The sequence below is a fragment of the Thrips palmi genome, unplaced genomic scaffold (assembly GCF_012932325.1).
Source record: "Thrips palmi isolate BJ-2018 unplaced genomic scaffold, TpBJ-2018v1 HiC_scaffold_16, whole genome shotgun sequence".
Classification (NCBI taxonomy): domain Eukaryota; kingdom Metazoa; phylum Arthropoda; class Insecta; order Thysanoptera; family Thripidae; genus Thrips; species Thrips palmi.
The window spans coordinates 8,972,841-9,044,597 of NW_023144625.1; the positions used below are offsets into that span (position 1 = coordinate 8,972,841).

At 43.6% G+C, this 71,757-nt stretch overlaps 3 protein-coding genes across 7 annotated transcripts; 1 reads left to right on the plus strand and 2 right to left on the minus strand.

The window, feature by feature from the left end:
* Nucleotides 1-12,182: 12,182 nt before the first annotated feature.
* On the plus strand, nt 12,183-20,463 carry LOC117642760. 4 transcript variants are annotated; one of them, XM_034381283.1, is made up of 5 exons: nt 12,183-12,305; nt 13,944-14,039; nt 15,716-16,810; nt 19,211-19,221; nt 19,900-20,463. In XM_034381283.1, exons 2-5 carry the CDS (start codon nt 14,004-14,006, stop codon nt 20,126-20,128), a joined length of 1,371 nt encoding a protein of 456 aa, XP_034237174.1. In that variant the 5' UTR covers nt 12,183-12,305; nt 13,944-14,003; the 3' UTR covers nt 20,129-20,463. The 4 variants fall into 4 exon arrangements, with proteins under 4 accessions (XP_034237174.1, XP_034237176.1, XP_034237173.1 ...); XM_034381285.1 differs by lacking the exon at nt 12,183-12,305 and adding an exon at nt 12,979-13,220; XM_034381282.1 differs by lacking the exon at nt 12,183-12,305 and adding an exon at nt 13,260-13,532.
* A 2,124-nt stretch (nt 20,464-22,587) lies between these two features.
* On the minus strand, nt 22,588-31,842 carry LOC117642761 (zinc finger and SCAN domain-containing protein 10-like). 2 transcript variants are annotated; one of them, XM_034381287.1, is made up of 7 exons: nt 31,758-31,842; nt 30,819-30,924; nt 29,183-29,370; nt 26,769-27,088; nt 26,160-26,382; nt 24,589-24,836; nt 22,588-23,178 (listed from the first exon to the last, which is right to left on the minus strand). In XM_034381287.1, exons 2-7 carry the CDS (start codon nt 30,871-30,873, stop codon nt 22,878-22,880), a joined length of 1,335 nt encoding a protein of 444 aa, XP_034237178.1. In that variant the 5' UTR covers nt 30,874-30,924; nt 31,758-31,842; the 3' UTR covers nt 22,588-22,877. The 2 variants fall into 2 exon arrangements, with proteins under 2 accessions (XP_034237178.1, XP_034237177.1); XM_034381286.1 differs by having other exon boundaries at nt 30,801-30,924.
* A 15,058-nt stretch (nt 31,843-46,900) lies between these two features.
* On the minus strand, nt 46,901-49,910 carry LOC117642970 (ATP-dependent DNA helicase PIF1-like). The gene is made up of 5 exons (XM_034381607.1): nt 49,305-49,910; nt 47,527-47,880; nt 47,274-47,440; nt 47,099-47,103; nt 46,901-46,962 (listed from the first exon to the last, which is right to left on the minus strand). The coding sequence occupies exons 1-5, from the start codon at nt 49,908-49,910 to the stop codon at nt 46,901-46,903; spliced, it is 1,194 nt and encodes a 397-aa protein (XP_034237498.1).
* Between the last annotated feature and the right edge of the window lie 21,847 nt (nt 49,911-71,757).

Consider the following 71,757-nt stretch of genomic DNA (forward strand, 5'->3'; position numbering starts at 1 on the left):
AAGTTGTTTAAAATTTTAAATTTTTTGGCCTTCATTGACAGAAAGTTCATCCACGACGAAAACGTGAGGATGAAGAGGACAAAGCCGAGAAAAGGAAACAGAAATCTTAAAGGGACAAAAGCTTATAAGATACCAAAGGTGGAGCAGGTAAAGAAGATTCTGCAAACCAAATGCAGAAACACACAGAAACAGTAGAAAAAAAAATGATCCTCCAACAATTCAAGATATTCCCATTGATTTAGATTCAGCGGTCTTACTAACAAAAGAATATTCCGATGGAACAATTATTGACATTGATAACACTGCAAGTGAAACGGAAGAGAAAATTCCTGAACTGCCTACTAAAGATCAATCGCTGCAAAAAGACAACTGTCTCCCCCGACGTGCCCTCTGCACCAAGGTACCTCGCCCTCCCAGCCGAGAATGCATTTTCGATTCGGGGTCGATTCGACGTCGATGCATACGATGATTGCTCGAAGTCGTTTTTCACGTCGAATTTTCCCAAAAATCGAAAAGTTGTTATTGGTCATTTATAACATTGGAAAGCCATAGCTATACTATAAACAGGGTAAGAAAATGTTTCTTTCTTCATCTGATATGTCAAATTGACATGTTAGAATTTCGGTATCAGATCGATATCGATTCGAGCAACGGTATCGATGGTAGGTACCTAATTTGGTAGAATGTTTCTGATATCTCAAAATTGTATTTTGTGTCACTTTCACTCCAAACGGGGAGTGCCATTGGCTAATTTCACCTGGCTGAAGACGTTTCCCCCTTCATTTGAGAAAAATCATTGTCAACAATTTGTAAGAGACTCTTGCAAAGAAGTAACATCGCGTTCCGCGTTTTGACTTACGAAACGCCACCTCGACCTCGATCCGCTCCGCAGGGCTTCACTTGCTCTTAAATTTGGCTGGTCTGGCTGCAGTAACACAGAGCTGCGGACGATCAGCACCTAACAGCTGTGGTAGCGCAGTGGTTAGAGTGCGCGGCTAGTAATCGGGAGGTAGCGGGTTCGGATCCCCCACAAGTTATATCGGCAAATGGCATTCTTGGCACTGCATTGTGACTACTGTGCATTGCTTTTTCGAACAGGATAGGACCTCGATTTTAGATCGAAATCGACTTTAAATCGACTCCGAGTCGACATCGTTTTAAAGTACATATCGATATCGATTCGAGGAATTTTTTCGACCTTTCCAGATCGACGTCGATTCGACCCCGAATCGAAAATGCATTTTTGGCTGGGCTAGTGCCGGTCGACATCAAGATCCCCCTCACCACGACCTGTCCGCCCCCGAGACCCACCCAGAGTGTAACGCTAGCTGCCACCGAGCGCCAACTGCCCGTGTCAACGGCTAAGGAGCCCAGCCGACACCCTTGCCGAGTTGGCCGTTTCGAGTCCTAGCATCTCTCTCAAGTGCATGCAAGTGTCTCTCGCGTCCCCACTGCTAGTTCCAACCGCGAGACAAGTGCCGACTGATAACTTCGTAAGGAGCCCAGCCGACAAGCATTCCATCTGCTCCAAAGTCGCCGCGGTAGTGCTTCCAGACTCTGTCAAGCCACAAGAAGAGCTCAGTGGACGTCCTGGCCGCCTAATCAGCTCAAGGTGGGTACGGTACAGAATAGTGCCTTCTTGTCCCAAAGTGCTCGGAATTGTTCCACAAACTGTGTTTTGAGTGTGTCACTGCAAAACCTACACATCCAACATGCAGCACGACACGGAACACTGTGGCAAAATTCTACGGAAAATTCTGTAAACAGCTTGTGGTAATTCTCCGTAGCCCCCTTATCAATATTCTCCGTAGGCTCTCACAGTATTTTCCGTAGGACAGCACAGTATTCTCCGTAGGACCTTACAGTGATCTCCGTAGGACTATACAGTCTTCAAGGTCCTACGGAGAAGACTGTGCGGACTTACAGAGAATACTGTACGGCCCTACGGAGAATACTGTAAGAGCCTACGGAGAATATTGATAAGAGGGCTACGGAGAATCCTGGCAAAAAAATTAACAGAATTTTCCGTACCTTTTTGCCACAGTGAAGACAGCTAAAGCCACAGAGACCACCCCTACAGGAGGGACTCCATGACCTCTTAAGAAGACACGAAGCAAACCAAGATCAAGAAAACCAGGAACAACAACGGAGAAATAATCAACGATTACAGGACCGTCATCATGATCCTGATAGTGATGATGGTTACAATCCATTTGAACCGCCGATCAACGAAGATATGCTTGAAGAATGGAATGTAGACAATCCTGAGGAACAACAGATCAACGCGGAGGGAAATCTATTACAACAAAATGACACAAATGGCATACAACAGCACAACGGACCTCTGGTACAGGAAGAGAGGCCAACCGGTGGGCCGTCGACAGGTTGCCAACCACCTACAGAACAAGGCCATTGACATGTCGAGTAAAGAACAAAAGAGAAACCTATATGGTGGCTGCGATATGGTGACGAAGATCTAAACCAAGTTCATGAACTGAACTATGGGGAAGCATCTGAATTATGCCCATACTGGAAAGCTGAATTAAGCAGGAATCGTAACGATGTGGGACTTAAATGTTGCACTCATGGAAAATTTGTGCTGCCACAAGAATGCCAGTTCCGAAGACCAAACCAAGCAATTGAGCAACTTTATACTGGAAACACCCGACGGGCACAGCTGTTCCAAAAAAATATATTAAAATATAACAAACTGTTTGCTACTACCTTCGTTGCTGGAGAATTCTCGAACGTTGGTTTCAGACAGACCGGTCTTTGGTCCTTGAAAGTAAATGGTGAGGTCAAGTGGCACAATCATGCCTACCGTGATCCTGGTGATGCCACTCGGGGCCCTTAATACTGGCCAAATTTACTTTTTGGATTATAATAATGACACCGAAGAAGAGATACTTCGTCAGAGAGCCAGAGGCCTGAGTTATCAAGATGGATTGGACCATGAACTTCTGCGCATGTTGGAAGTATACCTTCTAAATCAAAACGACTTTGTACGAGCATTTGAAACAACACGAGAAGTGCAAGAACGTGACGAAAGGAGAGCTCGCGCAGAAGGCTGCGAAATGCGTGATGTTGTTTTAGTTATTAATCCAAAAGACAGAGCTACAAGAGTAACAAGGGTTGGTGAACTACATCCAACGACTTCTAAGAGGAAATCAATACACTATTACTCCAGTTTTGGATGGCGTCGGCGCTGATTTCACCGGAGAAATTCCACCTATCAGGGACGGACTGGCCCGGGTGGGAAGGGTGGGAAACCCCGACCGGGCCCACCCGGTTCAGGGGGCCCGGGGCCCCTTCGGGCCCCCTTGAGGTTCATCGATGAGCCCTCGAAAATCTCTCTTCGAAGAGGGTAGAAAGAGAATCCGAAGGGGTTACAGTAAAACTTCAAATTTAAAGACTTATTTGGTATTTCTATGTGAAAACCCCCTGATAGGTAGGCAACTCACAAGACAAATCCCTGAAAGGTAGGCAACATACAAGACAGCGGGCCCCCTTACGAGGGGGCCTCCCGACCGGGCCCTGTACCCCCTAGTCCGTCCCTGTTATTAGGTATATTCTTGGCTCGGCACACGCGAAATTTCACCATCCTAGCTCAACTGGTTCAGTTTTTATAGCCGAAAAACACCTAAAAAAACGGCGAAAAATCTAGTTTTCTGCAGGTAGACCTCTCCTGTCTGGATAAAAGGGGGTCTGGGGGGCTCCGCCCCCCAGCCTCGACAAGTTGAAACGTTACAAGGGTCAAGATCGTGTAATTTGTAGATGAAGCACCTCTATCTAGAATGAAGGGGGGTCTGGGGGGCAGAGCCCCCCAGCATGCAACAGTTCGGAAGTAACTGATGATGGACAAGCATTGTCTGCCGAAGGCAGCCTAGCGCCGCAGGCCAAGGTAGGTACGCCAGGCGCAGATTGAAGGAACAGGCAGCGAGACATCGCGAAGCCTGTTACGACAAGACGCGGTCTGGCGTAAACCTACCTTGTGTATCATTAGAAGATTTGTTACCTCGGATCGATGTCGATTCTTTCTTCAGAGATGATGTAAGGAAAAATTGTTTGTCTTTGCGTGATAGGTTTTTTCTGAATAAATAATTAAAACGTTGCGGTTTATCTGTAAATTTTTTTCTTAGAGGCTTCTGAGGCATCGGGCAGTTTTTCTCTTGGCTTTGAATCAAACAATTCTAATGATCATATGCCTATCTACAAGTCTATGTGAATGTTTATCTACATGTTTATCTATATGTCTATCTTTATGTCTATCTATATGTTTATCTACATGTTTATCTATATGTCTATCTTTATGTCTTAATTTATGTTTATCTATATGTCTATCTTTACTATATGGCTGTCTTTATGTCTGATATGTCTATCTTTATGTCGTTCTATAGGTCGATCTTCATGTTTACTTATATGTCTTTCTTTTTATCTGTGTATGTGCTTATATTTATCTTTTTTTAAATGTCTATCTATATGATGTTTTATATGTCTATCTTTATGTTTCTCTATGTGGCTTTATATTTGTCTATCTATATGTCTATCTTTATGTCTATCTATATGTCTATCTATATGTCTATCTTTATGTCTCTCGATATGTTTATCTCTATTTTTCTCTATATGTCTATTTTTATATGTCTATAGATTAATATTAATATGTCTATTCATGTGTCTATCTTTATGTCAATTTTTATGTGTATATTTTTGTCTGTCTTTATGTCAATGTATATGTTTATGCATACATTCGTCTATATGTTAAATTTGTTCACAATTTTAGTTTTCTTTTTTAGTTTCTTGACAACAGCCACCATGATCTGAATTCAGTTGCATCTTCTCGAAGAAATGATATTCCGTCACTTCAAGATCTTAATGTTGAGTTGCCTTGGGTCGATGTCAACTTTTTCTTCGGAAATGATGTTTGTATGGTTATTTGTTGTCTTTGTGCACTGTCAACTCGCTATTGACAATTTTTCTCTTTCGCAGGTTTCTGAACCACATTCTGAGCACAGTGATGCTTCATCTGATGATTTTAATATTTTTGAAACACAAGGAAATTCAGATTTTGAATTTGACAGTGATGTGAATGAAGGTGTTGTCTTGCCTCATGAACCAGTGATTATGGATAGTGAAAATAATAGTAGAAGACCGAATGTTTGGTCTATTCATCGACTTCCTTCTGTGATATTGAAAAAGCCCTTAACTTCAAGACTTAAAAAACCAAGGTTGACTTATATGGCTGGAGCAATTTATGGCGGTGAAGATTTGAATTTAGTGCCCGAGGTGGATTTCGGAAATTGTGAAGTAGAATGCCCTCACTGCAAAGCATTGTACTGGAAGGCAGAAGTCTCAACAACAAGAGATGAAGCAGGTTGGAAGTGTTGCAACTACGGTAAAACGTTTCTGCCTCCTCATGCCATCCTTAAAAAACCTGATCAAGAAATAATTAATCTGTACAATGACTCTTCAAAACTTTCAAAAGATTTTTTAAAGAACATCTTGAAGATTAATAAGTTATTTGCAACCTGCTTTGTATCTGGTGAATTTTCAAATGTTGGAGCTCGGGAGTATAATCTTTGGTCATTAAAAGTTAATGGTGAAGTAAAATGGCACAATCACTCTTATAGAGATCCTGGTGATGCCAACCGACCACCAAATCATGGTCAAATATATTTTATGGATTATACCAATGACAATGAAGAAGAGATTATAAGGCAGAGAATGGAGGGGCTTCGTTACACTGATGGTATTGATAAGGAACTTATAAAGATGCTTGAAAATTATCCAGGGACGGACTGGCCCGGGTGGGAAGGGTGGGAAACCCCGACCGGGCCCACCCGGTTCAGGGGGCCCGGGGCCCCTTCGGGCCCCCTTGAGGTTCATCGATGAGCCCTCGAAAATCTCTCTTCGAAGAGGACAGAAAGAGAATCCGAAGGGGTTACAGTAAAACTTCAAATTTAAAGACTTATTTGGTATTTCTATGTGAAAACCCCCTGATAGGTAGGCAACTCACAAGACAAATCCCTGAAAGGTAGGCAACTTACAAGACAGCGGGCCCCACGGGTCGACGGGCCTTCCCCCGTTCTATTATTCTCTAGGCTTTTAAAACAGCCCGTGAAGTACAGAAAGAGGAAGAAGAGAAGGCTGTGCGAGAAGGGCGCCAGATGCTTGATGTGGCTTTAGTTTTTAATGCAAAGGATCCTGCAACACGTGTTACAAATGTCACTAATGATTACATTGAAAGAGTAATGCGTGGAAATCAGTATACTATAACACCAACTGAAGATTTTACAGGTGCTGTTTTTTCTGGCAATCTTCCTCCGATGTCTTATGATATGATGTATTTTCCAAGAGAAAGACGTGAAAATGAAGTTGGACCAGGATTTATGTCCCCTTGCAAACGCAGTTTGGATACTCAGATGTTTCCACTCCTTTTTTTACATGGTGAATCTTCTAACCTTGAGTTTGTTGAACCTAATGCAAGAGAGGCCCTTTCTTTAGCCCAATATTACAGATATATTATTTCTATCAGGAATCCTGATGAGTTTAATGTGATCCACCATTCAAAAAAGTTATATTCATTGTTTTTGTTGAATGGAGCACTTCGAGTCATCTATGACCGTTTAACGTTTAGAGCTACTCAACAAAAAAACCCTCAAAGCTGAAAATTACACTGCCTTACGTCGTTATGTCGAAGAAAGAGCTCAAGAACAAAATCGAAGGGTTGGTAGAGTAGTCATCCTTCCACCTTCTATTTATGGGTCACAACGACATATGAAAGATTTATTCTATGATGCTCTTGCTGTAACTCAGAAAACAAACCACCCATCATGGATGATCACTACCACTTGCAATCGGAATTGGAAGGAAATTAAGGAAGAGTGCTCTCGGAGCAATACTGATCCCAATTTTAGGTTTGATGCTGTCAATACAAGCTTTGAGATGAGAGCCACTCAGCTTTTTTCTGAAATAGTCCGTGAGCAGCTTTTGGGTCAAGTTATGGCAGAAATGACTGTGAGAGAATTTCAGGGCCGAGGTCTTACTCACACCCATGATTTATATATTATGAAGCCGGAGGATACTCCTGTAGTTGCAGAAGACGTAGATAAAATTGTTTGGGCTTACTTTCCTGACCCGGAGGTAAACCCAATTTTGTTTGAGCTGGTTCAACGATTTATGATTCATGGCCCCTGTGATTCTTCTTCTAAATGTTTTCGCAAAAACAAATGCAAACATGGTTTCCCATTTGCACTGCGAAATCATACTGATCTAAGTGGTAAAAGACCACTCTATCGGCGGCCAAATGATGGACGTGGATTTTGTAAACCTTTCAAAGGTAAAGATGTTTTTTGGCTGAGCGATAGCGAAGCCTGTTACTCCAGTGCGGTTGAAAAGTTTTGTCTGTCTGTCTGTGTGTGTGTCTGTGTGTGTGTGTGTGTGTGTGTACACTACTCCTCCTGAACGGCTCGGCCGATCTGGCTGAGATTTCGCAGGGTTATTAGGTATGTTCTTGGCTCGGCACACGCGAAATTTCACCATCCTAGCTCAACTGGTTCAGTTTTAATAGCCGAAAAACACCTAAAAAACGGCGAAAAATCGAGTTTTCTGTCGGTAGACCTCTCCTGTCTGGATGAAAGGGGGGTCTGGGGGCGGAGCCCCCTAGCCACGACAAGTTGAAAAGTTACAAGGGTCAAGATAGTGTAATTTGTAGATGAAGCACCTCTATGTAGAATGAAGGGGGTCTTGGGAGCGGAGCCCCCCAGCATGCAACAGTTCAGAAGTAACTGATGATGGAGAAGCATTGTCTGCCGAAGGCAGCCTAGCGCCGCAGGCCAAGGTAGGTACGCCAGGCGCGGATTGGAGAAACAGGCAGCGACACATGGCGAAGCCTGTTACGACAAGACGCGGTCTGGCGTAAACCTACCTTGTATTGACAATAAATGGGTTGTTCCTTATAATCCCGTTATTCTTCTGAGATTGAGAGGACATGTTAATGTCATGTACTGTCCCTCATCTACTGCTTGCAAGTACTTTTATGGTTATGTTTTGAAGGGCAGCTATGGCAACAAAGTAAAAGTATCTATTGTAAAGCAAAATGAAGCAAGACCACCCGGAGAACCATATGATCATGATGAGATTCAAGAATTTAAAGAAATGAAGCATATGGGAGCCTATGAAGCTCACTATTATATCATGGGTTATTCGCAGGCTCATATTTTTCCTCCAGTTCAAGTTTTACCAGTTCATGAAGAGTTTAAAGAAACCATCATTGGCTGAGCGATAGCGAAGCCTGTTACTCCAGTGCGGTTGAAAAGTTTTTTCTGTCTGTCAGTCTGTGTGTCTGTCTGTGTGTGTGTGTACACTACTCCTCCTGAACGTCTCGGCCGATCTGGCTGAGATTTTGCAGGCTTATTAGGTATGTTCTTGGCTCGGCACACGAGAAATTTCAATGTCCTAGCTCAACTAGTTCAGTTTTTATAGCCGAAAAACACCTAAAAAACGGCGAAAAATCGAGTTTTCTGCAGGTAGATCACCTCTGTCTTGAAGAAAGGGGGGTCTGGGGAGCCCCCCAGCCTCGACAAGTTAAAAAGTGACAACGGTCAAGATCGTGTTATCTGTAGATGAAGCAACTCTATCTAGAATTAAGGGGGGTCTGGGGGGCTCCCCCCCCAGTATGCAACAAGGAAGAAGTAACCGACGACAAAGTAGCCATTGCCTGCCGAAGGCAGGCTAGCGCCGCAGGCCAAGGTAGGTACGCCAGGCGCGGATTGTAGGAACAGGCCGCGAGACATCGCGAAGCCACGACAAGACGCGGTCTGGCGTAAACCTAACTTGTAGTAACTTTTAGCATGTGCTCATGCAGAGAGAGTTTTCTATCTAGAGTCAGTCCTAGATATTTAGCCGTAGGGGAGGGTTCGGCTTGCCACGGTGCTGCCCCGCGGTGCAGGCAGACCGAAGGGTCCACTGTTCAAAAATGGTTGTACAGAAACAAGCAGATAAGTGAAAATTTAGTCGTTCCAAAACTTAGAATTTTATCATGAACCAAAGCGAAACAAGTGTCGTTGACTCATGTCAGCAACAATTTGTCGTTGAAGAACAATATTCTTGTTATCACCCTTAACGATACAATTTGTGTGGAAACAACATCTTTTGCAATTATCTGCTCAATTAAAGCGAATTATGAAAATTCATCTATTTTGTTCGCCAATCTTTTTCGACTTACAATACTTGTCGATGACTTACAACATTTGATGTTGGTCAACGACTTGTTTTTGAAAGTGGACTGTTTATGTGTTATTACAAGTTAGTCGTTGTAAAATTATCCTTTAGTTCCTGTACGACTATGGTTTAACAAGCTATTCGTTCCACAACGAATAAATGTGTCGCTAAGTTACTACAAAATTTTTATCAGTGCGTTTTCGTTTTCGCGTTTCCGCGTTTCCGTTTTCGATTTTCCGTCCCTATGAAAGAGGCAGAAAGATTTTTCCTCAACGTTCTCAAAAACACTTTAGTGGCATTTTCCTCAGAGACCGTTCAACATTTTGGATTGAATTTTGTTTTGGGAATTCGCCAAAATAAATCTAACAAGTAAGCAAAGTTTCAAATTTCTGGGATTATTTTAAAGCCTACTTGAAAGTTTCACCAGGGTCCCTTCAATGTCTGTGTGTTCTTAGTGTTTCCGAGACGTTCATTGATATGCCCAGATATTCTCGGTATTCTGAATGTTCCTCGGGATTTCTAATATTCCTGGTGTTCGGAAGTGTTCCCATTTTCCCTTCATGTTCTCTTCATGTTACTTTGAAACATGTTCCTCGTACAAAAAATTTCAGAGTTGACCCCCCTCGGCTTTTTCCTTGTTTAAAAATTTGATTTCTCTACTGTTTCTTGTGTTTTTCTCTATGCAAATGGCATTATTGAAGATTGGCTGGAAATGGCGGTGGGTAAATTACTGCCCTCTTGTTGACTTACTCAATTCAAACTTCAAATACTTGACCTTTCACGATTATCTTTTACAGAAAACTGACACATTCGAGGACATGAAAAACTACAAGGACCTCCCACCTGGAAGAACTCCCATACTTGTGGTAGCAGGTAAAATATTATTTAAGAAAAGTGTATAAGTTAAAGTTTGAACACAAGTAATTTATTTATAATTTTCTTTCTGACACCCAGGCACGACCGAATCTTCGTGTTCATAGACAACACTGTTGTTGCCTCTGTCAAGAATCTTCAGGAAGCCTTTGTGATGCTATTCTGCTCATACTTCACACATTCTTATGGACTTTTTTATGCATAGTTATGCATGCGCAGAAACGTCCATATGTTATGTATAATATTATGCATCACTGTGTACATTTTATGCAGGAAGACGCATAAAAAGTACACAGTGATGCATAATTTTTTACATACCTTAAGGACGTTTCTGCGCATGCATAACTATGCATAAAAAAATGCGTCCTTATGCATTTAAAAAGTCCATAAGAATTAAGTGTGTTTGCCATGAACATACCCTACTCCAAAATAAACATAAGGCAAACATTACCTAAAAATGACAATCACCAACACGCTCTGAAATCAACAGAATTGTTTTCATTAAAAAACTGGAGGGGAAGGTGTTCTAGTAGGCAGTGACTTTACTGCGTACATCCATGGCTACTGCATATAGTGCTGGATGACTGCCAATAGCCAGGTGGCTATTCGCCCTCCAGAATCCTGGAGAATCTATAAATACAAGCTCTGACATTAATAAAGCTCTCATTTGATCTTCACCGGTGTTCTCTATTGTCAACCCTTTTCTCCCGAACTACAACATGGCGCAGTCGGTAGGACCACGTGTTGAGTACAACTGTCATTGGAAGTGATAGTGTCAATCAGTGGAAAAATCTGTGAACTGGACTTGAGTTGGGGTGTGCAGAACAACTATCGTCAGTACTATCATAATCAGTTTTATTCAAAATGGAGAGGAATGACAGATTATTGGGGCCTGTTCACTTGAAAGGACCAAATATGAGTGAGGCTTGGACGCAGTTCAAACAAAAATTTGAGCTGTTTTTAATTGATCAAAGGTACACTCAAGCCACCACTGAAGAAAAGTGGGCGGCACTTCTTCTCCAGGGAGGAGATGAGCTCAGGAATTTGTACAATTCATTTGCTGACTCACTCGCCCAGCAGAGAGTTGTCACTGAAAATGGTGAAATCTCAACTGTGGATAACAGGCGTAATTATGATGCCGTAATCAAAAAGATAGATGAGCTCACCTCAGAAAAGAAATCCAGAATTCTCTTAAGAGATTTTAAAGATGTGCGGTAGTATTTTGAGGCTCAGAGCGCAAGCCGGAATCCGTGGTTTCAACTATCTTGCGTATTTTGGAAACCCTTGCTACACGAAAAACCACTTAAAGCGACACAATTATCCAAATATAATATTCGGAATAATACCTACAATACTCTATAATACCTATAATATATAATACACGGTTCGGGAGAGTCACCCCCCCTTGCCTTCAAGGAGATGATTGACCAGCTCCCGAAGCGCAAGGCACCGGGTTTTGATGATATATATCGAACGAAGTGCTTAAGCTTCTCCCACCTCACCTCACTGGCTCGACAGCCTGGCGGTGCTTTTACAAGTCCTGCTTCAGAATAGCAGTTTCCCCACCATCTGGAAGGAGGCTATACTGAAAGTCTTGCCGAAGCCTCGGAAAGACGCGTCACTCCCGGAGACCTACCGTCCAATTAGTCTCCTAAGTAACATTTCCAAACTGTATGAGAAGTTTATTCTCCTGTACATCCTTCGAGAAGAAGCAGAACTAAAGGTGCTCCCTGATGAGCAGTTTGGATTTCGGGCAAACCACAGCGCGGTACTCCAGCTAGCCCGTGTTCTGGACAAAGTATGCTCTGCTGCTGAACAGGGAATGACCGTCGCTCTTGCGGCCCTCGACGTGGAAGCGGCCTTCGACCGTGTACCCCCTACGGAGCTGGTGGCTAAGCTACGACCACAAGGATTTTCCAAACGTGTTGTATAATTAGTTCACAACTTCGTTACCAACAGGACAACACGGGTGAAAGTGGACGGAGTTCTCTCCGACCCCAAGCTCATTACGGCTGGGATGCCGCAAGGGGCGTGGCAAGTTCATCTGCTACAATCGTCATCCCTGATAGAGATTCACGCCCCTGCAGCGGCAAGAAATCACTCCAATCGATTTTCAGTGCAGCTAACTTCTACCTGGTTCAGCTAAGAATCCATTTCGTTCCGAGCGGTTCGGGTGTACCGACCGAAACAGCGCCTACTGAAGCTGCGCTCAGGTACTGTTTCGTTTTGGTATCATGTTTACCAAGGGGTCCCCAACCGGCGAAAATCGGTGTACACGGGTGAAAAAGTCATTAAAAAAGTCACTAAAAGTCAAAAAGTCACAAAAGTCAAAAAGTAACAGAAAAACCACTATAAAGTATCCAAAAAGTCACGAAACAGCCTTTAAAAATGGCAAATTTCAATAAACGCTGGTGGAAAAGTAACTTTTAAAGTCAAAAAAGTCATTTAAAGGTCAAAAAGTCATTTAAAAGTCAAAAAGTCATTAAAACGTGTGAAAATGAAAAAAGTTCCAAGGCAAAACAGTCGCAAAAAGTCAGAAAAGATACTCAAAAAAGTCACAAAAAAGTCAAAAAACAATCAAAAAGTCACAAAAAAGTCAAAAAAGTCAGTTTTGACTTTAAGACAATGTACGCTCGCCGGCTCGGTTGGGGACCCCTTGATGTTTACTCTCACACTAAATTACTATCAATTTTTTTCTGCGCGCCAGCGCTCGACATTAAACATGCACGTCGTAACGCACGAATTTGAGCGTGACAATGCACGATCTCGTGCGCAAGTATGCAGAAAATCGTGCATTGTCGCGCACTAATTTTTACGTTACGAAGTGCTCCTTTAATTTCGTGCATTGGCGCGCAGAAAATTGAGCTATGTATTGCTGAAATTTGCAAGCATAATACGAAGCGAAGAGACCATCATAGAGCATTCTAGTTACCGCCGATCGGAGAAGAAATAGAAGAACAAAACCGGAAACCGTGATGAAACGGAGTAGGTAGCGAGCCCGGTTTCAAGAAAAAATGTGAACAAATGTTGTTATTTCTGTGTCAAAATGTATTTGAAACAGACGAAAGTGCTTTTGAAAAAGATACGCCACAGACAACTCTGAAAAAAGTTCACCAAAGTGCCCCAAAGTAGGTTGCCAGCCCTAGTTCCGGTTTCTTCTTGTTCTTCGGTCGGCGACGACTAGATTGCTCTATACGAATCTTTTCAAGATTCGCATCGCAAGTTACGAGGAAACGCTTCGAAATACGAAGCGTAATACGAAAGCTTGCGCGGCATGTCCTGCGTATTCTTGAGAATTTCTTCGCAAGAAGCTTCGAGATCGGGAAACGGATGCGCTGAACTCGAGCCGCATTGCAGGAGATATCACACTCGTACCACCTACTTGTCCGACACGGTGTCCTCTATTGCTTGTCGCGTGGGAGGTGCAGGCGTGATTTCCCGTAAGTTTGCCCGAATTCTGGTGCAGTTCGCTGTGGCATAAAGCTACGGAAAATTCTGTTAACAGCTTGTGGTAATTCTCCGTAGCCCTCTTATAAATACTCTCCGTAGGCTCTTACGGCATTTTCCGTAGGACCGCACAGTATTCTCCGTGGGACCTTACAACAGTGATTTCCGTAGGACTGTACAGTCCTTCAGGTCCTACGGAGAAGACTGTAAGAGCCTACGGAGAATGTTGATTAGAGGGCTACGGAGAATCCTGGGAAAACAATTACCAGAATTTTCCGTACCTTTTTGCCGCAGTGTTCTTCCACGGGGTCGCCAACGAAACCGTCGTTAGTGAATCCCTTACTAATCGCGAAGTGGTTCTAGTCTCTCTGATCCACTCTGATGTTAGCGTGTAATCTGTGCAGGTGGGTCCCTGTCTGCTTCGTGCTCCCGGAAACTGCGTCCCTCAACGTTCATTTGTGGCAATGGATGGTGGAGCAATGGTGGAGTCAAAACAATCGGTAAGTACTCCATTTTACCGTACGCTTTCTCATCCCCGGAACGTGACCCCACCTTAAAACGAATGTAACAAAATGTCACGGTAAAAACCGATACGCGTTTTGTCCAGAGGCGTATGGTAAAGACATAGGGGTAAGTCGGGTAAGAAAAGCACAGGGTAAGAAAAGTTCAACCCCATGAGGTAGACTGCAGACATCTCGGCATCCATTTGACAGGAAATTCACACTCAGATTTACGTTTTTAGGTGAAATAACTGGTCACCGGAGTGCTCAAAGTCAAGACATCTGCTCCATAAGGGTGCGCTCTTACCCAGTGCCTTTCTTTCCCAACTTACCCCTAGGCGATTCCCAGGAATTCTCTGGGAAAACTAGGATCCGTTTTTACCGTGCAGGTTCCTGTAAATTTGTTTATGGCGGATTAACATTCAAACGAATGTGACACCATGTCCCAAGGAACATACATTTTGTTCCACATTCGTTTTATCGTGACGTCACGGAGAGTGGGGATCGTCCACATGTTACCTCATCGCCTTAAGGTAAATTTTTTACCCCTCCCTACCCCATGTAATCATTCGCAAACCTAACCTTCGATGCTTCAAGCATGACCGAGCTCCACCTCCGTAGGTGATTACGTAATATGTGAACGACACCACTACTGGTGCAGTTTTTTTCTCTAGACACTTTGAAGTACGCTAAAAGATCTTATCGAATCTTGATTAAAATACTCCATATGCACGGTAAAAACGGTACCTGGTTTTCCCAGGAGCCCTATGGCGAAGACATAGGCGATTTCCAGGGGTTCCTGGGAAAACCAGGAACACTGTTAAAAATTATGTTGTAATTTAGCAGTAAATATGTTGCTAATTTTCTTAATGATCAAAGTTGTTTTCAAATGACTTTCGTTGTTTACTAACGAGTTGCGTCGTTCGTCCACAAGATGTTTGTAAACCGGTAGACAGCCTTATTTGCACCAATTTTTATTGCCGATTAGGTCACAGACCTAGTAGAGTCCCGGTTACCCCGCAGTAACCACTTCTTAGATTGTCCGGGTTGTTTGTACGCAGCAAAATATTGTTTTGAAACAGCTTAAGTCATAAAAATAATTAGCAACGAATTCGTTGTTTTAAAACAAGCAAACTTGTTCACAAACAGCAGCGTTGTCGAGGTTGGTAAATTGTGTTGTTGTTTTAAAACAACAATTTTTAACAGTGAACCGTTTCTACCGTGTGACCTGGTCGCTTCAGTGTAAAGGACCTCTCATCTTGAATTTGTCGAATTCCATCATTTGGGATGGATATTAGAGTAAGGTAGAAAATGTTCGGACCATCTTTTTAACAAGGTAGGTCTAGGCCAGACCGTGTCTTGTCGCAACAGGCTTCGCGATGCTGCGCCTGTTATGACAGTCCACACCTGGCGTTTACTCCTACCTTGGCCTGCGGCGTTGGCGCCTTCGGCAGGCGTCTATTTTTCTAAACGTCAGCATATTAATCGGTGTGATTACAAGTCGAATCAGCATTTGGTTTTTGGTTGAATACTGGAGGGAGTGCTGCCGGAAATCGGTTTTGTCATAAAGTTACAACAAATTTTCACAGTGCGCTCAATTGTTTCGCCTTAAGAGATACTCCAGTATCGCCAATGGATTTGGAGTGGTGCCCTGACTCGTTCCTGCCTGCCCACAGCCCTTGCCGGACGACGCTCTGCTGGCCGTGCTGGCCTTCTTGTCGCCGGCGGAGCTCCTGCGCTGCCGCCTGGTGTGCCGCCGCTTCCGAGACCTCTGCCTGCATCCGGATTTGTGGCGGTCTGTCTGGCTGTCGGACGCCGGGCTGCTGCGCGCCGTCCTCCGCCTGGCCCCCTGCCTGGGCAGTATGTTTCTCAAGGACATGTTCTTCAGGCCCACCTTGCAGGCAGTGGCCCCCCTCGTGCCGAGCATAACGTGCGCAGTCGCTTCTGTCACCTTCATGATCCAACAACAGGAAAGTGTGACCTTGGTCATAGACCTGATCCGAAAGTTGTCTGCTTTGGGTGGTTTAAGAGTGGTTCAACTTGACACGTTGAGTGAGGTGCATTTTCCACCTGCGTTCTTTGAACTGATCTACGGTCTTAAAGACCTCTGCGAACTGGAATTGAGGATGCAATGCTCTCCACCACTGTCGGATGCACTACTTTCGACACAGGCGGTGAAGCCATCTCTAACCAAGCTCATTTACGGATATTCGGCAGACTATTTCGTCCAGTTGTTGTTGAGGACACATGCAGCCACTCTGGAAAATGTGTGCCTCATGACAGGAGGGCAGCTTCCCTCGGCGTTGCGCACGATTGTTGCACCAAATCTGCAATCATTGACCTGCCACTTGAACAGCGACCTGGCTTATTCTGAAGCGTTATCCCATGTTCACAAGCTCAAGTTGATAGCTTTTGGAGAGTACCCATTCCCCCCCGAGGCTCTGGACTTCCTTCGGCAATCGGCACAGCTCCGATCCGTGAAGTTGACTTTCGTAAAAGCCTTGCCGAGCCCGGCGGATCCCCTCTTCGCTCTTGCGGCGTCGCCGTCAGCCCCCTCTCTTGAATCTCTAAGTCTGTTGTGTGCGTCGGACTCGCTGAGGGCGATGGCCGGTGTCCTGGCACGGTTCCCCTCCCTGCAGACGCTCACAATCTCGATTTTGCAGTCCATCACCTACATGTCTGCGGACGCAAAGCTCTGCGACGACTTCATGCGGGCGGTGAGCCCAGAGTCGGCGCCCCGCCTCACCTCGCTGACGCTGCCGCCTGTAAAGGTAGGACGAATGTGAGCCAAAAGAACCGGACCGCTCCGGCCGGCTCTGGCCGGGGTTTTCTGGTCACAGCGAACCGTTGAATTTAGAGGGCTATAGTAAGAGAGCCGATTGTTTCTTGCACAGCTTTACTTTACTCTTCTAAGTTGAAAGGTTTAGACGCTGTGACCATAAAACCCCAGCCACAGCCGGCCGGAGCGGTCGGGTTCTTTTCGCCCACATGGTACTACACCGCGAGTCCAAACGCCATGAGCATAGCGTCAATTGGTGCCTTACGTTTCAACACGTCTTCATCGCACCAATAGAGTACTGCAAAGGAGCTCTGGCCCGGAAGAAGAAGAAGAAAACGGAAGTGAGAAGCTGCTATGAGCGATGTACGTTGCGCATGAGGTCTGGGGCTCATCCGCAGCCTATATTTCTCATAGAAACTGCAACTTCTTACTTCCGTTTTTGTGTTTCTTCCAGGCCACACGGTAAAAATGGTTCCTGGTTTTCCCAGGAACTCCCTGGAAATCGCCTATGTTTCTACCATAGGCTTCCTGGGAAAACCAGGTACCGTTTTTACCGTGCAGAGCTTCCGTGTAGTACTCTTTTGGTGCAATGCATTGGTCTCGCGCGAGTAGTGCAATCACTGGTAAAACTGAAGCGTAGTGTTACGTCCCTCTGTTTCCAAGCGTGATGAATTTACGATTGAAATGAAGCGTAACAGTCTCATCCGCCAAGATTCCCTCCATCTAAAAGCATGGGGGCAATTTCCAGAGTATGCTTCATTTCAAGCGTAACGTCTTCAAACATAACTTTATGCTTGACTCAAGCACAGAGTTACTTACGCTTTAGTTACCACTTCGCTTGCATCGGCATGGGACGTTTCTCCGGGACGTATCGCAGTAATGTACGAAGTCTCTTATCGCTTAATTATTTATACCTTGCGAAGTGTACAACCCCTTTAAAACGTTAAGATTGACCATAAAATTTGTTGTTTTTCTTTTCAAAGCTCTCAACAGATTCGTAGCTTTGTATGCACCTATATTAAAAAATACAGAATAGAAATTATACTTATCAGTCTATACCCGTTGGTTAGAATCTTTCTGGAGTGTAAAAACTCGTTGTGAAGAGCTCTTCACAGTGAGTTTTCACACTTCTAGTGAACAACAACTGGAGGTTGAAACCTTCTTTAAAGATAGTTTTTGCTGGCAGGGTTTTTACTATCCGACCCCCGTCACGTCAGTTAATGAAAACCCACCTCGACGTCACAAAATGCAAAAGTCCTGTCATACCCAATTTTCGAACCTCCGTTGGTAGGAAGGGTGTATCAGTACTACAGCCAAAGTATTAAGCCAGAACTTGGGTGAGAAACCTTCCTCACCGAAATTTGGGTGATAAAAATTCCTCCCAAATTTAGTCATGACAATTTTTCATTCGGAGTTACTTGCAGTTGGATTTGTTGAAACCTTTGTAATTTGTCGTAATTCAGCAATTAATGGTTCCTCCCCAAAGGCTCATTCACTCTGGTTCACTGCCCCGCTGCAGGATCTGCTGCCAGAAACCCTGGCCTGCACCTTCCCTTACCAGATTCCCCGGCCCCAGAAATGCATCTGGTAATAAAGCATGAAATTGCCCATAAAATGACCCTTGGTTTCAATATTGGCAAGAAAAACTATTGAAATCGCTCATCTTGCAACTTAAGTGAATGGAAACGAACCACATTTTTTCTGGCCAATATTAAAACCCAAGGGCATTTTATGGGCAATTTCATGCTTTTTCAGATGCATTTTACCGATTGGTAAAAAGTTAAAAACTTTGGCTGCAATCGTGCGCGCAGTGAAACCATGTAATTTTGCAGACTATTTTTGCATATAACACAAAACATCCTAATTCAATGCTAAAACAAAATATTTTTTTTTGAAAATGTTGTAAAATCTTTTATCTTTCAAATGGTGCCTGCCGTTTGCCTCTGGCATTCATACTTATCTTTATATTAACGTCTAAACAGGAGGTTCGAAAATCGTCAAAACACGTGCAAAAGACGCTACTGCCCCCTTAATGAAAAGCCACCTCGACTGTACACTGAAAATGAAAAAGTCCTGATCAATACCCAATTTTGAGCGAGGCATACTTCATCACACAAATTTGGGCGAGGATTGCTTCCTCGCCCAAATTTGGGTGAGGAAGGGTGTATCAGCTACCTACATTGCTCCAAAGTATTAAGACCAGAACTTGGGTGAGAAAACCTTCCTCACCGAAATTTGGGTGATAAAGAATTCCTCGCCCAAAATTGTAGTCATGATCATGTCTCTTTCATTCGGAGTGTACTTGCAGTGCTGGATTTGTTTAGAAACCATTCGTCAATTTGTCTGTAATTCAGCATTATTAACTGGTTTCCTCCCCATTCCTTACCTTCAGGGCTGCATTCACTCACTGTCAAAAAAATTAAGTTCAATCGACTAAAATTTAGTGGATTGTACTAAGAAATTTAGTCGTTTTTCAGGGCGACCAAGAATATGTAGAATTAAGAACACGCCAATCGAGCATGAGTGGACGATAAAAACGACCAAATATTAGTCGAATCAAACAAAACTTAGTCGAAATTTTGACCAAAATATTTAGTCAGTTCCCTTTAGTCGGTTCTTGTGATGTAAGCAGCGGTGACGTCACACCATTTGGAGACTTGATGACGATTTTCTTAGTTTTAGTTGATTCGATCTCCTCGAGGTCTTTTGAGATTCTAAGAACTGCCTCCTCTCCTATTGGTTGGGGGGAGAATCACGTGACCACCGACCTCCTTTAAATGTGACTAGCGTACTCATGAGCACTGACATTAATGATAAAGTCCTCGAAATAATCGGACCCATTTGGCGGGCACTGTCATAACATGGCATACTGACATTCTGCCAAAATTGCTAAGCATGCAGCCACTCATTGATATGCTGTCTGGCGAGACTTCAGATGTATGAAGGAACCTCGCAGAATGGGCAGCATACATGTCAACAATTTCTATTGACTCGTACTAAGGCATTATGTTTTAGAATTCGTAATGTACCATAATTCACATATTGGACTGATTGTACTTACATTTTACTTATGGAGGATGCCTCCTGGTTGCACGGCCCCGCTGTCCAGGACCTGCTGGCCAGGAACCCTGGCCTGCACCTTCGCGCGGACTGTGATGCCATGGAGTTCCCGGCGCCGCACTGTGATTGCCACTGGTGTCGCTGGGGGTGCCACCAAGAGCTCAAGACCGCCGCCGGGCTGCGACGATGTTCGTTCGCGGCGCACTTCAAAGAGGTCGGCTGCCCGAAGGGCTGCGTCAAGTGGCTGTAAGCCTACCTTACAGTGTACTTTGTACGCAGTGCGATTGAATGTCAACGAAAATTGTGCATAACCGCGTCATCGTCATGGTCCATACGAGGTTGTACGGCACGAAATGTGCAACTGATCTCTGCATGCTGTTGACGTGGTTGTAGGATACATGTGCTTGAGCATGGTCCTGCGTGTCTGGGAGTTGTCTCACAGCACAATCAAGATTTTAGAAAGACTCACAATGAGGTCTATGAGTAACTCGCCGTCCACTAGCTTTATATAAGTTTAATTGTTCCTGACGGTGAAACATCTTTATTTTCCTTGTAAGTGTAAGAGCACTGAATAAATGAATTAAAGAAAGTGTTGATTCTTTGAAACACCCATTCCTATGCACATAAAAATCATCTCGGCAACCAGATGAAGCAAAGAAATGGCACAATTATTTTGATAAAATGGAAGCAGGAATGCCTCTTTAACAACAGTTCACACACGATTGTTACTTAATAAGTAATCTCACTGAGTTCTAAGTCTGATTTATTTCAAATCTTCGTCACGTAACATCAATGACCTGTGTTCTGAGTTTTCACAATACTCCCTACATCTACAAATTGAAGTGTGCACGTGTGCACTCATTAAATCAACTTTCTACTACTATCAAACGCTCGAACATGCGCATACATGCTGTTGGCTGTGTTCACAGCAACAAGTACTATGAGTTGCAAAAGAATCGAACCCGGCCGGCCGGGCCCGGCGCTACCCCGCGCCCAGACGTCTGCCGAAGACGGGCGGGCTTCTCGGCAGATGGACCGACGCAGGGCTGCGCTGTTGTCTAACTATAAACTGCACGTGCCGGGAGGGGAGGGGGGCAGCATGCACCAGAGTGCAAAAGGCCTGCCCTGGGCCGCCTGGGCCCGGAGCCCGGAGCGGGCTGTAGGCAACCGGATTTGGCCTAAAATATCGGTTAAAATTGGCGTAGAACAAAATTTCAACATATGGCTGGACCCGCAACTTTGCAAGGAAGCCATTTCCACCCAATTCAAAATCAAAAATTGAGTGTTTTGAAAATTTTTATTTTGGGTCGAGGGGCAATAAATCTGCGTGTCAGCACCCTCGCAGCGGTGCAGCTCGGAGTAAAAGAGGCCCTCGACACAATAACCAGGAGGCGACTCGGCTGATTCTCGAATGCAAATTTTCCAGGGCGTTTGGAATGTCGACCAATGTATTGGAAACTCAATTTCCAATCTGTGCATATAAAAATAAATTTTCTAGGATTATTTTCATGAAGTAAGAAAAAGTTAATTGAACACCTTATAATAAAATAATCAGCTCATCTTGAAACGCATTCTGGTAGCGTTCTCAAAACTAGTCATTTTTACACGAGAATGAACTTGTAAAAATCGCACTCGCGCCGACGCGCGCGGCCGGGTAAGCAGAGCTGCTCGGCTGCTCTGCGGCGCCCAGAACAGGGGTCGGGTCGAGGTGTCATTCACTCATAAAGCTATTGTGCACTTGCAGTTATAGTTTGGCAACAAGGCGGCCCGGCGACCGACCGTCTTCCTACCTGTCCGCGCTTCTTCAGCACCAGCCTGAGCGCGGGGTATCGCCGAGCCCGGCCGGCCGGGTCCGATTCTTTTGCAACTCATAGTACATACTCGGTAACCTTACCGAGTATGTACTATGAGTTGCAAAAGAATCCCTTGGGAGGGTGGGGCAGTTTAAAACAAATGAGAATTTCCCTCATTGGTTTCATACTGGTGTTTGTTTCGAACTGCCCGTATTTCGAACTGCCACACCCTCCCTCGCTGGCTGAAGCAGAAACCCGTGTGCAAGGGAAGGACATACACACGAATCTGCAAATGGGCGTCTGCTCCAGTTACCGTGTACACGCCTCAATGTACAAGCTGGTGAGCACGTATGCAATAGTGATCGTACATAAAAGTATGCTGCGTGCGCAGTTCAATTCACTGAGATTCCAAACGCTATGAGTATAGCACGTATGGTGCAATGCAGCTAAGATATCGCACCATACGTGCAATGCGATAGCCGCATATTGCACCTGTCAGGGATAGACACAAGGCAACATAGGAAAAGAGGAAATGCTGATCTTGCAGACGCGCTCGCGGCGTCCGGCTTGGCCGCGAGTCGTCAGTCGTAGGCTGAGCCTCGGAGCGGCAGCACCTTTCGGACCTAGCTTGGTGAGTGGGAGGTTATCCAACCCTTAAACACTGTGTCCTCATTGCCGTACGAACCCCGCTCCATGCCGTTCAGGAACACCACGACTAGCTCCCCTGACAGCACCTTACGTGCGATGCATCCCGAAAGTACCCTACGCTAATGCATGGGAATTGGGAGGCATTGCACTACATGTGCAATGCTTTTGCATCGCACCAATTGACGCTATACTCATAGCGTTTGGATTCTCAGTGTTTCTCCAGTGATAAGAACCAAGGTAAACCATCACTCGTTAAAGAAGCACTGAAGACGATTGACCAATACAACTTTATTTATTGAACGCTGACCATAACCAATTGAAAAAAAAACTCCTAGAAATCGCAATTACCACAGCAAGAGCAACTCACGTAAATTTAGCAGTCTAAGACACAAGGGGCTTAAGACCTCCCCGTACAAAAGCAGAACGCCTGCTACATTTTCATGTCAAAAAAAAAATCCTCCACACATATTCTTGTGAGACATAATTATAGTAACGAACTGAAATTGAAACTCTGTTGACTCAAAATGTTACATACAACAACAGCGATAGCCTCTCAGCTCAACAAATACTATGAAACGTGCTGATGTGATTATTGAGTCTCTTGGTCTTAAAAAACCGCGCTGAGCACTTCTTGCAGGGATGTCCCTGCCCCTTGCCTTTGGAGTGCTTCGCCATGTGGCGCGAGGCGTCATCGGCAGTGGATAGACGGGTCAAACACAGATGGCACACTTGACAGTTTCCGGAACCTTTCCTGCAGTGGGTCGCTTTGAAGTGGGCGACGAAGTCCTCCCAGCTGCGGAACATCGATTGGCAACCCTTGGCGGTGCACCGGCCAATCAACCCTCCAAAGTTGCCTAAGCTGTAGAGGGTTAAAAAAATCGTTAAATACTGACTCCAACAGGTCATAAAACGTGGCAAAAAGTGTCTTTTTAGAGAGGAAAGTGACTCCTTGCAGAGAAGATCCTCACACTGTCAGGAAATCCGTAAAAGTACGGAAATTTTACGAAGACTGTCCGTCCATTTCTTTCACACTGAGATCTCCGTTCATTTAAGTTGTGCACTCTCGGACTCTGACTTTTTATCTCTTGCCAAAAGGGCAAGCTAAAGGGAAAATAGTAAAATTTACGTCTGCTCAAAACACTAAGCATAACAGAATAAAAAGTCCATATGAGACTGAGAATGTGGATTTTCTGCGTGAAAATCTGGCACTCTACAAATCGCAGAGCGTGCATTGTACGCTCTACCTGGAGCATGCCTGCAAGCACGCTCTAGCTATACTCTCAGACTGGTACTGACTTTTTGTCCTTTGTTAAAGAGTATTTTACACAGCAATAAAAATTACTATTTCCCCAATATTTATGTACGATTTTGTTCGTAATATTGACACAAAGTCCATTTGCTATTGACTATTGCTACTGCTATTACTATTGCTATTGACAATTGCTATTGCGTCAATACGCAATTGACTTAAAAGAAAGTCAATAATTGATGACAATTTAGTCCTTATAGCGAACAATATTGTACATGGTTACAAAGGAAATACTACTTATTATTGCTGCTGAAAAAACTACGTAAGCAAAGGACAAAATGTCTATAAAAGAGGGAAAAAAGTCAATACGAGTCTAAGAGTGCAATCTGCGGAAAAATACGGAAAATCTCCGAAAAATATTGAAACTTACGGAGAAACGCCCTCCATTCCCAATATTAGAGAAACTTTCTCCATGAATTTACAAACTGAATTTCTAACGGTGCACACAAAAGCAATAAAAATAGATTATTTTTGCACTAGTTTTGAGCCTGGGTGTGGTATCTATCTAATAAAAAAAAAAAGCAAACGACTCACTAAAGCTGGTCAAATGTACGCAAGCATTTAAATATTATTACAGTGGTCCATTGGCAGGGTTGCCAGACCGTGAGTCAGCCAATGCGCCAAACATGAAAAGCCATGGGACTTCTAGACCCATTGACGGTGCAATTTTAAGCACTTATCGGGGATAAATTTTGTGATCACCTGGTGATACCAATTGTGCAATGAAATAGCAAATCGCAATATGCATTGCACAATTTGCATTACGTGGTGGTGACAAAAGTGTATCGCCAGCGCGGCGGCGAGAAATTTTAATGCTTCCTCGCAGCAAATCGAGACATTGACCGAATTTCGACAAGTTTCGTGTTAAAATAAGGAAAATGCCACCCGAAGGCTCCTAAACAGTGACGAAATTTCCCACAAAAGTGAGTGAATTTTTAACAAGTGACAAAAAAGACTCACCTGCAACCCTGAGTGGCCGGGGTGGAGTCTGGGGCCAAGGCGTGAACCGAGGCGGGGACGAAGGCCGGCAGATTGCCGTCCCTCGTGACGTGGTGGAAGTCCCTCTTGTGGCGCATCAGGCTGGCGGCGCCAATGAAGCGGGCGGTGCACAGCGAGCACTGCTCCTCCCCGCGGCTGTGCGCCTCCAGGTGATCAGCCAGTCCGCCGGTCGGGTAGACGTCCAGGCACGTGACGCACGTGACACCCCTCTGGTGGCAGACACACCAAGCGCGAGTTAGAAACGTTGTGACGCATGTGGCACTTCCTGAAACTCTGACATTGTAATGTGAAAAAAGTAGGTATTTGACATTTTGCAAATACTTGTGTCAGATGTCTCAATTTAGGCCTATAAGTTCCTTTCTATTATAGAAACTCATACTCTAAGACTGGAGCCCCAACTCCTATTGGTTTCTAAATTATGGAGGTTTACGTAAACTTTTAGTTGTTTCTCCCAAACTCTCCTCACGTCATAGGATTAGCAACCCAGTCTTCAGATTCTGGCAATTTTCTCTTTTTTTGAATATGAAAAAGATAGCGTTGCCCTCTCTTTTGTATCTGCCTTAGTTTTCCTGAAAAACCGAAACAAAGTGGGTCAAAATCCCACAAATTTGAAGAAAAATAAGAATAGGCCTGATAAAACAGCTTTGACAGTCTCCTCTCGACTGACATCTTCAAATATGCCAACGCTATATTTTTCCTTTGCTTAAATAGATAAAATTGCCAAAATCTGAAGACTAGGTAGCTAATCGCTTGTCGTGAGGAGAATTTGGGAGAAACGACTAAAAGTTTACGTAAACCTCCATAACTCAGAAACTATTCAGAGTTGGGGCCCCCAACTTTGGGAATAAATTCATCTAATAGTGGTTGAAATTTGACCACAAAATGATTTTCCTGTGAAGAATATTTCTAGGACATGCTACTTTCTCTTCACAGAATCCTTAACAAAGCTTAACTGATATTGAATACAACAGTATACACACTGTTGAATACAATACTACCCACACTAGAGTACACACTACAGAATGCAATACATTAGTGAACTGCATATATGCTCGCTCATGCTATGTTTACATTAAATACTGTGCCCTGATAATCTAAGTGTGGACGAAGTCCACTTTACTTTGCGTGGACCACGATTTTGTCTGCGCGCGTGGACTCCTTCTGCTCTTGGATTAGGAGTGTGTATATGACTATGAATGCGGTAAATGCTGTACACTCATGAATACATTTGGTTCTGCTTAAAACCCTACGCATCCATGCACGCAAGCATTTACTGTATGCAAGGACTGTAAGCAGCGTTTGCTGAGGCGGGCTCAAAGAATAAGGTATTCCAATGCTCTTCTAGAACAGAAGTGATATATGACAGTTTTGAAGAGAAATTTACGAGGCGAAGTTTGGTGCTTAAAAACGATTAGATACTGCGACCAAACTGGGAAGCTCTGAGTTCTCGCGGTCGAGGGTCGCTGCCGCCTTGACCGACAGAACTCGGGTGTCTTCCTACTTTGGTCGAAGTACAAGAAATGTTACTCCACCTGCGCCGCCTTGATGTGAGAACTCATGTGATGATTGACGTAGTCCTTCCAGGAAGTGAAGGCTTGCCCGCAGTTCTTGACGGAGCACCACCCGACTTCCACCGTGCGAGCCGGGCCCCTATCTTTGGACGCGGAGCGGCTTGACGACGGTGGGGCCGACGGGGCGTGGGAGGCAGTGGCTGCGGTGCTGGACGTCGAAGCCGCGGACAGGGCCGGCACTGCCCTATAAAAATAAAGGGCATCAAAAACTACACTTTGAGAGGGAGATTATTAACAATTCATATCTTGGCAGTGACTTGTCATCGTGGCAGTGCAGGAGCGCAAATCAGCTGCGGCCCTGTTGCGGCTAAACATTTGATCCAGGAAGCGGAAGAAGTGGTTAAGTCGAGTTGATTCAGTGACCTCTAATCAGTCTATCAAGAAAACATGAGCGAAAATTTGGTCCAAAAATAAGTGTGTTGAGACAAGTCCCATCCTCTTGCATCTATTTTAGATGACATTCCCCACCTGTTCTCCCACCTGCGAGGTTTAGGCCTTGCAAAGGTGCACGGATTCAACTCGACTTATACCCTTCTTCCGCTTCCTGGATCACTTTAGCCTTCGTTCTACCTGGATAGAGGCGTGGAGGCGGCCTGGCTGGCGGCCGGAGTCTCGGGCGGGTTGCGGCGGTGGAACTGGATCCAGTGCTTCCGCAGGGCCTCCTGGTACACGAAGCGCGCCTCGCAGGCGGTGCAGCGCACGTCATTGATCCTGTGCAGCACACTGTGGTCTTCGTAGCTGGAGACCCGCGACAGGCACAGCGAGCAGACGGAGCGGTCGTCGGACGGGTCGAGGTGGCACCTCTGGTAGTGCAGCACGTGGCTCTTCCACGAAACGGCGGCCTCGGAGCAGCCCTCCACGGTGCACCAGCCGACCACCTTGGGCGTGCTCTGGCAAAACAAAGAGCAAAGGCATAAGGCCACGCTTTACACTCTACTCCTCCAATCGACATTTTATCAATATTCATTGACGTTAGTGCGCATTAAGAGAGTTTTGTTGAGGATTTGTGAAGACGAAATTAATAATAATGTTAGTGGAACGAACAAAAAGATAATTGCTTATCAGTGAGCACAAACATCAATACGTTATTTAGGGGAGACCCAGGTGAAACTTTCTGGAAAGCTTTAAAATAAACCCAGAAAGTTGAAACTTTGCTTAAGTATTGGGTTCATTATGTTGAGTTCCCAAAATAAAATTCAATCCAAAATGTTGAATGGTCTCTGAGAAAAGTGCAGTTTTAGTGTGTTTTAGAGCATAAGGTAAAAATCTCCTTGCGTCCTTCAAAGAGACGGTAAGTCTTAAAAAAACTTTTAGGGTTATCCTGAAGATGTATGACAGATATTTAAGTGACGGAATTTTCAAATTCAATTTCTGACCCCAGATAAAAATTTTCAAATTGTAACATTTTTAAAAAGTGAGGTTTTCACCTATTTTTCAAACTTCTTTGAGTTTGCAAAATGAAGCAGGGCTGATATCAAGATTCCTTCACTACAGTAAGTTGACAAGTCATCAAAGAATAGAGTCCATGCAAGACGACTCATGTATATGTCAACCAGGAACGCAGGAAGTAATTCGACGACATATTTTTTTTGTCGACTGAGCAAAGCTGTGAAGTTGAGCGTATAAGCCAACGACAACTCACCTCAATGTTGTTTCTTTCCAAATGATAAAGAAACTACCCATTTAGCTTAAAGGTGTTCAACTTCTTGAATCTGAAACCTTCTATTCACATTTTTATCTATCAACTTTGGAAAAACTATTTTTGCCAATTTTAGCCATTTTTTCTCCAGAGTCCCTGCTAAACATAAACTCAGTACGAGTCTGAGACTGTACAGGAGCAGGCGCGTATGGACTCTTTCTTCCAATTATTGACTTTTTCTCCTTTGCTTACTTTGTTTTTTAAGCAGCAATAATAAACAGTATTTCCTTTGTAATCATGTACAATATTGTATAATATAAAAGTAAATTGTCATTAACTATTGACTTTATTTGAAGTCAATTGCGTACTGACTCTCAGTCAGTGGCACTGACTTTGAGTCGACATATCGAACATATCTTACTTATGATTAGTAAAGTACTTTTCATTGCTGCGTAAAATAAACTCTTCACATAAAGATGAAAAGTCAATAACAGTCTAAGAGTGCAGGGAATCAAGCTGCTGCTTCAAGAGCATTAAAACTGACATTAAATTCTACGTCCTTCACGCTTCTTCTAAAACAAATTTTTGCCGTTCAAGGACTGTTTACAGTAAATCCTATACGAATAGCCGCTTCGTAATACGAGAAAATGAAGGCATGCAATATCTACGAAGTAATGCTTCGTACTATGAAGAAAACGTTTTTCGAACACTGGTAAAACTAAAGCGTAACTCTATGCTTGAGTCAAGCATAGTCCGAAGCAAGTGCCTACATTTCCTTGGTAGTTATAAAGCAAATGCTTTGTACACTGTCATTCAAACTGCGATAACCACTGTCTATATTTTGCAATAAAAAACTTATCACAATTTTTGTGCTATGACTACCAAAAAACTGTAATTGAAAGTGTATAGCTACATTTTGTAGTAAGTATAAATTTTTGGTGAGAGATAACTACAAATGAAAATGCAGTTAAAAGTTATCGAAATAAAATGTGATTCAAGTCACTACAAAACGCTTTTATCGCACAAATTAGGGGTCAGTTATTGCAAAAAAAAATGCAATCACTACTATTGCACTCCAGGGTGCGACAAATCGTGGGAATCGCAAACTCGGTTTTATCAGAAAAACTTCACTGAGAATCCAATACCTCCCTATTCCCATGCATTTCGAGACGCACGTAAGGTGCAATATGGCATTATGGCATTGCACGTATGGTGCGATATCTCAGCTGCACCATACGTGCTGTACTCATAGCGTTTGGAATCTCAGTGTTGCACTAAAAGTATCGCAAAACAATTGACAGTGTAGGCTTTTCGGAACGTAAATCGTTCCCCCTCTTCCCCTTACCTGTGTGCGCGAGGCCACCTGCGGCGCTGGCGGCGCGGCTTCGCTGGCGCCCTCCTTCGCTTGCTCCGCGGCCTCGCTGGCGGCGGGCGGCGCGCACAGCAGCAGAGGCCCGCGAGGACCGAACTGGTCCACGTGGAAGGCCTTCTTGACCTGGATGCGTGGCGCAGCGGGAACCTCTGCATCAGAACCTGTGGCAAGACAAACAGTGTCACGGCGACGCAGAGCGACGCTCCCGTCATGCAGAACGCAAACTACACCACCAGTAGCAGAGCGAAACTACGAAACCCATGCAAGTGCGGACACTTTGATCATGCAACAAGGCACTGTTCATACAAAAAGGCACTTTTTTCCAACAACAAAACACTTTGGTCATACAAGGCACGTTCAACAACAACACACTAAGTTAAAAAAGAACAAAAAAACAAGGCACTGTGTTTATACAACAAGACACTTTGTTCAAACAACACGGCTCTTTCTTTATTCAAACACCAAAGCACTTTATTCAAACAGGACACTGTGTTCAAACAACAATACACTTTGTTCAAAAAACAATAAGGCACTGTGTTCATACGACAAGACACTTTGTTCAAACAACATGGCTCTTTATTCAAACAAGACACTGTGTTGAAACAACACGACACTTTGATCGCGCAAGACTCTTTGTTAAAACAACAGGGCATTTAGTTTTAAACGCAAAACTCGATGTTCATAAAAAAAAGTTAAGCAAAATACGCAAAGCACGATCCTCAGGTTCCAGGAAAACGACGAAGTTGTCACGTAGTTACAATGAAAGCCTTCGTAAAGCTTACAAAGCCGAGTTGGTAAGGTTTAAAAAGGGTTTTAGAGGAACTATGAAACACATTCGTCGTGCAGCAGAGTGACTGCGTTTGAATTCTTATCCACAACCATGTATTGACTTTGGCGGAGTCTACCACCTTCCACTGTACGTCAAACGCACACCAGGTAGGCTGTGCACATGAAAATAAAATGACGTGAACACTGACAGGCCAGGAGCAAGAGAAGCAGTGGTCATGGCATGCGAGGGACTAGAACAAGTCAATTTGAGGCGCTGTCAGCCGCGTGACACACCGTGGCCACGACTGAAATCCCACTTGAAGTTTTCGGAACCTTTAACAAGAGAGAAAAGGGGTTAACTTGAGGCGACACATCAGGCGATCGCGAACGCTAACCCACAATGCCAGCCTCGCAGGTGCCACCAGGTACGCTGGTAGCGGTTTATAACAATAAAGTTCACTGTCGGAACAGAACCTTGCGAAGAGTTTGGCTTGATTATATTACGAACTCGTAGTTCGCAATTTTGTGACCAGTGTGTTTGCACGGGTTCCCAATACAAACAAAAAGTTCGCAAATTGCGAGTCGCTTGTTCGCAAGTTGCGACCCAGTGATTTACAATACTGATGCGTTCTTTGCATCGCGAATAAGTCAGATTCTTCGCAAGCTTACAAACAAATCGCTTCGCAAGGTTTTAAGAGGGCTTAAATTTTATTGTACCATCGTGCAACAAGAGTACAGAAATTACTACAAATCACATAACTTACAGGTGAAAGGGCATAACGTCACCGAAGCCGTCCAGACAGCCTCACTCGAGGCGACTCACCCTGCACCGGTAACGTACGCAAGTGTGTGCGCAGTAAGTTTCCAGTGTGGTCCGTTTCCCGCACCCACAGCATGCCAGGCTAGTCCTGCGGGCGAGAATCTCTCAGCCTTGGCGTGCTCGCCACCTGCAAATAGAGACTACGCTGGAGTACGTCAGCAGGGGTCACTGGGAAAAGTCCGCTCTATCGGCCTCATAGGTGCTGCCGACTAGCGACGCGGGCTCCTAGCGTCACTGCAAAGCCAGTGGTAAGTTTGCTTGCCACAAATTTGGCAAGCCGTTTCGAATGCCGAAGTTTGGCAAGCTTTGGTCAGCAATCATCATGAGCTTGTTAAATTTTGGCAAGCTAGGGAGTATTTACGGGCCAAGCTTGCCAAATTTTGGCAAGCTGGGCAGCATTTTCTGGCTCAGCTTGCCAATTTTTGGCATTCAAAACGGCTTGCCAAATTTGTGGCAAGTAAACTTACCACCGGCTTTGCAGTGGTCCTACACTGAGAATGAAAAAGACATGATCAATACCCAATTTTGGGTGAGGTATACTTTATCACCCAACTTTGGATGAGGAAACTTTCCTTGCCCAAATTTGGGTGATAAAGAATTCCTCACCCAAAATTTTAGTCATGATCATGACGCTTTCATTCTCAGTGCAGAGTTGCCAGATTGGACGATATTTCTGAACTTGGGTCATTTCCGCAGGGATCCTTGAATTAGCATAACATTAAAGTAGCACTGCTTTCATTAACAGGAAGAGTACCGATACACATCGGCAACTTTGGCCTGTTCCGTGCGTTAAGAAACGTGCGAATTTCGCCTGATTGGATTTGAACCAGATTCTAGGGTTAAAATAGATTTTCTGTTAGGCGGAGGGTGCCTCCGCGGTCTTAAATCTGGCGTCCTGCTGTAGCACTGTGGTCCTCCGCCGGTCGCACTGCTGTCGTACTTTTCGGACTTTTTTCTTACCGATTTAGACCAGTCTTTTTCACACGGGTAAGTCAGGCGTAGATTGTCGAAACTGGCTAAGCATTGCGAAGCCTGTTACGCCAGGCCACTGTGTTGTGTACACCAACTATGTACCTACGAATACCAATTCTCAGCCACTTAGCACTGAAAACCCCGATGTAGTTAAGAAACTCCTAAATAAAGTTAAAAAAGTGCCAAATTTAGAAAACATCTGTTTTCTTGGCCAACAAATACAGTCATCGGGGGTAACTTGGGACAGTCTGCCTGCGCAATCCACACGACGCGCGCATTGCACTGCAGAAAATAACCACAACAAAAGTACACAAATTTCTGGCAAATTTTTTATTAGGAATTTAGTGTACTTTTCAAGTACAACAATTGTTGTACAAAGCACAACGGAACCGGCATGACGAGTGCTGGGCAGTCCAGGGCTCGTTGTGGTTTGTTCCATTCTCGTTGTACATTCTACAATCCCTGTTGTACTTTTATTGTACAGTTTTTGTTGTACTTTTGTTGTACTATCCACACTTTTTCTTGCAGTGTGCATCAGACGCTGATAATGCATCCGGTGGTCCTGACTCGCCTTTTGCATCAGGCATGTCTATCGGACTCCAGGGCGGTGCTGCAGGTTTTGCGTGAAATCTTTCGAAATAGGGTATGTTTACAATCTTTTCACTAGAATTGCATCAATGTCTTTGAGTGTTTCCGAGTAAAGATTGCACTGAGAATGAAAAAGTCATGATCAATACCCAATTTTGGGCGAGGTTTACTTTCTCACCCAATTTGGGCGAGGAAAGCTTCCTCGCCCAATTTTGGGGCCGAGATACCACGCGCCCTGGTGCGCGTCTGATGCGCGCGGCACGGTCCGAAGACCCGAACGCGCCAGCCAATGGGAACGCTAGGATGCGTTCTGCCTAGCTGAGGCTGCCGCCATTAGCTGCGCTCTCAGCACACCTAGAATCTATATAAAGCGCCCCACAGTCGCATGCTAGCACAGTCGGGCAGTTTAGTTACGCAGAGAGAGTCGAGAGGGAGCTTGGACGCGGAAAAGGAGGAAAGGTTGCGAGAAAATAACAGCGAAGTTATCCCAGCTCCACTCATCATGTTGCCTGAGACTTCTTCGGCGGCCAGGACACGACCATATCAGCGTGGTCCCATGGGAGTTGCTGTTCATGCATATGCTATGGAGATGATGCGCGAACTGCCCGAGCCACCAGCCACCGTGTCTTCGCCTTCTTCAGCTGCCAGGACTAGACTTTATCAGCGTGGTCCCATGGGAGTTGCTGTTCATGCATATGCTATGGAGATGATGCGTGAACTGCCCGAGCCACCAGCCACCGTGTCTTCGCCTTCTTCAGCTGCCAGGACTAGATTTTATCAGCGTGGTCCCATGGGAGTTGCAATTCATGCATATGCTATGGAGATGATGCGCTGACGGTAGACTGACTGCATCTAGCAGGCAGTTTCCCTATTAAAAAGGTCCTTTTAAGGACCACCACATTTTTCCCGAGAGAATAATTCGATCAAAGACTAAAATAACCGTTGCCTTTTTTCGTCAAGGCTCACAGTGGGCCGTTACACACATTTTGCCTGCTCGCAGGCAGAGTGTCCGTCAGACTTCTTGCCTACGCGCGCGCCCCTCGGGTGCCGGACGGACGGGGCACCACGGTCCCATAAGGCCCTCCACGCCCCTGCGCGTCGTCGCTCTGTCTCTCTCTCGCACCCCCACGGGATGTTCGGTGAGTTAAGGTAAAAAATCAATTGTGGGTCACTTTTTGGCCCGTCCCGTTTATTTTTTGTAAAAAAAATGACGGAGGGACGGGCATATAGTATGATCCCTGCTGTGCGTCCGTTCGTTCGTTCGTTCGTTCGTTCGTCCGAGGACTTCCCGTGGTCCGATCTTGACCAAATTTGGTATGCAGCCTCCTTGGGTGACCCTAAGAACCGCTCGGTGGCAGCAAATCCGATCCGAGCCCCGGGGGCGCTGCTGCAGGTGCATCATGGTCTTCATGGGGTCGAGGAGGATCTCGGCAACGGATGCAGCTAGGAGGGCATGTAGGGGTATTTTTGGAATCGGGGCGACGAGAAAAAACTAATGGTGCCAGTTTCGAGCGAATCGGAGAAGTTCGGACCCGGGTTCAAATCCCAGCGGGGTATTTTTCGAACATTCTTTTTATTCGAGTTTTTGCATTGTTTCTGATGTTTTTGAGGGTGCTGATGACGAAAACGACATTTATTTTAACCCCAGACTCAGGTTTAATTCCCGTCAGGGTCAAACAGGGGAAATTCGTACGTTTCTCAATGTACGGGACGGGCCAAAGTTGCCGATGTACATCGCTACTTTTCCTGTTATTTTTAAAATGCATATTTAAAATATTAATGTTGAACAAGTAGCCAAAGTAGCTTTGAGACGTTCAAATATGATCCCTTGACTACGTTTTGCAGCATAGAAGCCCCGTCTTTCGTCCTCGTTTACTGAGCTACAGCCGTTTTTAAAACTGGCTGTTTTGGCCCACAATTGATTTTTGGAACCAATTGTGGGTCAGCAACTTTTTAAGCTACCAGCGCGCCAAGCCTTGTACTGCATTTGCCAAACTAAGGTTGCCACGAATTTGCGGCAAGCCGGCGAAACGGCAAGCCGTTTCGAATGCCGAAGTTTGGCAAGCTTTGGTCAGCAATCATCATGAGCTTGCCAAATTTTGGCAAGCTGGGGAGCATTTTCTGGCCCAGCTTGCCAATTTTTGGCATTCAAAACGGCTTGCCAAATTTGTGGCAAGTAAACTTACCACCGGCTTTGCAGTGGTCCTACACTGAGAATGAAAAAGTCATGATCAATACCCATGGGTGAGGTATACTTTATCACCCAAATTTGGATGAGGAAACTTTCCTTGCCCAAATTTGGGTGATAAAGAATTCCTCATCCAAAATTTTAGTCATGATCATGACGCTTTCATTCTCAGTGCACAGTTGCCAGATTGGGCGATATTTCTGAACTTGGGTCATTTCCGCAGGGATCCTTGAATTAGCATAACATTTAAGTAGCACTGCTTTCATTAACAGGAAGAGTACCGATACACATCGGCAACTTTGGCCTGTTCCGTGCGTTAAGAAACGTGCGAATTTCGCCTGATTGGATTTGAACCAGATTCTAGGGTTAAAATAGATTTTCTGTTTGGCGGAGGGTGCCTCCGCGGTCTTAAATCTGGCGTCCTGCTGTAGCACTGTGGTCCTCCGCCGGTCGCACTGCTATCGTACTTTTCTGACTTTTTTCTTACCGATTTAGACCAGTCTTTTTCACACGGGTAAGTCAGGCGTAGATCGTCGAAACTGGCGAAGCATTGCGAAGCCTGTTACGCCAGGCCACTGTGTTGTGTACACCAACTATGTACGTACGAATACCAATTCTCAGCGACTTAGCACTGAAAACCCCGATGTAGTTAAGAAACTCCTAAATAAAGTTAAAAAAGTGCCAAATTTAGAAAACATCTGTTTTCTTGGCCATCAAATACCGTCATCGGGGGTAACTTGGGACAGTCTGCCCTTGTACACCTTGTTGGTGCTGCCATTCAGCGCCCCCTCGCTGAATGGCAGCACCAAGCGCCTAGCGTCAAGCCCGCGGCAGGATTTCGTTCCAGAGGGCTCAGGGCACGCGCGGGAAGGTGGAAAAGGCGCACAACTTCACAATTAGTATTTGAGAAACGGGTAACTACATAATAGGGTTTTTGACAAAATACTTACAAGTTGACCTTACACTCTAAGTATGGGGCGCCCAGCAACTGGGCGCCTTTGTCGCCCGCCCCACTTTTTAGGGTGCCAAATGTCGCCCAGTTTCTGGGCACCTTTGTCGCCCAGTCTCGGGGTGGACAAATCATACAGTAACCGGCCCTCTCCCATGGTAGACCATGCTCTGGTGTCTAGATCCTGGGCCACTAAGGTGCTTAGATTCTGGGCACCTTCGGCACCTCAGTCGCTGCCGAGCTGTGGGTGAAGGCAGGTTCCTTAATGATTTGTCCACCCCGAGACTGGGTGACAAAGGTGCCCAGGAACTGGGCGACATTTGGCACCCTAAAAAGTGGAGCGGGCGACAAAGGCGCCCAGTTGCTCGGCACCCCATATTTAGAGTGTAGTGCAAGGAGTGAAATGCAGATTTGGCCAAGTATCCTCTCTGGGTTGTGAGATAATACATAGACAATAACATTTGCTAAATGGCGTTGATTTCAGTTCTCCCATCTTCGGTCCAGACTTCAATTTATCAAAAATGGAAATTTTACGGGGTAACTTGGGACAGTCTTTTCCTTATGATTCAGTCCTAGCCTCTTAGAAGTTGCCTCACCCGGTCCCTGACATGCCGTCAACGGGGGTAACTTGAGACACCGGGGGTAACTTGGGACAGTCTGCCCTGTACATGTACAGCTTGTTGGTGCTGCCATTCAGCGACGGAGGTTCCTAGCGCCAAACCCGCGGCAGGGTTTTGTTTCAGAGGCCTCAGGGCTCGCGCGGAAAGTTTGAAAAGGCGCATAACATCACAATTATTATCTGAGAAACGGGAAACTACACAAGGTAGGTTTACGCCAGACCGCGTCTTGTCGTAACAGGCTTCGCGATGTCTCGCTGCCTGTTCCTCCAATCCGCGCCTGGCGTACCTACCTTGGCCTGCGGCGCTAGCCTGCCTTCGGCAGGCAATGGCTTGTCCATCGTCGGTCACTTCTAACTTGGTGCATGCTGGGGGGCTCCGCCCCCAGACCCCCCTTCATTCTCGATCCCTTGTAACTTCTTAACTTGTCGGGGCTGGAGGGCTCCGCCCCCCAAGACCCCCCTTCTTCAAGACAGGCGTGATCTGCATGCAGAAAACTCGATTTTTCGCCGTTTTTAGGTGTTTTTCGGCTATAAAAACTGAACTAGTTGAGCTAGGATAGTGAAATTTCGCGTGTGCCGAGCCAAGGACATGCCCAAAAAGTGTGCAAAATCTCACCGAGATCGGCCGAGCCGTTCAGGAGGAGTAGTGCGGAAACACACACACACACACACACACACAGACAGAGACGGACAGACAGACAGGAAAAACTTTTCAACCCCAATGGAGTAACAGGCTTCGCTATCGCTCAGCCAATAATAGGGTTTTTGTCAAAATATGTCAAACATTGACAAGTTGACCCTAGTGCAAGGAGTGAAATGCAGATTTGGCAGATCAGTCTCTCTGGGTTGTTAGATCATACACAGACAATAACGATCGCAAATGGGCGTTGATTATAGTTTTCCCATCTTCGGTACGGACTTCATTTTATCAATAATCGAAATTTTACGGGGTAACTTGGGACAGTCTTCTCCTCGTGTTTCCAGCAGTCCTAGCCTCAAAGGAGTTGACTGATCCGGTCCCCGACATAACATAAACTTCGGATTTTACGCTGATGATGGAAAGACATGCCTTGGTCTGCAGTTTTGTCTTCTTGTAATCCATATTTTGAAATTTTCTGAAAATGCCTGGAAAATACCAGTAGGAAGGGAGAGTTCCACGAAGAGCCTAAGATATAGTCCAATATCGGTCCAACAAGAGTTCCTAGGCCTGAATTCTTGGTCTACATGTTGTGACTTAAATTCATTACATCCATTAACATAAATAGATGTATGGGAACGTAGCTAATTACCTACTGTCCCAAGTTACCCCCGGTCACGGGGTAACTTGGGACATTCTTTCGAGACCGCTTGGAAACGATGTAATGGAGGCAAATGAACCAGACAAGCATAAAATCATGGGGAAAGGGTCAAACTTTAACACAGTTAGGATCCAGTGGTCTGGGTTAAGAATCTTGCCTCTGGCGTTCAAAAAACGTGAAAAAGTGTCGCAAGTTGGCCCCGTTGACGGTAACCTTAACTTCGGATGTTACGCTGATGATGGAAAGAGATGCCTTGATGTGCAGTTTTGTCTTCTAGTAATCCATATTTTGACCTTCTCAAAAAATGGCTGGAAAATACCAGAAGAACAGAGAGTTCCACGTTGAGCCCTGGATATAGTCCAACAAGAGTAAGGCTTCGCCGCGTGCAAAATTTCGATAAGTTGTTATTCTTTTTCGTCTTGTATTTGCATAAGTTGAAATTCGGGTTGAAGGGTAGATAAACTCTAAAGTTACAGAGATTTAATTAAACTCATGTAACGCATAAAGTTTTTCTCCCCCTCTTCCCGCGTGCAATGAAGAGGAGGGGGCAAGCCCTATGCGGAGTAAAGTGATGAATTAGCCCCCATCTGAGGCAAAGAAGTTGGGCTATGCCAACTGTGACACATAAATCTGTAAAAGATGTTATTTTTTTGTTTAAAAAAAGTAAGTTGAGTAACATGATGAATGAATCAAATATATGAATGTTGCGTGGAAATTACTTAAATATTGAATTGAAGTCTCACTTACTTGAAGATGCCTTAACCAAGCTGGAAGTCGAGCTAGTACTAACTGAAGTTGACCAAGCTTCAGCGTTCCATGCAGCCGTTGTGCTCTACTAACGGACGGCTGACCAAACCATCCACTTTCGATTCTCAAGACCTCCCTTTCCTCCTCCTCGGCAGTGTCACAATCAAGTGTCATAATAAGGCTGTAAAAGTCAAAAGTGAATTTTATTTGTACTTTTCAAGGATATAGGAAATTGTAAATAAATTGTATCTACTTACAGTCTATTGTTAATGTGTATCTAGCACTTCATGACAGGGTTCATTGTGTGCATAAATCTGTCAGATCTTCGAACTCCTGGCCTTCTGTCAAGTCTTCCTTGCAAAGGACCTTCAACAATCACTGTCTTGCAGTGTTGTTTTTTCCCAACACGACTGCATGCTGTGTACAATTGGCCATGGGAGAAGCATGGTGTTGCCAAGAACAAACCAATTCTCTTTAATGTTTGGCCCTGTGATTTGTTAATTGTCATGGCATAGCAGTGTTTTACGGGAAATTGTCTTCTTTTTAAAGTTCCTGGTAACGCAAATTCATCAGTCATGATATCAATTCTAAATACGGCCACCGTTTCACCCTTTTTGGTGCCAGTTAGGACTCGACAAATCAACGGGTTATCCAAGCACTTTGTAATTTTTAATCCCGTCCCATTGCATAGACCACCGCCAACTCTTAAATTTCGAATTAACATTACATTAATGCCTGGTGCTAAGTGTAGTTCATGAGGAGGTAAAGTGGCGTTTTGTAATGTGCATAAATACTCTTCGTTAAATCTAGCTCGAGGGTCACCATCTCTGTCTTGGTTATTTTCTTCTTCATTTGTTCTTGATTCAATGAGATTTGTTGCAGAATGGTATTTCCTTGCATTTGGATTGTTGGATAAGATCTTTTGAACAATGTTTCCATTTGTTTGATTGACTGAACCATTTGTTGGGCAGAGTATGGCAGCTTCGTCGTGATCGGGTTCGTCAAACTCCTCGCCAAAGCAATGATTTATTAGATCTTGGACATCATTTTCCAGCATTTCTCGAGGAACGGTCATTACCTCGCTGATAGGGTTATTTGCTCTACTCTCCCCTACATCTATGAGCCACTGCGCATATTCTTCGTCCTCAGCTGCTCTCACACATTTGTTGTAAGATGAACAATTTGAAACAGTGACCATAAATTTGAAGAGGTAATGGTTGCCTCAATGATGTTCGCTCTAGTGCCTCTGACTACGGTCGGTAAGATCTGGCGAAAATCTCCACCAAGAATCAAAACTTCGCCGCCAAATGGTGAAGGAGGTGTTAGCTTGCATGATGTCTCTTAAGAGTCGGTCAACTACTAGCAGCATTCCAAGCAGACACCATAGAAACTTTATCCCAAATTATGAATGAAGCTGCAAGCAATTGTTGGGCATGAATCGATTGCATATGGAGTGTACTTCGGGTTGTCAGGAGTCCGCTGTCTTCTAATGGGAGGCCAAACGTTTTATGACTTGTTTTTCCTTTTCTCAATAAGTTGGCAGCATTGCCAGTAAAGGCACATGCCACTGCCTGGTGTCCTCTTGATTCATAATAATGAATCAATGCGTTGTACGTGGTCGTTTCGCCTGTGCATCCTGCAAAAAAATGAACATTTTAAAACTAGGGGTACGCGCCGTTCAGATCTGGGCGCGTAGTGTGGCTGAGCGATGCGAATGGACATTTTTTGTGCACTTTGGACTTTGCTTGAGTAGACGAAATGTCCATCTTATGGGCTCATATTCAGTGAACTTTAGACCAGGGGTACAAATGGAAGTGATTTTCGTTATCAGAACACCAAAAACTGCTGGGATCAATGTCAAACTAGATTTAAAAATTTGGGTCCAAAATTGGTCAAAACTCGGTTATATATGAGCCGGGGAAAAGTTTGAAGGTCATTTTTGAGTTCAGCACACCAAAAACTGCAGGAAACAATATAAAACTCAACATGAAAATTTTGGTCCAAAATTATCTAATTTGCGATGAAAATTTGAGTCTGGAGTCGAAATGTAAGTGATTTTCGTTACCAGCCCACCAAAAACTGCTGGGATCAACGTCAAACTCGATTTAAAAATTTTGGTCCAAATTTGGTCAAAATTCGGGTAAGTGTGAGTCTGCACACTCAAAATCTTATGATCGTTTTTATACGTATTACGATGGTTTTTCATCGTAAGGTACGCATAAATTTGAACATACGTAATATGCTTAATTTTTCATCGTATTACGCATGAATTTTATCGTATTACGCATGTGAATCATCGTATTACGCACGAATTTCATCGTATTACGTATGTTCTCATTTAAACGTAACGTTACAATGGCCCTTTCATCGTAAAAATCTGAGGGTGTGGGAAAATTTTGGAAGTCATTTTGAGTTCAGCACACAAAAAACTGCAGGAAACAATATAAAACTTGACTTAAAACTTTTGGTCCAAAATGACTTAATATGGGATGAAAATATAAGTCTGGTGTTAAAATGAGTTATTTTCGTTATCAGCACTCAAAAAACTGCAAGAATCACTGTACAATATTTCAAAAACTTCAACCAAAAATCGGTTCAATTTTGGGTTAGGGGACAATTAAGATGTCAATATTGAGGTCAGCGCACTGAAAACTACAGGGAAATACATAAATCTCAACTTGGAAAGTTTTGCCCCAAATTGCGTAGCTCTAGATGAAAATGTAGGATTGGCATTGAAATAAATGTAGTTTTTGTGACCAGTACATGTTATTTTGCTCTGCAACAGCGATAGGAGTAGCCTTTCTTACGCAACCCCCGTCAAATGTATCATTTTCTCGCGAAATTGCTCTACTTTGAGGTCGCTAAACGGCAAGTAGTAAGGGAGTATGGGGTGATTTGTAACAGGGGCGATTCGTAACAAATGTGTTTATTAATTTAAGTGGAGGGAGCAGAGGAAAATCTGAGTATGGCCCCTCTTTCGCTTTAAGTACAGGGTCTTTGAACAATCGAAGCGGATGTGATCGGTGCTCAGGTATAGTTTTGGAGGGCGTCTGAAATATAGGATACACCGAAATTTCGACAAACAGGTAAATCTTTTGAGTTCTAGGAAGTTTCTGTCTGAGGCTCCCCAGGTATGAATCACCATCGAAGTACCGTTGGGGCCTTGAAGCGTGACCCCTTTACAAGGTAAACACGTGGCATAAGTTGCTTTTACTTTGTCCAGTGATAGTTAGGGACGGATTTCTTGTGTAACAGGCATTTGGGGTGATTCGTAACAGACCCGTATAAAAACAAGAATTTAAGTAGTTTTTGCTGTTAAATGCTTGAATTATTTCTCGAATCATTTGCTGCCGAATTCCAATACATTTTACACAGCTCATAATGCATTTTAAAGCGAGTTATTCTATTATTTCCTCCAAAATTGAAAAAAATGAGGTTAGGGTTGACATAGCCGGTCAGTTAATGCTGAGGCGGTCAACGGCAGCTAGCAATGTAGATTTTTAGACGTCTGCAGGACACCCGAAGAACAACTGGTGGAGGAGATAACATTCCCGACGATGTTTCTTTTAATGTGTATGATGTTATGAAAAGCCCTTACAAATCACCCCCTGCTGGGGCGATTCGTAACAGCATGCAAGGGTTTGGAAAACTTCTTAGATTTCAAAGATTACGGACTCCAGATTGATCCAAAAGAGCTGCACAGTCTAGATGAAGGGCCAGACTGCTCAACTGGCACAAGTTTGACACCGATATGCAGAATGTTCTTAATTTTGTATAGAGAATTCCGAAATCTGTTACAAATCGCCCTATACTCCCTTACTCATAGCGTTTGGAATCTCAGTGCTGAAAGCCGAATCACTGGTAAAAGTGACGCGTAGTTGTGGGTTTGATCCAAGCATACAACTACGATTGAATGCTTTACGCTGTGTCGTCGACTCACGATCACGTCCATTTGAGTGCCGATGACTGGCAAAGGAGCCTTCCGGAGACAAGTCAGCGCCGCAGGCCATAGTAGTTAACGCCCGGCGTGGATTGTAGGAAACAGCGCAGCAGTAGTACGGTTGATAAGCGCCTTGTTTCGCAGCAACCTTGCAAATTGTGATAGAGCTATGCGGTTTGGCACGAGTGTTTTTAGGACCAATATCTTTGATTTTAGTCGTGGGGGCATGTCGGGAACCGATGCAGGAGGTCAGAATAGGCCTTTCTTTGTTACATTTTACTGTTTTATTAACGTTCTTTGCAGTCAAGCCTCCAATTGAAACGCTTGACGACCCGATATCTGTACGATGGTTCCTTTCGTCTTTCCGAAGTCGGTGGGGATAAGACGCACGAGAGCTCCATCGGGACCGTTCCTGACCCCACAAAGGTCTCAACATGCCACTTTTATCGATTTTGGGTGTTCTCTTTGTTTATTTTTTGACGTTTTGAAGCTGTTGTCCCTGCCTGGACGGTGGGGTAACTAGGGATACTTTTTCACGTTTTTTGAACGCCAGAGGCAAGATTCTCAACCCAGACCAATGGATCCTCACTATATTAAAGTTTGACCCTTTCCTCATCTTTTCCAGGGCCGTAGCTGCCGGGGGGGGGGGGGGGGGGGGGGGGGGGGCAGGGGGGGGCAATGCCCCCCCCAACTTTTGGCCAGGGGGGGCAAGGGGGGGCAAGAAATCTGGAAGTGGTGGCCAGGTGCAAGCAATGTAGACACAGAAATGCACGAGAATACCTTTTAAAAAAGTGTAAATAACCCAAAGAACTGCAAATTTTCTCAGCTCGCTTCGCTCGCAAACAATTTACATTTGCCAACCTAACTATCCCTAAGAACCGCAAATTTTCTCAGCTCGCAGACAAACACTGACCATCCTAGTAAGTCGTAAGAACCGCAAATTTTCTCTCTTTCCGCGCGAGCTCTGTTTGCTCGCAAAAAAATTACGCGTTTACCTCTCTAAAAAGTCCTAAAAACCGCAAATTTTCTCAGCTCGCTTCGCTCGCACACGTTACCACCAAGTAACCCTTAGAATCGCAAATTTTCTGAGCTCGCTTAAATTGCAAACAAACTACGTTTTCCAACCTATAAAGCCCTAAGCACCGCAAATTTTCTCAGCTCCCTTCGCTCGCACACGTTAGAACCACAAATTTTCTAAGCTCGCTTCGCTCGCAAACAATTTGCATTTACCACCCTTTTAATACATTCAATCGTGTGTTAAAAATTGAAAAAGCACCTGCGGGACCCCCTGATAGGTAGGCAACCCTCAATGCAGACAAACATTTGCCCCCCCCCTGGCGGGAGGAGACGGCTACGGCCCTGATCATTTCATGCTTGTCTGGTTCATTTGCCTCGATTATATCGTTTCCCAGCGGTCTCGAAAGAGTGTCCCAAGTTACCCCATGACCGGGGGTAACTTCGGACAGTAGTGTTAACTAGTAAGAGTCAAGGACTCCTAGGCCGAGCTTCCGCTTCCCGTTCTGTTCAAATAGACATCCCAATCTTTAAAGACAATAGAAAGGTACTTCAGTGATTATACTATCATAATAAGCAATATTCAATTTTGTGTAGGTCACACTTATTCAATTTAATTTAAAGTAATGTTTAATTGTGTTATTCAACTTAATTAACATTGTATTCATACATTGTCAGGGAAGTGTACTATGCCATGGAACATTGATTTATTCTTCACTTGAACAAAATTCTAAATGCACTGATAAGGGAATATTGTGTATAAGAGCATATTTTCAACACATTTCAACAATAATAAATTTTTATTAACCAAACAACCCTTATAACCAAACAACCCTTACAAAATATTAATTGATCATCAGCACCATGCTTCCAGCCCAACTGTAACAAACAAGATTTGAATAAATAAAAAAAAAAGTAAAACTGTTTTTATTTGCACCTTATACACTCACCTATTCTTTCTTAACTTTAGGATCGGGTCCGTCATCAGAACTCAAGGTTCGTTTTCCACTCGAAGCACTTGAAGTTGTACCATTAGACATTTCACCAAGCTTCTGTACTTTCCTGTAATAAGCCATATCAATTTCTGCAACAATAAAACCACAACATTAGATTAAATAAGAAGCAACATTTAAATATAATTTACATTAAATGAAAACACCTTACCTTCACCATGTTTATGAATCTTTGCCATATTGGCCAGCTTCACTTTGCCATATAACACAACAAAATATGGCTTCTTCAATTCTACAGCTGTATTAATCCTCTGAACCATTGCATCGGACAAATTACTAAATGATTTTGGCAAATACGTTGTAAACTCAATATCATCATCATCAATGACAACAGCTTTCATACCATCAATGACTTTGCCATTAAAAGTATTTGAAGTTTTAGTTAAACTCTTTAAAGAGTATTTCACTAAAGGCTTAAAGTCTCCAAACGAAACTTTCAACTCTGCCTCTCCCAGGCATTCTAATTCAGTATCACTCATCTGAAAAGAAAAGAAAATTAAACTGTTAAAAACAAATAACACATCCTAAAAATCATGCAAAGTCTAGACAGCAAAAGGGGATAAGTCGAGTTGAATCCATGCACTTTTGCAAGGCGTAAACCTTGCAGGACCGACAACAGGTAAGAAATGTCATCTAAAAATAGATGCAAGAGGATGAGACTTGTCTCACCACACTTATTTTTGGACCAAATTTTCGCTCATGTTTACTCGATTGACTGATAAGAGGTCACTGAATTAACTCGTCTTAACCCCTTCTGCTGCTTCGTGGAAGTCTTTGGCAAACACGTAAACTAACTCAATCACAAGTCAATTGGACCAGCTTTCCCTAATATCTTACAGTCAACCCACAAAAGCTAACCTCCATGACACGTGGAAACGTGCAACCTACTCTCATATAAATTCGTCCCCGTTTCGACAATAATATGCTACTGTCAAACCTGCAATCGGCTAACCTATACAACACGTGGAAACGTGCATTCTAGTCACATCAATTCGCCCAGGCATGCTACTGTCAAACCCACACTCAGCACACTTATACAACTCTTGAAAACTTAGATTATTAAGATTGAATTTAAGCCTGCAATCAACCAGCATGTTCTACCCACAGAAACTTCAAATGAATTCAGATTACCCTGCCCTACCCTAGACGATACGTACAAACGTAATTATTAAAAAATAACATAACGCGACAATTTAACCCCAAAGACACGTCAGATCCCCTACCTTTCGTCAGATAAATTCCTTTCGTCAAAGTTCCCTAACCTTATCAACTAATGAAAGAAACTAACAGTACAGCTACACTTACTTTACACACGAACGATGTAACTCTGACGTGAACGTGGAAGCTGAAATGCAATAAAATAGAACCGGCTGTATTTCGCCCCTTCTTTTTATGCAAGAAAAGGCGCGAAATTTCTTGTTGATGTTCGTGCGGGTCAATGCTGGTCAAACACAAATATTTCTTCCACCTCCACCATCTAATCAAATTACATATATTTCTAAAAAAAAGCATGAACACGGCTTTTTATTTTCATTTATATAACATTTTTTAGTTAATTTCTTTACATTTCTTTATTTTTTTTTTTAAAAAAAAAAGCTCGTCTTTCTTCCACATTCATCAAACTCTGGCCACAGCCTAAGTCACTCAAGCCAGCTAACAACAGCTGACTTTGACAGGAACCAAAACACTTTCTAGCCGTCAGCCAAGTGTTCTTGCCTCAGCTAAGGTTCGTAAGTTGATGAAAATCCTGTCAAAATCAGTTGTTGTAAACTTCCAATCACTAATAAATATTTTGATTTCTCCTCTTTTTGACTGTAGGAAAATAATTGATAATTGATCACAATATGGACGATAACAACTTGTATTTACCGATGCCCATGGCATTACGACACCTAACAAGAGGACAGAAATATAGAATATATTTTATTGACAAGGAAAATAATAACATCAAGGTATACTTTACTTTGAATACTAAAATGTATTATGTGTTTTTCCCTCCATCATATAAGTTAAGTGACTATCATGTTCAATATCTCAATTCATCACTCCAATTCAAATATTTCTGCCTCTACGGCAAAATTAAGAAGAAGATATACATTGATATCCTCATGCGTTTTGTAAGTAAGTTCCAAAGGAGTCCCAAGGAGAGCAGAATTGTGACAAAAATTTAACGTGAGCATATTTCAAGTCACATGTGCTCAAATCATGCTAAGAATCAATCACTTTGACAATGATCTTTTCGTGACAATTCTGTTCTCCTTAGGTAAACAACAATTTTATGCTGATTTTTACTATCATTTGCTTTTTATGGCTTTTTTCCTTGCAGAACCAAATAGAAAATTGCTCCTAGCATGCCAATTATTGTGATGTTATTGTATGACTAAAAGCATACACGGAAGTTTGAAGACCTTATATGTTTGAATAAGTAAAGAAATTGTCATTGGTGGTGATAGGTGGTGATAGGTGGGGAAGGATGGAAAGAAGGACTATGTTCAGTCAAAGGTAACCTCTAGATAACTTGAAAATAAGCTTTTCCCATCTTTGAGTCATAACGATCTAAGTGTCAGACAATCTTAGCAAAGACCGTTTTTTTTTGTTAGCCTAACATATTAATGAGTCAAAATTTTTTGTGCATAACATTATGTTCTTCAATTTGTTTCTATATTTAAATTGTGAAATACATTGTGATATTAATGTATTAGAATATATGTTTGGGACAAAGGCAAACTGTTTAACAATTAAACAAAAACATAAACGTGTAATTAACAACTGAATTTATTGAATCATAAGTTGTATCTTGAAGAAGGTATTTAGAGACCCTGGACCAGTAGAACTGTCTTTTGAAACAAAAAATGAAAATTAATAAAAATTGAAAAAAAAACTGTAAATTTATTTTTGCCTTCACTTACCAAATTTGTTCAAGCTTCCTTGTACACTTCAATAACATACAACTGCACTAATTTCACCAGTTACCTTTTCTGAAAATGCAACAATTCAGCATTAAAAAATACTTAACTATCACCAACTATAAACATAACTTAATCTATCACATAATTCTAACCAAAAATCAAATACAAGACAGTACCTGTCATTTTATTAATATCTTTTACAGTTTTAATATTATAAAACGTAATAACTTCAAACAAACAGATTCATAAAATCATTTCTATGTTGAAGAGCAGGAATCAAACTTAAACTTTTTAATCGCTGAGATAAAAATGGATAAATCATCATGTCACTTAATTTTCTGACACGAGAAAAGGCCACATATGATAACCCAAAGGCAAATTCACTTGGTCCAATATTAACAACTGCCTGCAACAAAACAAAAACTGAAATAAAATAAACTTTCAACTTAAACACATATTTTCATTACTTAATCACTAATAAACAATTTATACCTTATCTAATGTCATTCCTTGGGACTTGTGAATTGACACTGCATAAGCTAAACACACAGGAAATTGAAACCTAGTGCAGTTCTGTCCTTTGTCTGACCATGATTTTAAAACAGGTTTAATTGGAACTACCTTCAAATTTGGAATCAATGAGGGTCCTGTGTAATTTTCAAATTCACATAGTAAAACTGCTGGCATGTCAGGGCAAGCAGGATCAAAAATTACATCATGAATTCTTCCCATTGCCCCATTTACCAATCCTTTTTCAAGCCATAGGTTAGAACGTAACATAATTTTACAATTCTTTGCCAAATAAAGGTACCTTTCTAAACCCTCAGCTTTGTCTGAAGTTGCTCTCTTTGCAGCAGAGCAATTGTGTTTAGCAGATATTTTTAAGACTGGACATGGTGCACCTGTTTCATCTTTTAACACTAGAAGCGCCGAACGGGCCAATTTGACCCATTTTGAGTTTTGAACTGAAATTTCGACTTTTTAAAATGAAAATGGCAGCCCCCTAATTTCTGACTTTTCCTAGAATGACGAAATGCGTCTAAATTCGAAATCTGGACGTTCTCGGACCATATTTGACCGAGATAAATTGGCTTTCACCTTAAAGCGCCAAGCGGGCCAAAATGACCCACACGGCATTTTGACCACATTTTCGCGTTTCTACACAACGTAACGAGCTATGAACTGACTCTTCACCACTAAAGGTAACTTACGTCATATTAGGAATGCGTTAAGTCCGCGTTTATAACGAAGTAGGCAACCCGCAATACATTTTCTGGCTGGAGACATCGTGCAGCTTCCTTTGACGTAAACTGCCAATGTCTTAGGTATTTTGGGTAACCCGATTGACTTCTTAACGCCCTTGGGTGTCTCTCGAACACTGAGCCGCTAGTCTACCTTCAGTGGCACTTATAGCACGCTCAGCCCGAATCCTTGGGACAAAGGACTCCATCACTTACTCACTCGTAAAGAGATAAATAAAATGCCGAGGTCCACTTTGTTGCTCTCGCGTGTAGTGTTTCAATGTCGTTCACTTGCCTCCGTACATTTTAACTAGTTCGGCAACTATTCATTCCCTAGATGTCTGAACAAGCCGGTCAGGACGATGGACGACACGGAAAGCCATCTCAGGGATACAGCAGGAGCAAAACTGGTTGGGACAGATCACTGAACGCTAGTTGACGAACGGACGCAAATTAGTATCCACTACGCGATTTGCTGGTCGTAGCGAGTTTATTGAGTACCCGAGGGTGTTTACTCATGTCGCTTACATTCCAGCCTTTTAGCACACACTCAATCGTGCACTCAATCCTCCTTACTATGAGCTCTCCGTTGCTATGAATCCTGGTTTCTGGGCATGCCTTGCGACTATGCTTTGAAGGTTTGGCCCGGTCTTAATGGTCTACGGTGCAGTAATTTGATTAAAAATCACTATCTCTATCACAAGGCGACTACAATTATGCCGTCTATTATCATCAAAAACGTTTCGGCAACGAGGCACAGCAGAAAACACCGAGAACAGCAAATCATGGTTTGCGGGTTGCCTACCTCGCCCCCTGTGACCCCTGTGCACCAAATTTTATCCTTTGACTTGCTAAGGGCCTACAAATCCGTTTAAGGTTCCCTTTGAGTCGAAATGACGGTTCTTGAGTTGACATGTACGACGATAATGCCCTTGGGTCAAATTGGCCCGCTCGGCGCTTTACGGTAATCCGAAAACCCGGCGCTTCTAGTGTTAACACAGCCACATTATTTTTGTTAAATTCTCTCACATCTGCCTTTTTGGAAAACAGCCTTATAGCATCTTCAAAACTTTGTTTTTCTTCAGATGATATCTTGTAATCAAACCGACTAGCTAAGGTTTTGAAATCTTCATCAGAAACATTAGCATCTCCAACATTGTCTAATATTTTCAAAAATTCATGGTCTCCTTGTTGGCGATGAGAAGTTGATAAAGTAAATCTTCCTTTAAAGTTGTTGATAAGAAGTTTTCCTTTCCTAGCTCTGTCATTATTTTGAATTTTCGAATATAATGATGCATCATTTACAGGTGGAAGTTGTTTTCCATCACCCAATAACATTACATACAAGCCACCAAAATCTTCTTCATAATTTCCTGTAGCTTGCTTACACCGTTCATCAATCATAGATAAAGTAGCACAACCACACATTGACCATTCATCCAAAATCAGATATTTAACAGTTTCAAACATGTTTGCTAACTCTCTGGCTGCTTCTCCTTTAAGTTCTTTGAAATCTGAACTATTCCTTGGCAATTTAAATAATGAATGTAGTGTTTTACCATTAATTAAAACAGCTGCAACACCAGTAGGGGCACCTATTAAATAAGAATCAGGGCCTAATCTCTTCTTTAACATCAAGGTTATATACTTAATAAGAAAACTTTTTCCAGTACCTGAAACAGAACCAAATTGCCAATTAGTATTCAGAAAACCATACCTCACATTACATTGCTTTCTACATTTATACCTGCTTTCCCTTGAATAATAATTCTCTTTACACAACTGCTCGATCCTTCACCAACACTTTGATTTGTTCATTGACAATATCTATTATTTTCTGTTGATCAGAACTGAATTGAACATCAGGTATATCACAATTGGCACTTTCCACATTGTTTTCATTCAGTTTATGCTTATCAATAAAAGACTGTAAATCTTGAACTGTGCCATACTGAGCATATTTTTGAAAAGACTGTGTCCAATCATATTTCATATCAACTTCCCTTCCTCCAAGATCAACATTGCACCTTTGCTCACTATTAGGTACTAATCTTGATAAAAACATAAATTCTTCTTCATCTTCACTTTCAGATTCACTTTCTGGCGATTCAAATTCATCCTCCTCATGTTCATTGCCTATTAGATACATGGTCTTAACATTCTCATGAACATTACATCGCTCATAAACATCCTTCCATTCTTCACCATCTTGTTTTATATCCTCTTCATATCTCCAAGGCAAATGTAGCAACACTTGTTGTCTATAATATGGTTCATTATCACCAGCATCACATTTCGACAACCTTGGAAAAACTCTCACAATATGTTCTTTTCCAAACTTAATTTTACCCCATTTTGGTAAATTGTAATATTTTGCAGCATTCCAAAGAGAAAGATCTTCTAAATTATCAGGTCTTTCTCTGTATTTATCAAGAAAGCTTTTACCTTTCCCCACTTCCCCTTCAATATCACTTTCATGTAATCTCTTCCATTTCTTATCACTTGTATTGACAATCACAAATTGCCTTCCCCCAGCAGAACATAATTTATGACCCAACATAATGTGACATACTTCCTGCGCAGAAACATCTCGCTGAGCACAGGATTTCATATACAATTTTTGAATAAATTTTTTAGCAGGCAACTCTTCATCCAATTCAGCAAAGATATTATCAACAATTTCATTCAAAGCTTGTGATGTAACTTCACATTTTGAAATGTACTTAGCAAGATATGCCAACAGGGCTTTTTCAGATATCACAGGAGCAATATCAATGTTCGCTCGCCATAATTGCATAATAAAAGCATTATATTTATTAAGTAATGGATCATTTCTCATTGGTTTATATTCTATTTCACCATTATCTCCTGTCTCTAATGTTGCCATTCCCTGCATAGTGTGAGGAAATTTAAAGCGGCATTGCTTAATTTTAGTTTTCTTGTTAACTCTTATGCAATATTCTTCAGAGCACTTAGAATGTCTTTGCACCTTCAATAACAATTGAGCTAAATCTTCTTGTACATTTTGCACATTTTGATATGAGATTCTACAAGGGTGAATGTCTGGTTGATCAACATTAATGTTGGGATTAACAGCTGTTACTAATTCTGAGAAATAATCAATCACTTTCATTTTTTCCTCTTCACTTGCAGTTGCTAATTGTCTTACATCTGGAGCCCCCTCGAACCAAAACACACCATGTATATGTGGTGATCCCCTACAATTACAAACAATACATTAAAAAGACAAAAAAAAAACAACACCATATAAAGCTTAGAAACATGAATTTTACAATAATAAAATTTTATAGAACATTATCTTGAAAATAAAAATCTTACCTGTGCTGGTATTCAACTCTATACCAATAATCTTTAATTTTATATTTTTTCTGTAACACCTATAAAAATGTCATATTAGTCAACAAACAAAAAATAAACTAAGATTATAATGTTACAAATTACTTACATTTGATATGAAAGATTGTACACGCATGTCAAAAAAGGTATCAACAATGTCAGGATTTTCTTGCAATAGTATTCTTCTGTCCCTTTCAGTCAGATTTGATATGTCTTCTGTATTAGCAAGTAACTTGTAAAGCTCCTCCCAATGACCATCAGCACAACTCAGTGTAAGAAATATTGTAGGAAGGCCAATTTGTCCAACAAGGTCTTTAAGTTCACCACCTTTCGAATGCCAGTATGCATTAGTGCCTTTTAAATTCGAAGCTTGAAACATTATCTTCTTAATAAGGTTTGGGTTCTCTTTCAACATGTCTTTTAACTTTGGAATTGTCATGTCCTTAAATTCTTCATTATTCCTTACAAATATATTACCATCATTTAACCCAGTCCAGCGTAACCATGAGTTAAAGGCAAAAAAACGATATGTTGGATGCTTAACAAATCTCCTGTCATGATATGACAACATATGTCGAAAATAAGCATTCGCTTTAACATCCAACTTTCTATTATCTAAAAAATCTGCTTTCCCATAAGGATACAAAGTAGGAAAAGCACAAACCATATATCCTCGTGTACAAAACTCGTCTATTTTGTGACCTAATGATGGCCATTCCATTTTATTTTCAATTTGTTTATCTTGATGAGGTACTTGCACTTCAGGCACACATGACCTCTGAATATTGTCTACATTTTCAGTATCATCATTACATTCACCTTCTTCTACATTTACATCAGCAATATTGCTTTCAATCTGTACAGATGGAATCTTATTTAAGACATCCCCATCTTCTGGTAAAGCTGCAAGATTTTCTTCTGAAATTTCTATATCGTGGTAAAATTCATTATTCTGTTTCAGCCAAATAAGTGCTTTCCTAATCTTACCACTGCGAACATAAAAATCATGATGTTTGCCATTGACATTTTTATAAGTAACAGACATGACACAATTCAAATCCTCAACACGAAGAGGAAGTTTTCTTGCCACTTCATTCACATTTTGTGAGAAGTTGATAATATTGCCTCGATATCCATATTGTAATCCTTTCAATTTAAATACAGATATAACAGGGTGCACCCTTGCTATCAACTGCTCTTCTATGTAAGTTAGGTTTTGCAATTCTTCTGGCACATTCAATGGATCCATATTATTTTCTGCGCTATATTCCCAACAGTGAGAATAATGTTGGCAAAGGACAGACTCTTCCCGTGTGCTTAAGTGCTTCTCCAAACATTTTGGACAAAACTTCCAATGCATGCCCTTTATACTTTCATCAAAAGCTAAAGCAATAGAAGCATCAGAAGAAAAGTCAATCTCAGCTTCAATGTTATCTAAAGAACAAACAGACAAAGGATCATAAACATGACTTATGCATTTCAAATTTAAAAAAAAAAAACAACATACTATGCTCAATACCTTTCCAAACATTTAAATTCTTTTCATAATCATCAATGATGTTTGGTAACATAAAAGGTTGAAAATTCAATGATGGTTCAGCATTGTGCTTTAATTTCCTTGCATTAATGAAACAATTATCTTCAAAATGTGATGCGCATACAAAATACTTTTTGTAAACAGATATTGGATCTAACAATGTTAATACAACATTGCCAGATGCTTTCAACCATTTGAGAAACCTAGAGGAACAACACGTAAAAACAAGCTAATAAGACTCAGCTTCAAAAACAAATTGCAAATAATTTAAGTTCAGCAACACTTACCTCCTCAAATTAGCATCATTTGCTCTACGCTGACCATATGAGGAAGTAATTATGTTAGGAAAATGAAACATTGAATAATCTTTGCTTGTATTCAAACACCCTTTGAAGCAGCAAGTTGTTCGCCTTTTTTTAGGCTCATTCATAACATTATTGTTTATGCTTATGCTTGATTCATTAATTTCAGATTCATCAACAATATTAACGTTGTAGTTATCATTGTTGCATGGTTGCATGATTATATCATTTCCATTGGTAAAAACATCATTATCTTCACCAACACTAGCATTGTTATCTTCATTGCTTAAAATTGTTCTACTTCTGGATACTAAACCATTTTCTTCGTTTAATCCCAAACAAATAATTCCAGTACCAGTCCCAGTAACACTACTATTTAACACATTACCAACAACTAAGTCATTTGCCGTTTCATTGCTAGGTTGCATTTCAACAACTACATCATTTGCAGTTTCAGAAATAATGTCCATTTCAACAACTGCACTCGCAACTCCTTCATTAACCACTGCAACATTAGAACAAACACTTCATCAAAGTATCCAAACCTATAAGAACAGACAAAGATTCAACACAAGAACTTACATGGATCATGTGCTTCCAAAACAGGAAATTTCTCCATAATGTCATCAGGTAAAGGTCTTTCTTCAAATAATGAAGGCAAGGCAGAACGTAATAAGCATTTTCTATCTGGACGATAATATTGGCTAGTCTCAAAATGGGTAGAACATAAATACCTCTTGCCATTTAATTTTGATGATGAAATAAGTAACAATTCTTTATTTCCAGATCTCCTTATCCATTCTTTGCATCTGAAAAGCCAATATAGGTTATGCCATTCCAAACAACAATACACACACCACCCCAAACACAATAATCTTTCATTCCATGGCAATTGTAAGTAAAAGAACAAATAAACCAGGAGCTTTACCTCTGCAAATTTTGCTCATGTATTTTCCCTTTGACAATTATAGCAGGAAATGTATGCAATGTACATTTAGAAGCATGACAATTTAATGCAGAACATCTCCTACCACCATTCTTAATAACATTTTTAGCTTCAACCAATTTACTACCATTCGTCAAATCAACTTCTACATCAGCTGTAGCTGTAGCAGATGCAGTGCTTGCACTTGAACTCTCACAAAATTTAACTCCAGCAATGCCTATAAACAGACAAAATAATACAATAAATAAAGAAACAAGATTGACACACCAAATTTGATAATATGTTAATAAAACACAAACCCTTTCTAATCTGACAATCCTTCGAAATTGATGATGCCGCTGTGAACTTAACACTGCCATTCTTCACGTTGATACAAACAACAGACGAATACTGCCCTCCTGATATTTCCTACACAACTCAGTCAAGTTTACAACAACACAGTTCCATAACATCTTAACATCACATTTCCATATTACCTTCTCGAAATGACTAATTGTATGAGTTTTTGCAGATACACAAACATTTACAATAGCAGTTGCATACTCATTGTGGTCCTTTCCAAACAAACCCTGCACATTATCAGAAACATCCATAGCAAACATTTCCATTCTTAAGAGCCATTCTTATTATATATAATAATTATTATAATTATTATTGTAATTCTACATTCTTCATCCTCATCGTGATCACCACTATTCTAACCAATGTGACACGACATCTAACCAACAACACAATTCAAAACATTGCCGTGCCGTAAGAAGAAAACGGAACGGAGAATGCTAGCCAACTCAACGGCCGATACTGAACATCGTCACGAAAATCAAATAATTCACGGGCTTAAATAAAGAAGTTAAATTGGACACCGACAAATAACATTCCTATTAAGTAATAATAATAATAAAATAAATGACCTTTATCTTGTTGAAACAACACTTTTTACTTCAATCAATGATATAAAGAAGTTGGCCACCCCGTCCTGTATCATCATGGTGGCCACCCTTTCAAAACTAAAAACCAACTTACTACTTTCCATAATATAAAGATACGTACTACCCAAATTGCATGTTCTATGCACCAAATACAATCGAAAAAGATAAAACCAAGTTGTAATAACGTAAATAATCATTCTTATCAAAAATTACATTAGTTTTCCTTAACTTCGGAATGGTGTCGAACTGTAAATTCACATCTCCTACGGGCAAGGGAGCTGGGGGTGTGAGGGTGGCCGAGCCTATCATTTCATGTCTGTTTTTTAAAGCTTATTGGCTCGACCAATTAGCTACATTCCCATGCATCTATTGATGTAAATGGATTGACAGAGGAGGAAAGTGAGAAGGAACCAGAATCAGCATTTAAAAACACAAACAAAGGAGAATCAGAAACTGATTCTGAACCTGGGGACAATGGAGAGAAAGAGAGCCTAGTTGGTGCTACTGCAAGAAGAATTATTGACTTTGATTCCGATATTCCTTCAGATTGCTCTCAGTTTCTTTGCAAGTATGAACTCTCTAGCCCCTTGGCCTCTTGGTGGCCCCTAAATTTAACAAGGGAACGTTTTTAGGTCATACACTCCGATTTCGACCAAACTTTGGGAAATCGTTCGTTGTTAGACTAGATTAAGATGGGCCATCAAAGTTGGTGCAACAATACATATCTAGAGGGTCAAATGGGGCTTCACAGTTGAGTTTTTTTTACATTTGTTTTCCTGCTTTTTGGGCCTTAAAGGGTGAGTTTTGGAGTGGACTCTCCGTGTCAAGATTTATATCATCTCCGATGTGTTTTGGGTCGCTGATGCCGAAAATCACCATTATTTGAACGTCCGATCAAGTTTTCGACAGATTCCGACCAAATTCCCACCAAATTTGGGCCTTTTTCGACGTAAAATATGCAGAGAGCAGCTCCAGAAAAAAAAAAAAAACACTTGGCCGGGGACCTCTTCAGATCTGGCACCCTCCTGGTTTTTTTGGTTCCTCTAGTGAATACGAATTGCCGAAACACAAATTGGGCCGGATTCGGCACCGATTGGCTTTTTGGTAGAGGTCATAAACCCTAAAAATGGCTGTTTTTGAGGGTTTGGGGCTTTTTGGGGTCCCGGAACGTGCTAGGCAAAAAATCTACCAAAGTGTTGTTTCCGAAAGAAAAAAGTGCGCTCTTTCGAATGCCGGGTCGCGCGAGGCTCTACGACGTCGGGTTTGGACGCTATGGGCTCTCGAAGCTGCTCAATTTCACTATTATTACTTTTTACTAAAAAAAGTTTCTTAAAATTAAGATGGTTTTTTTTAACAGTGCAGTCATAAAATCGTCGCCCAAATTTGGGTAACGTCGTCGGCGACGCAGTGAGGTCCCCGATGACCCAATGGGGCGTAGAGGCCTCCGGTCATCGTGGTGTCCCCGGAAGGACGTCATCGGGAACCTCACGGCGTCGCCGACGGCGTTACCCAAACTTGGGCGACCAAACGCCTGTTACAAAATTTCGGCTGATGAATTCGGGGTCTAGATATCTTATTCACTTAATAACAAAAGTTGTTTCAAAGGGTCTATTCCAAACACTATAAATGTCTCAGGATGAAGTTGAAGCTATGTTACTTCATGAGACAAGGGGTCCCCTTACAATACGAATTAATGTTTCTTCGTTATGGACACTTCCACTGGAACTCCAAGTGAAGAACTATGGTAATATAAATCACCGGAAACAGTTCCCAAAAACGTCTCATTTGAATGTTTTGAGGGTGGTGACAAAACTCATCCTGGTTGAAGTTTTATCCATTTTAAGAACCCTAATGAACATATAACATTAACAAACAAACGACTTGTAAGGACTATGTGCGGCTTTGATTATTCTTCTTCTTCACTCGGCGCTCTGGTGGAAATGTTTAAACGAATCTGTTTAGCATTTTCATTGTAGGGTTCTAAGAAAAACCACCTTCGTAGTATGCTCGCGCTGTTCGCTTCGTATAAAAGGGGAATTCCTTCCTAAGACATTAAGAGTGAAGGCACCACGCGGTATAAAAGACGTCTTGCGTAACTTAATGTTATCTTCCTGTTCTGCACCCCTTCATTACGAATACAAACGCTGATCGTGGCATGTAATGAGCAACATACCAGCTCTCGATGCTTTTACGACGCAGGGGGCGTTTGGAACTTCAAATCTGCATATGAATCGTCAGGGTGAATGTTTTCATCCCTCTTAAATGCGGTTCTTCACTTCGTAAGTAACCTGCACTCGGTTGGCCAACAATTTCAATCAAAATCCGACAATAGGATCGTCCCAATTGCACAGCACGAACTGTGGGACGGCAAGACGCAAAAGCATGTGGTGCAACTTCCGATAAAATTGCTGTTTTGACCCTGTATATGGACGATTGACGGTTCCGCCGGGTTCATGATGCATCCGTAGGGTCACTCTGAGTTCAGAATAAGCACTTCATGCATAGCCCAAATTTGGAGGCGTTCAGGAGTTTTACACCGAACAAAATTGCAGAAAAACGGCTAAAACGCCGATTTTGACCCATTCCGGGGCTCTGCATCGGAATCAGACATGCCCCCACGGGTGAAAAACAAGATATTGGTCCTAAAAACACTCGTGCCAAATGGCAAAGCTCTATCACAATTTGCAAGGTTGGTACGCTTAACAACCGCACTACAGTGCGAATCCTGTTACAAGCGAGGAGTCAACCACAGCTCAGAAGTGAACACAGGATTACTGATTATCAGTATTAACCAACGAAAAAACTCTTCAAACCTCTATAATTTTGGCCAGCTAAGAGCATTTTGGCCTATTTACACTAGAAACCCCCCAAAATCCGATAAAACGGCGAAAATAGCTAATTTTAGCGTGTGATTACCAATGATTACTGGACGAAGTGTACACACGATTTCCAGAGTGGTTCACCCCTCCGTTACAAGCCACGATCTGGCGTACACCTACCTTGAATTGCTATTACAAGTAATACAAGGTAGGTTTACGCCAGACCGCGTCTTGTCGTAACAGGCTTCGCGATGTCTCGCTGCCTGTTCCTCCAATACGCGCCTGGCGTACCTACCTTGGCCTGCGGCGCAAGCCTGCCTTCGGCAGGTAATGGCTTGTCCGTCGTCGGTTACTTCTAGCTTGTTGCATGCTGGGCCCCCCAGACCCACCCTTCGTTCTCGATAGGGTTGCTTCATCTACAGATAACATGATCTTGACCCTTGTAACTTTTCAACGTATCGGGGCTGGGGGGCTCAGACCCTCCCCCTTCCTTTAGACTGAAGGCATCTGCCTGCAGAAAATTGGATTTTTCGCCGTCTTTTAGGTGTTTTTCGGCTATTACAAAGGGAGGTTTTCGCCAGACCCGTCTTGTCGTAACAGGCTCGCGAAGTCTCGCTGCCTGTTCCCCAATCCACGCCTGGGGTACCTACCTTGGCCTGCGGCGCTAGCCTGCCTGCGGCAGGCAATGGCTTGTCCTTGTCGGTTATTTTTTTAAATTGTTGAATGCTGGGGGGGTCCGCCCCCCAGACCCCCTACATTCTAACTAGAGTCGTTTTATCTACAGATAACACGATCTTGACCCTTGTCACTTTTAAACTTGTCGGGGCTGGGGGGCTCCGCCCCCCAGACCCCCCTTTCTCCAAGACAGGGGTGGTCTATTTGCAGAAATCTCTAGTTTTCGCCGTTTTTTTTGGTGATTTTCGCCTAAAAAACTGAAACCCTTGAGCTAGGATGGTGAAATTTCGCGTGTGCCCCAAGGACATACCCAAAAAGTGTGCAAAATCTCACCGAGACGGGCCCAGCCGTTCAGGGAAGTAGTGCGGACAGACAGACAGACCGACAGACAGACAGACCGACAGACAGACCGACAGACAAAACTTTTCAACCCCACTGGAGTAACAGGCTTCGCTATCGCTCAGCCAAAAATAACCGACAACGGACAAGCCATTGCCTGCCGCAGGCAGGCTAGCGCCGCAGGCCAAGGTAGGTACGCCCGGCGTGGATTGGAGGAGCAGGCAGCGAGACATCGCGAAGCCTGTTACGACAAGACGCGGTCTGGCGTAAACCTACCTTGTTCATACCTAAAGACTCTGCCACTCTGTACATAAGGCTGGATGGGTTCCAGTTCGGAACAGAGGTTGAATATTGTGATCCCGTCACTGCAATCATTTAATGACTGTCTGTCCCCACGACAGGGTGCAGGAACTCTCTTTTGCCAGCTGGCATGGCAATTACCGATCAATATAATTAAATATTACCATTCATAATGTATCAAGACCATGCTACAATAACAAGGTAGGTTTACGCCAGACCGCGTCTTGTCGTAACAGGCTTCGCGATGTCTCGCTGCCTGTTTCTCCAATCCGCGCCTGGCGTACCTACCTTGGCCTGCGGCGCTAGCCTGCCTTCGGCAGGCAATGGCTTCTCCATCTCCATCGTCGATTTTTGGCCCGTCCCGTTTATTTTTTGTAAAAAAATGACGGAGGGACGGGCATATAGTATGATCCCTGCTGTGCGTCCGTTCGTTCGTCCGTCTGTCCGAGGACTTCCCGTGGTCTTATCTTGACTAAATTTGGTATGCAGCCTCCTTGGGTGACCCTAAGAACCGCCCGGTGGCAGCAAATCCGATCCGAGCCCCGGGGGCGCTGCTGCAGGTGCATCATGGTCTACATGGGGTCGAGGAGGATCTCGGCAAGGGATCCAGCTAGGAGGGCATGTAGGGGTATTTTTGGAATCGGGGCGACGAGAGAAAACCAATGGTGCCAGTTTCGAGCGAATCGGAGAACTTCGGACCCGGGTTCAAATCCCAGCGGAGTATTTTTAGAACATTCTTTTTATTCGAGTTTTTGCACTGTTTTTGATGTTTTCGAGGGTGCTGATGACGAAAACGACATTTATTTTAACCCCAGACAAAGGTTTAATTCCCGTCAGGGTCAAACATAGGCGAAATTCGTACGTTTCTTAATGTACGGGACGGGCCAAAGTTGCCGATGTATATCGCTACTTTTCCTGTTATCCTAACTTGTTGCGTGCTGGGGGGCTCCGCCCCCCAGACCCCCCTTGAGAGAGTTGCTTCATCTCCAGATAACTCGATCTTGACCCTTGTAACTTTTCCCCTTGTCCAGGCTGGGGGCCCCGCCCCCCAGCCCCCCCCTTTTATCACGACGGAAGCGATCTGCCTACAAAAAAACTCGATTTTTCGCCGTTTTTAAAGTGTTTTTTGGCTATAAAAACTAATCCAGTTGAGCTAGGATGGTGAGATTTCGCGTGTGCCGAGCCAAGGACATACCCAAAAAGTGTGCAAAATCTCACCGAGATCGGCCGAGCCGTTCAGGAGGAGTAGTGCGGACACACAGACACACACACACACACACACACGAACAGACAGACAGGAAAAAATTTTCAAACCCACTGGAGTAACAGGCTTCGCTATCGCTCAGCCAATTAACTTTCCTGCTGCATTTTCATTGGTAGAGAGAGATAAGGTCAATGAGTAAACCTGATAGAGAGAATTACATTTAATTGTACAATAAACACAAGGTAGGTTTACGCCAGACCGCGTCTTGTCGTAACAGGCTTCGCGATGTCTCGCTGCCTGTTCCTCCAATCCACGCCTGGCGTACCTCCCTTGGCCTGCGGCCCCAGCCTGCCTTCGGCAGGCAATGGCTTGTCCATCGTCGGTTACTTCTAACTTGATGCATGCTGGGGGGCTCCGCCCCCCGGACCCCCCTTCATTCAAGATCCCTTGTAACTTTTTAACTTGTCGGAGCTGGGGGGCTCCGCCGCCCAGACCCCCCCTTTTCAAGACAAAAGAATCTGCCTTCAGAAAACTCGATTTTTTGCCTTTTTTTTAGGTTTTTTTTCGGCCATAAAAACTGAACGAGTTGAGCTAGGATAGTGAAATTTCGCGTGTGCTGAGCCAAGGACATGCCCAAAAAGTGTGCAAAATCTCACCGAGATCGGCCGAGCCGTTCAGGAGGAGTAGTGCGGACACACACACAGACGGACGGACAGACAGACAGACAGGAAAAACTTTTCAACCCCAATGGAGTAACAGGCTTCGCTATCGCTCAGCCAAACAGGCTTCGCTATCGCTCAGCCAATCAACTCAAGGCATTACACCAAGGACTCAAGTGCGTCAATTGGGGCGATTGGTTATACAATCAACATAAGAAATGAAAAACAAAGTACTCCCAAAAGAGTAGCAAACAGACATATAGTAAGTAGAAAATATGTGACAGTCTAAAATTAGAATATCTGATTAATTCAACTGGAATACATAAAAAAAAAAGTCTCATATTATAAAAAGGACTCATTCTTGCTATATAAAAATATTAAAGTGTAGTGGGCACAGAACTTTGCAGATAATCGTCTTTGTTGTCAGTCTTAATAGAAACCAATGTATCACAAGAGTATTTAGCATTTTAACAGTCTGGGAAAAGAATGTGTCAAACATTCTCTCACATTTTCATTGGATCGAGTGGTTATACAATAAACACAAGAAATGAAAAACAAAGCACTCCCAAAAGAGTAGCAAACAGACAGATAGTAAGTAGAACCACCACCACCTCTTGGAATACATAATAAAAATACATATAAATACTTATTCTTGTACAATTGCTATATAAAAATATTAAAGTGTAGTGGGCACATGAACTTTACAGATAATCAGTCTTAATAGAAATCAATTTATCTCAAGAATATTTAGCACTTTAACAGGCTCAAGAAAGAATGTGTCAAACCGAACATTCTCTAACAAATAGTGACAAAAACTATAGAACTACAGAGAAAGTAGACAGCTCCAGGTTCACAATAATGAAGAAAGGAGAGAACCCCTCTCCTTTCCTCTGCTGATCACATCTTTCTTATCGCACTACTAGAATAAAATATGTCTCATCACTGGACCCTCCCTTCACATTTGCTTGATTTGCATGATTCACCACTACCCTTCATGACATCACTTGTACTCATCGCAGCTGCCCCTGCAAGTGTCCAAGTTGTGACACCTTCAACGCTCAAATGTGCCATGAGATGCAGCTGCTCTCTCAATCAGGCGGAATTAAACTAGGCTGAACCACCTGCAGATATATAACATCTTAGAGCAAGGAGATGTGGAAAGAGATCTGCTCACTACATACAGTCAGCACAGTCACGTACCTTAAAACTCAAAAACTACTTTCAAATCACATTGAGATCCATTATATCACAAAGTACAGCTTTGATTGGCTGAGCGATAGCGAAGCCTGTTACTCCAGTGGGGTTGAAAAGTTTTGTCTGTCTGTCGGTCTGTCTGTCGGTCTGTCTGTCTGTCCGCACTACTCCTCCTGAACGGCTCGGCCGATCTCGGTGAGATTTTGCACACTTCTTAGGTATGTCCTTGGCGCGGCACACGCGAAATTTCACTATCCTAGCTCAACTGGTTCAGTTTTTATAGGCGAAAAAAAGAGATTTCTGCAGATAGACCACTTCTGTCTTGGAGAAAGGGGGGTCCCCAGCATTCAACAATTTAAAAAAATAACCGAAAACGGACAAGCCATTGCCTGCCGCAGGCAGGCTAGCGCCGCAGGCCAAGGTAGGTACGCCAGGCGTAGATTGGAGGAACAGGCAGCGAGACATCGCGAAGCCTGTTACGACAAGACGCGGTCTGGCGTAAACCTACCTTGTATAAGATACATTCTACATTCATACTGTGCATGATTCAATGCATGATTGAATGTGTCATCATTCTTAGTGCCAGCCCACTGGAGGAACGGTGATCACAACAACAGCAACCAAGGACAACATCACGTAATCACAGCCTCTTATGAAGTCATGTCACATACGTCTTGGAATTGTGTGGCTGCCTGTCAGAGGTTCTCCACTGCCTAAGAGACAGGAAAAGGTACATATGCTTAACATGCTCCAAATGTTTATTAACATCTTGGTGATGCAATTGCTCAGGTCTCACCTCCTTTCTGTGTGCACCTTCCAAGTGCCAGCCCACTGCAGGAACGGTGATCTTAAGGGGAGGTTCTGGTGAAAATCTTGCCATTTTCCAAATGGATCCTACAGTCATAATTTGTTTGGAATAAAAATTTTTTCCCATTGAGGAGACAAAAATTTTGACTTTTGAAGGCATATGCCAGGCTGTAAACCCAGTCGAAGAGTCTTTTTGAGCCTATTTTGGCTGTATCTTAAAAAATCTCCTTGCGCATACTATTTTGTCGTAAAAGGTTGACCTTGACATTTTTCACTTCTTCGACTCATTTTCAAAAGATACCGGCATGCAGAGCTCAAAACTTCCATTATATTATTAGTTACTAGCTTTTAAAGCTGAAAAGTCCCTAAAATTTGACTATTTTGTACATTTTTCATCAATTATAGTGAAATGCTTGGTAAGAAAGCTTGCGAATAAAAATGAAATTTGACATTTTGAGATGTGCATGCCGGCTTTTTAAAAAAAATGAATCGAAAAAGGGTGAAAAATGTCTAAGCCAACCCTTTACGACAAAATAGTATGCGCAAAAAGTTTTTTAAAAGTTATAGCCTAAAGGGGAGAAAAAGGCTCTGCGACTGGGTTCGGGGCATGGAATGTGCCTCCCCAGCCCAAATTTTTAATAAATACTTGATAAGACATCAAATTTTTAAGAAATTTTCACAGTGGGACCTATTTAGGAGAAAATAGCATTTTCACCAGAACCTCCCCTTAACATCAGGAACCAAGGACAACATTACGTAACATACATGTGGCTGCCTCCCAGAGGTTCTCCACCGCCTAAGAGACAGGATAAGGTACATATGCTTAACATGCTCCAAAGGTTTATTAACATCTTGGTGATGCAATTGCTTGGCTCTTACCTCATTTCTGTGTTCACCTTCCGTCTGTAACGCTGTCTGTCATCTCCAGATGCCGTCCCAGGTCCCCATCTTGCAGAGCATTGCATTGTAGTTCTGTGCATCATGACACAGGGCAGGTAAATTGAGCATCACTGGAATGGCTGCACTGCCTGGTGACCTGCCACTAAGAGATACACCCATTTAACATGTTGATTCAAGCATGAAGTTACACTAGAAGACATTACGCTTGAAAAGAAGCATACCCTCACCTGCCAACTGCTTGAATCCTCCTCCCATTGGTCCGAGGCAAATGAGCTGGACTATTTAGACGCACTTGAGGGTGGCCATGGCATACAAAGTCCTCTGAAAGTGAGCATATAGGCATGTAAGTTTGTTGGACTTCGCAAAGTATAAAGGAAACCAAGAAGAAGCAACAATGGTGAAGACGCTATGTCATTATTGTCCTGAACTTACCAATGCTTCTGTCTCCGAAAGTGATACTGTCTGCAATATGACTTATTTGGCTTGATTGACACTCTACCAAAAAATGGGCCACAACCCCCAATATTTATTTTACAAAAAATAAACGGGACAGGCCAAAAAGGTGTAGTAGAAGGCATGCAAATTTGCATGTTTACAATATGAAATCTACAGAGAAACTTCAAAAAATGGCTCACGGCCCCCCAATATTTATTTTACAAAAAATAAACGGGACGGGCCAAAAAGGTGTAGTAGAAGGCATGCAAATTTGCATGTCTACAATATGAAATCTACAGAAAAATTTTGAATGCCAAGAAGGTTCCCCAGGTGCCAGTTATGATAGTAAATAATATGCGAAACAGTTAATACTTTAAAATTTTGAGACTGCACCCGGGGTAAAAGGACCCATGAAATAAATTTTGAATCGAGAAAATAAGAGAGAATAACCATACAATTTTGAATTTAGAATTTAGAATTTTGAATTTTAAATTTTTTAAATGAGGCCCACCTCTACGAATTTTGAAAAGGGTTGGTCGAAACTGTGGGCAGGTAGGGCAGAGCGCTATTGAATCTAGTAAAAAAAAATGGATTGAATAAATTTTGAAAAGTTGGGTCCTGGGGGTGGGGGAGGAGGAAAGTACTAATTTTGAAAAAAAAAATTCGAATAAGCACTTAGGGGGAAGAGGATTAATTTTGAAAAAAAAAAACGAAATACGGGGATAAATTTAGAAGAAAAAAAAATTAACCAAATAAGCCACTTGCGTCTCCGTCCTCCGCTGCTCTGCCCGCTCATGATGGCCGCTGCGTGGCTCAGTCGGTCTGCATCTTGTCGTCGTCCTCCTCCTCCATGTCCACGTCGGAGGACTCGGGGGCCGTGGTGGGTGGTATGGGTTCCCAGTCCATTGGCTCCGCAGTGGCTGGTGCTGGTGCTGGTGGCGGCGCCGCCGGTTGCACCACAAGTACCACTGGAAATGAAAAGGAGGGTGAACGAAACCACGCGAAACCACGCGAGTGACGCCGCCGCCGGTTTCCGTCGCTCTGCCTCTCTCGCACCGCGGGACGCGCTGCGACCCTAGGGGAGCAGGTGTGCTGGCCGGCCGGCACCTTCGGCTGCCTGGGCTCCACAGTGGGCCAGAAGAGCACTGGAGCGGCCGGCCAAAATTCGAGACGCGTTTTGAGCTCCAGAGTCGCTGAAAAGGACTCGAACCGAACGTGTGACCCCACCAATCGATTGCTCTCCGAACGAGGCAGGGTTGCCAGATTAGGCTAGAAACCGCCACTTAGGCTATTTTTTGGTCTCAGTCGGCGGGTCGAAATTCCGATTTACGGGAAACCGCAAATTAGGCTATAAATAAAATAAATTTGGGCGGTTTTGATTGCAAGTGGTCAAAATGGCCTTTTTTGGTGGTTGCGGCTTGTTTCGAGTTCGAGTTGAGACTAAGTACCTACACCTCGCCACCGAGGCCGTATGATCGCACCCTCTTATTTCTAGAGTTTGAAGACAAAAACTTTGGGGTAAGGGCCTAGTTTATTCTGTTTAATAGACAAGGAAAAATAAAGACTAAAAACCTCATATTTGATTATTTTTCCCGAGAATTTAGGCGGGATGGTGCTTTTCTTAGGCGGTTTTAGGCTATTTTGAAAGGTGGCGGGAAGCGGCGGTTTGAGCGCGCTCTGGTGGCGGGACGGTGCACTAGGGGTCTGGCAACCCTGGAACGAGGAATCCATTGGTGGGGTCACACGTTCGGTTCGAGTCCCAGTCAGCGACTCGAAAGGTCAAACTGCGGCCAAGGGCCAAGAGAGAGGCAGAGCGACGGAGCCCAGGCCACTGGCCACTGGCCAAAACGCGTCTCGAATTTTGGCCGGCCGCTCCACTGCTCTTCTGGCCCACTGTGGAGCGTCCTGCAGACTGATTCCACTCAATATTGTGCCCCTACGGTGTACTTGGGAGTGTAGATTGGCTGAGCAATGCTACCCGCAAGACCACAATACTGACTCTTAGGATAATTTCGTGAGGGGTTAATTAAGGACTCAGGGATTCACTTAGGTTAGACCACCAAGTACTCACTGACGGAAGGTGTTGTCCAGTCGGGGGCCGAGACACGTCTGCCCGTCGCGCTCGCGCGGCCCTTCAAGCTGGCCGGCGGCGCGACTGCTGATGCAGCGCGTCGCTGCTTCGACTTTCCGGCCCGCGCCTTTTCCGGCGCTTCCCCGACATCCTCCCCCTTTAAGAAAAGATGTCCTCATCTTGATGTTGTACTTTACCTTACTGTACCTTACTTTTTTTTACTACAGTACTTGGTGGTCTAGTTTTATTAATAATTAATTACATTTAAACCTTAACTTACTCCTACCTTACTCCTACCCTAGCTCCTAGAACTAAATTCTTAACTCTAAAGCCTGCTCCCCCTCCTTCCGAAGCAAACGTCCTCGTTTCTAAAACTGTCTTCCTTGTTTGCACCGTCTCAGGATGAGCCTAAAGAGTACATTCACAAAAGAACCGGAAAAAAAATTGAAATAGTCTTTTTGTGTTCAAAACGTCGTCTTCGGTTGATGACTTGCACGACGCTCGTACTGCGCTGCTGACAACGCCGTCCCCTCCGGCATGTCCCTCGTCGGAGCACGGCTTCCGTGACGCAGTGTGCTCTGCTGTGGTTTGGCGTTGCGATGCTCTCGTGTCCCTCCTCTGGTCCGGTGGTCCAGGGGCCTCCTCGGTAAACCGACTTGGCGTGGGCGACGGCAAGGTGATACGAACCGCCGTGCCTCCTCCATACGGACTCGGCAACACTCTGTAGCTGTCTTCAAGTCGGTGACAGGACAAGACAGGTCAAGCCGATAGAATGGCACTCCGTGCCGGCCGCTCCTGGAGCAGTGGTCCCAGGGCACTGGGCTTGGTTACTTGCAGCTCTCTCTGGTTGTTGGTCGTAATCAGAGAGCAGCGGCTAGGTCTCAGCATCTGCCGAGCAACGCTCGTTGCCACACACCGCCGTCCAGCGGGTTGCCTGGCCGTTGTCATGGCGGGGTCGCCGGCGATGACGTTCCACTTCGCAGGTGTTGTAGGCGGGTCCCCGCGGTGGGAGTTTCTTGGTTGGTCAAAACTCCGCCGCACCTCCTCCCGAAGGACTTGGCTTGGGGCAGCTGCGATCTTGATGAGTGTCACTTGAACACACAGCTGTGCTGCCTCCCGAAGGACTTAGCAACCCTCACGTAATGCTGGCAACGCAGTCAATGGCGCCACAGTTGGGATGAGCCTTGCCCGTTCGGGACGGGGTTGCTCCGGACAGCTCGACCCGCAACGCGACGCAAACAGCACTCAGTGGTCAGGACATGGTTAGGAAAAGGAAGGGAATGGCCAACTAAAAGTAAATCCTTACCTAATTAAATATAACCCAACATAACCCGCATGCAACTAAGTAAAAACTAAAACTTACTGACTACTGCTACGTCCTAACTCGTAACCTAATCTTGCTGCCTCTCTCTCCCTCATTAAGATGCAGCCTAAAACGTTGTCCCCAGGAATTCTGCGGTGATCAGAACAAGCGCATGTCCCATAAAATTGTTGATGCGAATAATTTTGATTTAACAGGAATTTGGTACCAGTAGCCAAAAGTTTAACTCGTAATTGCGGAATTTGCTTGAATTTCTCTTGCACACATCGGGCCATCCAGTCGTCTCGCACACTGTTCCAATCAGAACAAACAGGCCACTGGCAAACCACACCGCTAACATCCTTAGGATCCAAATTTTGTATAACTTGCTTTTGCACACTTTTGGTTAATTTTCTTGAATGGTAAGCATGCTCAACACTTTTGTAAATTTTACCTTCAATCTTAATTGGGCACTCATAGTAGTTTGACAGAAATGCATACTCCTTTGCAAATGAAGTGATCAGGTTGTCCCATGAATCGTTTTTGCCATAGTCATACATTTGGATCGTAATGTCAGTTTCCGAAAATACGTCAAAAAGCAAAGCAATTACCCGTGATATCTGCAATCCATCCAATCCTGTTCCTAGCTTTGGTACGCGCAGTTGGGCCTCAACCCGGCGTGGCGCACCCGTGTATCCGAGTTGCAGTACCCGAGGTCTCAATGCTAAGGAAGCGTGGGACCGCACCCGGACGCGCCGAGGGGCAGACGCCAAAGGTGGCACCAACTCGAACTCCGGCACGGCGAGACCTTGGACCGATGCAGGCTGCACCAGCATTGCATCATCCAACACCGCTGGCGCATCAATCTCTTCTGGCTGCATGCTGCAAGGGACTGCGCCGAGCCGTCCACTGCGCCACGATTCTTATATAGTGGCTACGATTACGGCTCCCCCCCATGAAATGTGAAAGGGACTCTCCTATCACGCCCTTGAAGGATGCATCCGAACCTAAAGGGGCTGCGTTCGAAAATATCTGCAAAAATCGTACTTAAGCGCCACCCGACGGAGGGCTGGTATCACATCGGCGGCCAGCAGCACCAGCGCAACACCTCTCCAGCCAGCCCGAAGACCCCCAGCCAGCCGGAGGCTGCCCGGACTCTGCCCGAGACTCTGCTCCACGCCGCCACTAATGGACTTAGCCGCAAACGCAACACCGACCCAGCCCGGACTCTGCTCAACGCCGCAAACGCCGCAACGCCCCGAACAGCTGGTAGGTCCACGCGGCGCCACTCCGCCAATGTCAATGTCACGACCGCGACCGTCACCAAAGTAGGTTTCAAGTCCACAGCCACAGCCAGGCCGATGACCGCGGCCGCCGATATTACCCCCACCTGTCTGCAGCTGCAGCCGGACGCCTACGTCCTTGCATCATCCGCTCTCCCGACCGATCGCCCGAGTCTGCGACCCCGCCCACCAACCGCCACTCTCTCCAGCCGAAGAATGCGAAGAATGCATCACGAGAATGGGCATGATCTATATACACGACACTGTTACAAGGTTTCTCTGCACGCCGAGGGGGGACCCACTGCCCCAAAAAGTGTACAACTGAGTGTAGAATGTGTAGAATGTGTTGAATGTGTGAGAATGTAAAGATTGTAATGGAATGTACTGATTGTAAAAGATTGTCAGAATGTGTGTGAATGTTACAGATTGTAGTGAGAATGTGAGAGAATGTGTCAGGAATATTAGAGATTGTATGAGAATGTAAGAAAAAGTGCGAGAATGTGAGAGAATGTGCGCTGAATGGGCGTGCGGCCAACGTCTCTACAAAGCGCCGCGCCGTGAAGGTAGGCAACCCATTTCACGCCTGGGGTAGTCAACCGTTCATCAAAGTGGTGTTTCTTTGCTTCTATAAATCTTGCTTTGTCGCATGAGGTTGCAAGATTTTGGACAAATATTTTCATTCCTTAGTCGTGCTCATCCAGGTTGGCGCCCCCCCCCCCCCTGAGAAACTGGAGGACGGTCAGATTCAGTCACAAACACGTAGAGCGGCTAGTGTTCAAGTGACGCACAGTTTATATGCATTATCTCAAACTGCCAGTTCCAAACGGTGTTTTGGAGGGTGGGGGGGTACTTTTAAACGACACGAGTCGTGCTCTGGCTTACGTTATGATAGGATTCAAATTTGAATGAATAGAAAACTGAACTTAAGCAAAGGGCAATGTAAATTAACACTTTCAAGTGACAAACCTTATCTATAACCAGTAAACTATGTCCTGTCCTCGACCCGGGGCTGGGACTAGGCTGGGGCTTGGCTGACTCGACTTCGACAGAGTTTCGCGTGCTTCCAGGGACGATCCCGAAGCGAGCACGGGCCAGCGGCTCCGTTCGGATTCGGGACGAACACGAACTACCACACTACCGCACTGGAGGGAGGGAAGTACTGCTAAAGCTGAAAGGAACGTACCTAAATCGAAGTTATTAGTCTAAAATAAATATTTTTAGGGGACTGTCATTGAGAATGTGTAAGGAATGTGCAGAAAATGTGACAGAAAGCGCCCAGAATGTGACAGAATGTATGAGAATGTCAGAGAATGTACAGCGATTGTGTGAGAATGTTAGGGAATGTTAGCGAATGTGTAAGAGTGTGGTGGATTGTGGCTGATTGTTTTGATTGTATGAGAATGTGTGGAATGTGTCTTGAATGTGGGTGAGTTTTTCGGGAGTTGGTCTCGGGTGACAACGAATGTGCCTAGTGGGCCCCCCCTCGGAAACCACGCAAAACCCACGCGAGTGACGCCGCCGCCGGTTTCCGTCGCTCTGCCTCTCTCGCACCGCGGGACGCGCTGCGACCCTAGGGAGCAGGTGTGCGGGCCCGGCCGGCACCTTCGCTGCCTGGGCTCCACAGTGGGCCGAAGAGCACTGGAGCGGCCGGCCAAAATTCGAGACGCGTTTTGAGCTCCAGAGTCGCTGAAAAGGACTCGAACCGAGTGTGACCCCACCAATCGATTGCTCTCCAAAGGGGCAGGGTTGCCAGATTAGGCTAAAAACCGCCACTTAGGCTATTTTTTGGTCTCAGTCGGCGGGTCGAAATTCCGATTTACGGGAAACCGCAAATTAGGCTATAAATAAAATAAATTTGGGCGGTTTTGATTGCAAGTGGTCAAAATGGCCTTTTTTGGTGGTTGCGGCTTGTTTCGAGTCCGAGTTGAGACTAAGTCCCTACACCTCGCCACCGAGGCCGTATAAATCGCACCCTCTTATTTCTAGAGTTTGAAGACAAAAACTTTGGGGTAAGGGCCTAGTTTATTCTGTTTAATAGACAAGGAAAAATAAAGACTAAAAACCTCATATTTGATTATTTTTCCCGAGAATTTAGGCGGGATGGTGCTTTTCTTAGGCGGTTTTAGGCTATTTTGAAAGGTGGCGGGAAGCGGCGGTTTGAGCGCGCTCTGGTGGCGGGACGGTGCACTAGGGGTCTGGCAACCTGGAACGAGGAATCCTTGGTGGGGTCACACGTTCGGTTCGAGTCCCAGTCAGCGACTCGAAAGGTCAAACGGGGGGCCCAAAGGGGCCCAAAAGAGAGGCAGAGCGACGGAGCCCAGGCCACTGGCCACTGGCCCAAAAGCGTCTCGAATTTTGGCCGGCCGCTCCACTGCTCTTCGGCCACTGTGGAGCGTCCTGCAGACTGATTCCACTCAATATTGTG

Bases quoted from the DNA above. Each gene is read 5' to 3' on its own strand.
- LOC117642761 (XM_034381286.1), bottom strand. From the start codon at position 30,873: ATGCTGTGGGTGCGGGAAACGGACCACACTGGAAACTTACTGCGCACA. The intron at 27,089-29,182 runs GTAAGGGGAAGA...TTGTTTTGCCAG, and splicing joins AGGTGGCCTCGCGCACACAG to AGCACGCCCAAGGTGGTCGG. The intron at 26,383-26,768 runs GTAGAACGAAGG...TTATTTTTATAG, and splicing joins GCCTCCACGCCTCTATCCAG to GGCAGTGCCGGCCCTGTCCG.
- LOC117642760 (XM_034381283.1), top strand. From the start codon at position 14,004: ATGGATGGTGGAGCAATGGTGGAGTCAAAACAATCG. The intron at 14,040-15,715 runs GTAAGTACTCCA...GCCTGCCCACAG, and splicing joins TGGTGGAGTCAAAACAATCG to CCCTTGCCGGACGACGCTCT.
- LOC117642970 (XM_034381607.1), bottom strand. From the start codon at position 49,910: ATGTTAAAGAAGAGATTAGGCCCTGATTCTTATTTAATAGGTGCCCCT. The intron at 47,881-49,304 runs GTGAGAGAATTT...TCTGCTGCAAAG, and splicing joins TGTTTTCCAAAAAGGCAGAT to AGAGCAACTTCAGACAAAGC. The intron at 47,441-47,526 runs GTATAAATTGTT...GTTTTGTTGCAG, and splicing joins AAGGAATGACATTAGATAAG to GCAGTTGTTAATATTGGACC.